Genomic DNA, 69,605 nt, shown 5'->3' on the forward strand with positions numbered 1-69,605 from the left:
CAGCTGAGAGCAGGGCTGATGGACACACCGTCAGTCCTCACTCTGCACTGAGGGACAGTCCCTTTGCCTGTCAGCACCCACAAGATTTCACCTGGAGTGCAGCAGGAATGCCAAGGACTCCAAAACTCCTCAGCAGTGGTGGGGCAGCTAGAACAAAATGCACAAACCAAAACCTCCTCAGCTCTGCTCTGCATTCGGGTGATTTGGGAGGGACAATGCTGAAAAGCTCTTTGATATCAAAAGTGGATTTAATCGGGAATCACCTTGTGTTCCTACTTACTTATTGGTGTAGGGCAGGACTGAATCCTGCAGAGCCCGCAGCAGAGCTCCCTTCTCCCAGGGGCACCCTCAGCCAGCACCAACCACAGCTCATGAAAGGAACCTGCAAAAGGTCTTCCTGAAAGGAGAGAGGAAATTTTCGAGGTTTCCACGAGAAACTGAATAGATTTTGTTCAGATGAATCTATCCTAACTTTGTGCTTTCTTCCTTGAACAGGTCCCCATACCCAGAGCAGGAACATGTCCAACAGCAGCTCCACCACCCAGTTCCTCCTCCTGGCACTCGCAGACACGCGGGAGCTGCAGCTCTTGCACTTCTGGCTCTTCCTGGGCATCTACCTGGCTGCCCTCCTGGGCAACGGCCTCATCATCACCGCCGTAGCCTGTGACCACCACCTCCACACCCCCATGTACTTCTTCCTCCTCAACCTCTCCCTCCTCGACCTGGGGTTTATCTCCACCACTCTCCCCAAAGCTCTGTCCAATTCCCTGTGGGACACCAGGGCCATCTCCTACCAAGGGTGTGTGGCCCAGCTCTTTTTCTTTTTCTTCTTTATTTCTGCTGAGTATTTTCTTCTCACCGTCATGGCCTATGACCGCTACGTTGCCATCTGCAAACCCCTGCACTACGGGACCCTCCTGGGCAGCAGAGCTTGTGTCCACATAGCAGCAGCTGCCTGGGGCAGTGGGTTTCTCAATTCTCTCCTGCACACGGCCAATACATTTTCATTACCACTCTGCAAGGGCAATGCCGTGGACCAGTTCTTCTGCGAAATCCCCCAGATCCTCAAGCTCTCCTGCTCACACTCCGAATTCAGGGAAGTTGGATTTCTTGTGTTTAGTGCCTGTTTAGCAATTGGGTGTTTTGCTTCCATCGTGCTGTCCTATGTGCAGATCTTCAGGGCTGTGCTGAGGATCCCCTCTGAGCAGCGACGGCACAAAGCCTTTTCCACGTGCCTCCCTCACCTGGCCGTGGTCTCCATGTATATCAGCACTGGCATGTTTGCCTACCTGAAGTGCCACTCCATCTCCTTCCCTGGTCTGAACCTGGTGTTGGCAGTGCTGTACTCGGTGGTGCCTCCAGCAGTGAACCCCCTCATCTACAGCATGAGGAACCAGGAGCTCAAGGATGCCCTATGGAAACTGGCCACATGGATGCTTACCAACAATAACCTGCCTCCCCTTCTCTTCACATTTTTCCTTGTTTATCTTAGGCCATGAGTCTGCTTTTTTTCTTTTGTGATAACCCTACTTCTGTAGAATTTTCTCAGTTTATGCTAGTTCTTTTGAGGCTTGATCCTGTTGTGGCTCACCCTCGCACTACACTGTCAAATATGACCTGTCCAAGAGCAGCTCTTCAATAAAAGGTCATCTCCCAAGAGCAGTGCTTGGAGCCTGGGCTGTCCTCCAAAGTCACTGCCAATAAAATGTCCAAGGAATTGGTCTTTTAGAGAGTCTCTTCTCCTTCTGTTCTCAATGTTTTTGGGGTAAAGCTCATCGTACATTTGGGTTCCATTGGACCAAATGTTCTGGTTTTAAAAGCTCTTCTTGGTGTCCAGTGGCAGTGGAGTTGGTGCCTGAGCTCCCCTTTATCTCCTCAGGCTGCTTCATGAATGTCAGGACTCATGGCATTTAGCAGACTCTCTGGAAATTAATTTGGAGGGGTCAGGAGAGGACGGGCACCAGCCATGTGCCCTGGGGTCAGGAGTCAATGGAGACACAGAAGGTGAAACACCCTCAGAGGTGAAGTCCCCTAAAAGCAGAGCACTAAATTGAGGTATCCGCGAACAAGAACTCTGCAGTGCCATGGCAGTCAGTGGGGAGCCAGCAGGCACAGGGAGGGAAGACTGGAGAGGTGCAGGAGCTGCCTGAGCACCCCCAGGGCCAGGACTGTTGTGCTGCCCTGGGGAGTGGGGCTGGTGGGAGCAGAGGAGGGGGCAAATTCGGTCAGGGTTGGGGATCACCTACAATATGAATTCAGGAGAGCCAGAGAGTGCCTAGCCTCTGTTTCCACATTCCCTTGGGGCCACCACCAGCCCTGGGGCTGATGGGGAGGCTGAGACCCCTCTCTGCCCCCCAGGACCTGCTGTGCCCTTCAGAGGGTCTTGGGGCTGTGGGGTCAGTGCCCAGAGCTCTGCAGCGACTGTGGTGGGCACTGCCGTGGGGTCAGCCCAGACTGGTCTGCTGTGCTTGGTATGACTGGGGAGAGGGCAGGGGTTGTGGGGAGAGTTGGGGTGGGACTGAGGTGGGCTGGGAAGAGCCTGGGAGAGGAAAACGCCAGTGTAGAGCTCAGCTGTGTGAGTGTGCAGGGTGGGGGCACACAGCAGTGTGCTCACCGTGCAGAGCCAGGTGTCATGGTGAAGGAAGAAAGGCACCAAAGGTGCGGAAGAGAGGGGCCTCATCTGTGCCACGTTCCCTGGACACCCTGGGGAAGCTGCCCCAGCAAAATTGTACCAGATCGATCCCACACACTGGCCATTTCCTTGTCTGGTCATACACCCCAGCCCTGTCGAGGGACCTTATCTGCATGGTCATCTCTGTCCTCCTCTGGGGCTCAGTGATACCCAACTCCACTGCCATTCTTAATAAAAAGGGAACCAGTTTCCTACTGACACTCGTTACACACAAGTCTCAGAGCTCTTGCCACAGCTGGTCTCTCAGCCAAGCCCATTCTCAGACAGCCCCAGCTAGGCCAGGTGCTCATGGCCTTGTCCTGACAAATACTGAACATCTCCATGGATTGAGATCCCACCAACTAGCCTGGGTCCTTCCTTCAGTGTTTTGCTCTGAAGTATTTCTCAAAAGCCAGCTCTCTTGGCCTCTCCTTGTCCAAAATGTGCTCAAGGCCCCAGCCATCCTTCTGGCCTCTGCAGGACTCGCTCCAGTCTGTCAGGGTCTTTCTTGTGCAGGGAAGCCTCAATCTGGATGCAGCAGTCCTGATGCACTCCTGCGGTGGTGGGTTGTTGCTAGCAGCAGCCACAACAGTACCCAGCGGCTCAGTCATTCTCCTGACTCAAAAGGACAATGGAAGAAAGAAAATAAACCAGAAATGCTCACAATTCCTCCCAGGCTCAAACTCCTCCATTGTTCTCAATTCATCTACCCGGCCCAAGCCCAAGAGGCACAGGGGGGATGGTGAAGAGGGGGTTAACAGTCAGTACAGAACATCTCTGCCCCTCCTTCCACCTCACACTTATCCCCTCCTCCAGCATGGGTCTTCTCCATCGCATCCCACCATATTTGCAGTCAAGGCTATGTGGTGTTCATTTCTTTCTCTCTTACTTTTCTCCTTTATACTCACAGAATCACAGAAATGTTAAGATTGGAAGGGACATCTGGAGATCATCTAGTCCAAACCCCCAGCTGAGGCAGGGTCAGCTAGAGCAGGGTGCTCAGCACCTTATCTAGGTGGGTTTGGAATATCTCCATGGATGGAAACTCCACAACTTCTCCGGGCAACCTGTTCTAGTGAGTGACAGCCCTCAGAGCCAAAAAGTGTTTTCTTGGGCTCAGATGGAATTAATACATTAAGAAGATCCCTCCACGCCTTTTCTTCTCCAGACTGAACAGTCCCACATCTCACAGCCTTTCCTTCTATGAAAGACGCTCCAGTCCCTTAAACCAGCTTAACGGCCCTTTGCTGGACTTGCTTTAGTAGGTCCAGTTTCCTGTAATGGGGAGCCCAGCACTGGACACCGCACTCCAGATGTGGCCTCACCAGTGCTGACAGGAGAGGAAGGGTCACCTCCCTCCATCTGCCAGCAATGCTTTCCGTAATGCAGCCCAGGAGGCTCTTGGCCTTTGCCGCAGGGGTGCACTGATGGCTCGTGATCAGCTGCTTCTCCTCTGGCACCCCAAGGTGCTTCTCTGCAGAGCTGCTCTCCAGCCGGTCGGCCCCCAGCATGATGTCCACAGCGTGGCTGGATCACAGGCTGTCCTCCCCCTCGGACTTTCTCAGCAGCAGCAGCAGCAGCAGCTTCTCCTTCTTGGAGATGAGCTTCTCCTGTGCCACAGGGCCCGCGGTGCTGCAGAGTCACCTGGAGAGCAAAGCCCTCTCCTGCCGGGGCTGCACAGCCCAGGCCCGTTTCTCTCTGGCCTTGGGGACTGCAGCTTTTGCTCTCCTTGTGGGAACCTCCTTCATCAGTAAACCTCCCCATAGGGACTGGCAGGTCACTATGAGGTTCCCAAGCCCTTCCCTTCGGCAGGTTGAACAAGGCCCTTTCCCTCAGTTTCTCCTCCCAGGCAAGTGCGCCAGCCCCTGAGCATCTCGGTGACTCTCCACTGAACTCCCTCCCAGTTATACACATCTTCTTGCTTGCTGTGGTGGGTTGTCTCTGGCCGATTGCCCAGCAGCCACCCAGATGCTTACTCCCTCCTTCCCTTCGCCAGTGGAGGCCCAAAAATTACCACAGTGGTGTACAGGTGGTCTAGCGAGCGATGAGCATGGGGAGACAATCACTTCCCTCACTCTTTTGGCAAGGCTCCTCTTTATACGCTCCCGGACACTGCTGGCTGCCTTGGCTGCCAGGTCGCATGGTGGGATCGTGTTTTGCCTTCTGTCTCCCAGCACCACCAGGGCCTTTTCTGCAGAGCTACCCCCCAGCAAGGCAATCCGCAAGGCCCTGCAACTGCAGGGCATTAGTCTATCCAAGATGCAGGATCTGGCCTTTGTCCTTCTTGTAGCTCATGAAGTTCCTGACAGGACAGTCCTTCTGCCTGTCACGTTTCCCCTGAATGGCATCCCTAGACCACAGGAATGGTCCTCCCATTCAGTGCCATCGACAAATGTGGTGAGAGTTGCCTCCTCCGGGTCATGGATGTTAAACTGCACAGGGTCAGGAGAGTCCCCTGTGCTGCCCCACAATGCCCCAGCATGTCCCAGTGGCCTCCAGGTAGGGTATGACCCCTTCACCACTGCGCGCTCTCAGCCTCATCAGCCAACTGGTGTTTTGCCCATCTGTTGGTCTCCCCGTCCAGAATGTCATGGCCTAACTTGGGTAGAAGAACGTTGAGGGAGACCATGCCAAGAGTTTTGCTGAAGCTGAGGGAAACGACATCCGCTTTTTATCTCCTCACGCACAACTGCAGGCTATCAGGTCGATGAGGCATAATTTACCCTTGGGAAGTCCGTGTTGACAGTTACCCTCTTTTAGGTGCCCAGAATTGTCACCCACGAGGACTCTAGTCGATGGCACACTCCTCACCAAAGTGAGCTTGTACAGCCCGTGGTTCCCGGGGTTGCCCTTTTGGATTCCTTCAAAGCTGGGTGCAACATTGGCTTGTTCTCTCTCACAAGAGACCTCTGCCAATCCCATGACCTTTCAAAAGTGTGTTTCCAAAGAAATAGCAATCTTCCCCTCTAACGTCACTACCACTATTCTGCCTGTGATACCACATACTTAATTTCTCTACTCTTTCATGTATCTGCATCGGTCCAGGATACAATGACCATTTCTAAAGTCATCTCTTCAGATGCAGACTGGCTGGGCAAAGTCCAGTTCCATTATTCTCCAGTTTTCTCCTTCCTTTATTCTTTGTTCATTCAGATACCTCTCACCTCAGCTGCTGCTTTGAGCTTCAGGGAGTAAAAGCTTACGTGTCTTTCAACAGTCTAATTGTCTCCTTAGGCAACTCTTTAATTGTCTTTATATCTACCTTTTTGCACCTACCTACCTGAAATATTTCTCATAAGATTATCCCCTGAAGAAAGGCAACCTCATTCGGGACAGCTTGTACTCCGCATATGGTGGAGGAGTGTGTTTTATTGTTTATGAAACTTTACCGCGCTTTGCTTGTCTTTGCTTGCAAATAGGAAAAATTCTCCTGTGCCTGTGTGCCGCCAGTTCTCTAAGGAAAGCAGGCGGGAGATGGTGCAAAGGAGCTGTAGCTTCCAGCTGCAGACTTTGGTGCAGAAGTCTGATGTAAGGAAAGGTGATGCAAGTCCCAGGGGGAGAATGAGAGAAATGGTGGGGTTGGGGAGGTGAGGAGCAAGGTTGTCCATACTGTGACAGACCTCAGGGAACCACTTGTCCAGACCTCCTGAGGAGACACCCTAGATCACTACCACTTGGAGAATGCTGTTATAAACTCTTCTCTAAACTAAAAAGTAATGAAATATTGCCTTTAAAATAAAAAATAACCCTTTATTCATTTCATGAAGCAGAAAGGCCAAACCCTGACCCCCAGGCCCTGGGAAGGCTGATCCTGCTACCCTCAAAGTTTCATCTCACTGGTCTTGGTGGCACAGGCAACTGCTATAGCCAAGAGGACAAAGACCTCCGTCCTGTTGGACCTTTCAGCCTTGATAGAGCCCTTGGCCATCTCTACTGCAGGCTGTCCTACACTGTCCCATGCCCGCACCTCTTTCCCTTCAGGCTGTTGACACCCTTCTTGTTTTCCCACCTGGCTCTCATCCCAGCATTTGTATACCTTCACTGATGTCTCTCTACTCTTGCTGGCTGTTCCTTGAAACACAAAGCCATGGGCTGATCCAGACTCCCTCTGGGTGACCTTCTGAACCACAAAGCTACCCTTTGAGTGAGACTTCTTTTTCCTCACCTCCAGTATGAACGTTCCAAGCTGCACCTTGTGGAGGTTTCCTTCTCTTCTCACTACCAAGAAAAGTTCTATCATTTCTGAAACCACCCTTCAAGCTCTTGCAGGCTACTACTGTAGCACCCTGAGTCCCCACTTCAGCAGGCTAAAGAAGCCCAGCACCTTCAGGCTCTCTACACAGGCTCCAAACTCCATCCTGGCAGATCGCCTCTGGAGCCTCTCCAGTTCCTCTTTGCCATCAGCAAACGTACCCTATATGCTGGCACAACAGGGCTCCAGCCCAAAGGGACCCGGACACACTTGGGGATTTGGTCAAAAAAACCCCCAAACCCTCCCGAAGATCGACAAGGAGAAGCGACAAGCTCTGCACCAGGGACAGAATAACCCTGTGCAGCAGTGTGGGCTGCGACCTGACTGGGTGAGGAGTGGTCTGAGCAAAAGGGCCTGGGCATGACAATGGATGCCATACTGTTGCAAATACTCTGATGTCTAAATGAACAAGATTTGATGATATAGAAAGGTTAAGTTTGATTAATAAATAAAACAGTAAAATACAAATGCCTAAGTTAGGATTGTTAAGTTTGAACCAATAACCATAGGAACCTCCCCAGGGAGTCACTGTTCCCTATTAAGGAACTAATCGTAATGGTCATGCAGGGAGGGAATTAGGAAGGCGAAAGCCCAGCTAGAGGTCAACCTGGCCACGGTCGTGAGGGACAACAAAAAAAGCTTCTATAAATACATTAACAGCAAAAAGAGGGCCAAGGAGGATCTCCATCCTCTACTGGATGCGGCGGGGAACGTTGTCACGAAGGATGAGGAAAAGGCTGAGGTACTTAATGCCTTCTTTGCCTCAGTCTTTAACAGCCACACCGGGTATCCTCAGGGTATCCGTCCCCCTGAGCTGGATGACAGGGATGGAGGGCAAAATAGGCTCCCCATGATCCAGGAGGAAGCAGTTAACGACCTGCTATGCCACCTGGACACTCATAAGTCTATGGGGCCTGATGGCATCCACCCAAGGGTGCTGAGGGAGCTGGCGGAGGAGCTTGCCAAGCCGCTCTCCATCATTTATCAACAGTCCTGGTCAACGGGGGAGGTCCGGATGACTGGAGGCTTGCCAACGTGACGCCCATCTACAAGAAGGGTCGGAAGGAGGATCCGGGGAACTACAGGCCTGTCAGCCTGACCTCGGTGCCGGGGAAGGTTATGGAGAGGCTCATCTTGAGGGCGCTCACGGGACACGTGCAGGTTACCCAAGGGATCAGGCCCAGCCAGCCCGGGTTCATGAAAGGCAGGTCCTGCTTGACCAACCTGATCTCCTTCTATGACCAGGTGACCCGCCTAGTGGATGAGGGGAAGGCTGTTGATGTTGTCTACCTGGACTTCAGCAAAGCCTTTGACACTGTTCCCCACAGTATTCTCCTAGAGAAGCTGGCGGCCCGTGGTTTAGACAGGTACACTCTTCGCTGGGTAAAAAACTGGCTGGATGGCCGAGCCCAGAGGGTTGTGGTGAATGGGGTGAAATCCAGCTGGCGGCTGGTCACAAGCGGAGTCCCCCAGGGCTCGGTTTTGGGACCGGTCTTGTTTAATGTCTTCATTGATGATCTGGATGAGGGGATAGAGTGCTCCCTCAGCAAGTTTGCAGACGACACCAAGTTGGGAGGGAGTGTTGATCTGCTTGAGGGTAGGAAGGCTCTGCAGAGGGATCTGGACAGGCTGGATCGATGGGCTGAGGCCAACCGGATGAAGTTCAATAAGGCCAAGTGCCGGGTTCTACACTTCGGCCACAACAACCCCAGGCAACGCTACAGGCTTGGGGATGAGTGGCTGGAAAGTTCCCCCGCAGAAAAGGACCTGGGGGTGTTGATCGACAGCCGGCTGAATATGAGCCAGCAGTGTGCCCAGGTGGCCAAGAAGGCCAACGGCATCCTGGCTTGTATCAGAAATGGTGTGGCCAGCAGGAGCAGGGAGGTGATCATGCCTATGTACTCGGCTCTGGTGAGGCCGCACCTCGAATACTGTGTTCAGTTTTGGGCCCCTCACTCCAAGAAGGACATTGAGGTGCTGGAGCGTGTCCAGAGAAGGGCGACGAAGCTGGTGAGGGGTCTGGAACACAAGTCTTATGAGGAGCGGCTGAGGGAGCTGGGGTTGTTTAGCCTGGAGAAGAGGAGGCTGAGGGGAGACCTTATCGCTCTCTACAACTACCTGAAAGGGGGTTGCAGAGAGGTGGGTGTTGGTCTCTTCTCCCAAGTGACTAGTGACAGGACTAGAGGAAATGGCCTCAAGTTGCGACAGGGGAGGTTCAGGCTAGACATTAGGAAAAAGTTCTTCACTGAGAGAGTGGTGAAACACTGGAATAGGCTGCCCAGGGAGGTGGTAGAGTCAGCCTCCCTGGAGGTATTCAAGGAGCGTGTGGATGTGGCATTGTGGGATGTAGCTTGATGGACATGGTGCTGTGTGGTGTTGGGTGGGTTGTGGCTTGTTATTGTTGTTGTGTGGCGTGGGTTTTGTGGTTGGTTTTTTTTTTTTTTTTTTTTTTTTTTTCCCCCAGGTTGGACTCGATGATCTTACAGGTCTTTTCCAACCGTACTGATTCTGTGATTCTGTGATTCTGTAACGAGATGGAACAATGAAGAATCAAATAGAGAAGTTTTGTTTGAGTCCCGTGACAATGTGACCTGATATGCACCGGTGATGCTGCCTGGAAAATTCCTTACCTTTCCCATCTTGATTCGGATATCAAGAATGCCAATCAATAGATATTAAAAGAAATAACCATGGATTATTTTAAGTATGGATATTGATAGAATGGTATAATCAAGAGAGCAATTAATGAGAAATTAAATTATGTATTTTGTGTGATGGTAACTAGGTATGATTTATCTGTGATTTAATTATAAACTAACTGTTGAACAATGTAGCATTGTGAATAGGTAGGATTTGGTGTCAAGAGAATGATAAGTTGTAGGCCTGGTCAGTAAACCAAGGAAAACTTAGGAAGATTCCAAGAATGGAATTTTGCAACTAAGCTGAGCCTGCGCAAAGATTGGGTTCAACTAGAGGACACCACGAGGAAGACTACGGACGACCACCAGAGGACCTTAGACCACCACCTCTGTACCTGGAGGCGCATGCGTCAGAAGCATTTGCATATATTAATGAGTTCTTGGAAATTGTATGACTCTGTTAATTGTTTCTTGGAAATACAATGAATATGTATACTTTGATTGAATGTAGCTTTTGTAGTGGAGAAACTAAGCACCCACACGTGGTGGAGTGATCCCCTGTGCGTCCAGCGCTGCAGTAAAGAAGTGCCTGCTCACCTACATACATTGTGTAGATGAGTTTTTGTATTACAGAATTGTAACATCGAGATCCTTTCCAAACCCAACTATTTTGGGATTCTGTGGTTCTGCACTGCCTGGCAGTGTTTCTGAGATCTTTTCTGTAGTATCCCCGCACCAGCTGGACTCCTGGTATCCCTTGGAGCAGAGCCTCCTTCTGAGGAGGATCTCCCTCACGTTGCAACCCTGAGGACAGGGTGGACCAGTGATGATAAATGGCAGCAATGCCTCAACATACAGCAGTGTCCCCTACCCCCGAGTCCATGTCCAGGCCCTTCTTCCTTGAGGCTTTGCATCAGAAGGGACATCTGGAGGTCTGCTCTGGGCAGGGAGAAGTTTACAGTTCGATCAGGCAGGTCAGTGCTTTCTCCAGCTGAGTTTTGAAAATCTCTATCATGGTGATGTATGTGTATATATATGCTGAAATAAGTGTATATCTATATGTGTATGAGTATATAGATGTACATGGGGTTTTTTCTTTCTTAACCTGATAAGAAATCCCCCTTACTGCTTCTTGTCTTTATGGTTTCTTGTCTTTTCCTTCTCCTTATGATCCCCAGCCAGATCATCACCCTTACATCACAACCTACTGTCCAAGCACAGCCTTGCTGGCACCCTCTGGAACCATGCAGGCAGGCTGTGGTGGCCAGATCCGAGCAAAGACGTGCCTTTCAGAAGGATTGTGGTAGTGAATGTGAGCTGATGCTGGGACAGAGCCAGTGGCCATGGGGGACAGCAGACAAGACCTCCAGCAGCTTCCCTTCAACCAAGGCAGGGAGCAATGTATCCAGCGGTGCTCCCGAGAGAGGATGGTGACACAGGAAAGGAGGCACCATGGGCTGCGGCAGAGGGAGCCAATGCTGGCCCTCGTGTCTTGGGCCTCCTGGCAAGTGGTGCCAGGGGCTGCAACCCCAAGGCACCCCCAAGCCTGCGAGCACTAGTGAGTCCGATCCTGACTGTGGGGAGCTGCTCTGGCTTCAGAGAGTCTGCTGGCAGAGCTGGAGCGGGTGGTGCTCACCCTGCACCGCCAGTGCGGTGAGTAGGGTGACAGCCCTGCCTGTCTGAGCCTATTTTGAGGGTAATTTTGGTGTCCTGGCAGTGTGGGAGCTTCCTGGAGCATCATGGCGCTTGTTCTCATCCCTGCACCAGCGCAGCTCTGCTGCCCCGCAGCCCAGCTGTGCAGGCATCAACAGGGCAGGGTGGGAAACCGTCCCCCTGGTATGGTCTGCCCAGTAGACCTCGGTGCCACATCCCTCTGCAGCCCTCCTGCTTTGGCAGCCCTCCCCAGCACTGGTCCCTCCCCAGACTTGGCCATATCCCATGCAGGGGTCCGTAGACGGCCCTGCTGTGGGCTCTGCCAGGGTCTGGGCCTGTGTGAGCCAGGCAAGGGCTGGATGTGCCCCCAGTGCAGGCGGAGCCGGTCACATTGAAATGATCAGCCCACACCTGGACCACGGTGAATGGCCAGGGCTGGAAATGGACGGTACAAAGGGTCAGGCTTGGGGGTGACTTTTGGGCCAGCGTAGGGGGTGGAGGGAGACTGTCTCAAGGGCAGGTGCTGGCCACAGGGACCGAGGGACAACAGGAACTCCCATGGTTGCGCTTCCTTCAGTGCAAGCCCTGACAAAGGTTCCCAGCCTCCCTTTCAATGCCACGCTTCAGGAGGGACGATGGCACGAAGGGGTGGGGCGTGAGGGACACCAATTCTTCCTCATCCACTTCCCAGGCCTCATGGAGCACCAGGACAGAAAGGACTTCTGGCTCTGCACTGTGAACATGTTTTAGGCTAACCAGAGTCTGGACGCTACCGCTGATGAGCGGAATGCCAGAATTTTTCTCCCCCAGGCAATTTCCAGGCCACAACAGCTGCCACCTCAACTTCCCCCACCTCTCCTCTGATGTGGCTGGACGGTTCCTGGCCCCCTCCCCATGTTTCCCGCAGGGTCCTGGGCTGGATGGGGATCACTACTGCTAATCCGCCTCCCTGGGGGTCTCTGGATGTGGCAGGTGCTTGAAGGGACTATGGTGCTTTTTGGAGGACAGGAGATGTGTTCATTTGTGCCTGAAGGACACATGAAGCACTTTCCAGTCTTCCTTTTTCATACCTGCTTGGTGCCCACTGCCTCTCCGGGGATTGCAGAGCCCTCGATTCCTCTAGAACCCTGGGTTCAGCACTTTCCTTTGGGTGACTCCATTTTGGGCGATCTCTCACTTCGTGGGGCTAAAATCACTGCCCACCCCAAGCACACGCTGCCCATGGAGATGCCCCAGGCAACTCCAGACTCCCGTCCGTAAGGACATCGCCTGCCATAGCTGGAAGCCCTGGGATAAGTCCCCCATGTGGGACAGCCCCACGTATGTACCTCAGTGACCATTCACCATCTCCACTGTAACTAGAAACGTAAATCCAAACCTTGGTCTCTAACAGGTCACCACATGACAGTGAGCTCTTTGCTCCTGAATCCATGGAGCAACAGGCCCTTTCTGGGGTGAGGTTGCTCATGTCCATCCTTGGCAACAGCTTTGGAAGACAAGGTGAGGCTTCAGGAACTGCACTGGGGAGAACCCATTTATTAAAGAGCTGCTGCAAGTGAGTCAGCACTGACCCATCATTAGACATACCTGTATACATGCAACAGGCAAGGCAGAGAAGATTCATTCCACAGGAGAAGTGACCCGAATCTAAAACGTTTTGTAGGAACGTAGTAACCACAAATAAAAACAGCAATAATGATAGTGATAATTATAAGGATAAAGATGATGAAAATTATAAATATAATTATAATGATGTTAATGATAATGAAACCCTTCACAAAGTATAGGCTTAGAATGCGTTCCCATGGGAGTCATTTGTGGATAGATGGGAAGTTTATGACTACCGAAAAAAGTCCTTGAAATCACTGTCCTCACAACACCCTTGAGCTCCTGGTTCCTCATGCTGTAGATGAAGGGGTTCACTGCTGGAGGCACCACCGAGTACAGCACTGCCACCACCAGATCCAGAGACTGGGAGGAGATGGAGGGGGGCTTGAAGTAGGCAAACATGCCGGTGCTGATAAACAGGGAGACCACAACCAGGTGAGGGAGGCACGTGGAAAAGGCTTTGTGCCGTCCCTGCTCAGAGGGGATCCTCAGCACAGCCCTGAAGATCTGCACATAGGACAGCATGATGCAAACAAAACACCCAAGGACTAAACAGACACTAACCACAAGAAGCCCAACTTCCCTGAGGTAGGATTGTGAGCAGGAGAGCTTGAGGATCTGGGGGATTTCGCAGAAGAACTGGTCCACAGCATTGCCCTTGCAGAGTGGTAATGAAAATGTATTGGCCGTGTGCAGCACAGCATAGAGAAACCCACTGCCCCAGACAGCTGCTGCCATGTGGACACAAGCTCTGCTGCCCAGGAGGGTCCCGTAGTGTAGGGGTTTGCAGATGGCAATGTAGCGGTCATAGGCCATGACGGTGAGAAGAAAATACTCTGCTGAAGCACAGAAAAAGAAAAAAAAGACCTGTGAAGCACATCCAGAGTAGGAGATGGCCCTGGTGTCCCAGAGGGAATTGGCCATGGCTTTGGGGAGAGTGGTGGAGATGGAGCCCAGGTCGAGGAGGGAGAGGTTGAGGAGGAAGAAGTACATGGGGGTGTGGAGGCGGTGGTCACAGGCTACGGCGGTGATGATGAGGCCGTTGCCCAGGAGGGCAGCCAGGTAGATGCCCAGGAAGAGCCAGAAGTGCAAGAGCTGCAGCTCCCGCGTGTCTGCGAATGCCAGGAGGAGGAACTGGGTGGTGGAGCTGCTGTTGGACATTTTCTTCCTCTGGGCAAGGGGCACTGTGCAATAAGGAATCGACAGTGACAAGTTAGGAGAAACTTCTCAGGACAATCCCATGCCATTTCTCATAGAAATCCCTGTCCCTGAGCTGAATGAGGGACAAGTCAGTTCATTCCCCAACCCTATCAACTGAATGACATACGGCCTCACAGTTTCAAATACAACTTGGTCACGTAGTTCCCTTGAAGACACCTCCATTGAAGGACCCCAGTCAGAGTTAGAAGAGAAGCTGACTTGCACCATCATGCCAGCCCTGAGAGCAAGAGCACAACGAGCAGGTGCGGAAAAAAGGAAGGCTACTGCTGTGCTCCAAAAAAATGAAGCAGGGACAGAAAGGCAGACAGGCATGCAGGGCAGCCTTCTCCTTACCCGGCTGTGCTCTCCACCTCACAGACACATGCACACATGCATATTCATTGCAGGACCCACGTCTTTCTCTTCTGGAGGTCCAGCTGTGGAGGAGGTAACGCATGCCCTGGACTGGGGGCAGAGGCTCTTCTGGGCGGGAGAAGAGACCGGGGGTTGCTCTGGGGGAGGCACCTGCTCTGCAGGGGATGGCAGGGAGGTGCCCAAATCTTTCCTCCCATGGCGTTTCTGGTAGCAGCTCCCTCTCACTCCCTGCCCATGTCTCTGCTGCCTGGAGCTGTCCCTGCCACCCGAGCTGTTTCTCTGTGCCCTCTTCTCCTCCCAGTCGCTGCTCACAGAGCCCATCCCACCCGCTGTGAGCTCAGCTCTGCCCTGAGATACCTCCTGGCAGGGAGGCACTGCCCAAGGGCATCTCTGGGTGGGCAGGGGCTAGGAAGCAGCTCAGACAAGTGCTATCAAGAACTGGGGTCTCAGTCCCTTCTCCAGAGAAGAGAAATAAATTCCAATCTCCCACTGCCCACCCAGCCCACCAACAGTGGGAAACTGAAAGCACAGATACCTTCCCTTTCAAGTAAATGCTGCCTCAATGTTCTTCTTCAAAAGGACACTCTGCAAATGCCCCGAGGCTTATCTGGAGCTGTGAGCAGCCCACGCAGCGCCCTATCTACAGCAGAAGCACCCTGCCCTGCCAGGGTTGCTCCTTCCACCCACAGCTTCTCCCCACAGCGCCGTGGGGAGCTCCCCGGGCAGGCTGAGTGCTGACCCTGGCAGACAGCAGCGTCCCTGCCCCAGCACACAGCCCCCGGGACACAGGGACCCTGCTCTGAAGGAGAGCCCTGGGCACCCCTGGCTGCACACCCACCTTCACAGCCCTGCAGCCATCCCAGGGAGAAGGCAGCGAACGTGCCCTGTCCTTCTGACGGTGCCGCAGGGAAGCCCTGCTCTGGAGCACTCATCCAACTGCCTTTAAGCTCTCTCAGCCTCCCAGGTCTCCCCTCGGTGCCTGCAGGCAGTGCCCTCAGCCCTGCTCCTGGGCAGAGCTGTCTCTCTGCAGCGCTGCCCGCTTGCCATCAGCTCCCTCCCTCCATCCCAGGAGCCCAGCCCAGCTCAGCAGCAGAGGACCAGCCCAAGGCGGCACTTTCTCTGCCCCCTCTGGGCTCCCTCCAGGTGTCCCTGGGGCTCCAGGGGAACCTGCCCTGAAACAGGCTGAAGGGATCACTCATCTTCCCTCCCGCAGCTGGGGAGAGGGACTTCTTTCCAGCTGTGACATTTCTCCTATCAGAGACACACTTAGGCATGCGAATCCCCGTTCCTTGTCCCATCGTTAGACAGGACACCCAGAAACTTACAGGGAGGGATCTCCTCTAACCCTGCTGAGGGAAGGGATTCTCCTGAGTCATTCAAGACATCCCATCCTGGGTTTGGAGTTATGGGCCTAGAAGAGGACTCAGCTCCCTCCAGGCACACCACAAACCCCCAGGAGGTGGGATTCCTCTTGCTTCTGTTCACATGTGCACATAGAAGGCACCTGCATGTGAGCTGTTTGTCTCAGCTCTCATGTCAGTTAATGGAGATTAAGGGAGTTGTTCAGGTGGGAACATCTGGTGACATCTGAGGTGACACCAGAGCTTCTCCAAGCTATGTGCAGGTGAGTGCAAGCTCTAATGGAGCAATGCTGAGAGACAAGGCAGCATCTGGGGGCATCGTCTTGGAGCCTGGAGGGGAATTCCTTTGGTAGAGGGAAATGACAGCAGATGTTTACAGTTAGGAGAACTAAAACCTTCCCTTTCCCTTATGTCCACAGCACCTACAGAGGTAGTCAGCTGCCCAGATGGAGCCAAGTCCCTCTCCTTCTCTTCTCCATCAGCTGTATTTCCTAGATCTCCACTGACTGTAATGGCAGTTGTCTCAAGGACATCCCCCAGTGCTTAACCTGGTTCAGGGCAGCTGCTCAATGGCCACACACAGGCCTGGAGTGCTACACGAGATGCCAGGGCTCTCCAGCACAACGGCCTGTGGCTGGCAGGGACAGCACAGGACCTATGGGAAAGCCATTCCCGTTCAGAGGGGATGCGGGACAGACACCCCAGGCAGCGTTGCCGACAGGTTCGCTTCCTTTGTGCAAGCCCAGGTGGCATCTCCGGCAGATTCGGGCTCTGTTGGCCAGCGACTGAATCCCAGCCCTGCAGTGAGGCAAGGTCTGACCCAAGTTCATCCAGCCGATGCAGAGCAGTGCATGAACAGGAAGCCCATCGCACGGGCGGCTCCAATCATTTGGCTGCTCCCAAACTCTCTTGGTGCTTCTTTCAACAAGCCTTTGCTCAGCCCCTTGATGATACAGTCAAGGAAGAGGTGAATGATTGTCACCGTGTTCCTGGATCACAGCATGTCCAAAGCCAAGGACATTTTCAGCAGCACCTTGTCTTCCTGGAGATCAGCTTCACCTCCACCACAGGCCCTCAGAACCTGCAATCAGGAGAAGGCAGAGGAGAAAGGCTTATTTAAGCAAGCCATGGAAGTCTCCAGATCCATGGCCCCAGGTCTTGTTGGGGACTGTAATGACCCCGACACTCACTGGGAGGGGAGCACAGCAGGATGCAGACTGTGCAGCTGGTGTCTGGGGTCTCTTGGGACCACTTCTTTGCACAGGTGCCAGGCCAACAAAGGTGATCTTTGCCTGAATCTGGTCCTTGCGAAAGAGGCAGTGCTGATGAGGGATGTGAAAACCAGTGTGAGCCTGGGCTGCAGTGACCGTGAAATAGTGGGGGAAGAGTTTAGCCTCTTCAGGAGACTTTTAGTGCCAGGCCCATGGGCAGCAGAGCTCCGTACAGCTGGTCTTTCAGGAAAGCATCTTCAAAGCACAAGACCTGTCCAGACAAATAAGCAGGAAAACAACCAGACATTTCAGGAGAGCAGCTTGGTTAAAGAAGGAACTCATTAAGAAGTTTCATAGAAAAACAGAAGCATTCCGGAGGTGGATGCAAGAACTCGGGGACAAATTTAGAAATGGGGATGGCTTTAGGGAAGCCAAAGCTTCCCTGGTGTGGACCCTTGCAAGAGGTTCGAGGGCATCAAGTGGAGCTGTTAGCCCTTCCAGAAAGAGTTTTAGGAAAAAACAAAGAGAACGTGTGGCCACTGCTGAACTTAGTAAGAGCAGGTGTAGACAGCTCTGAGATACTCTATATCCTCTTTGCCTTAGTCTTCCCCAGCAAGGTCTCCCAAGCCTTTGCGCCTTGAGGCAGGACTCTGGAGGAAAAGAACCAGCAGTGGATGTGGATCAAGTCAGGGGTCACTTGAGCAAGCGCAATCCTTTCTGGTCACTGGGGCTGGAGGGGCGGCATCCCAGGGAGCTGAGCGAGCTGGCCTTTGTCACAGGGAGAAAACTCTCCATCACCTCTGAAAGGTCATGGAGACTGGGGAACATCCTGATGACTGGCAGCACCTTTGTACATTGTACGCACCTTTCAAAAATGCCCAAGGGATGAGCAGGGGAACAGAAGGCTGTGCCCCCGAGGACGTCCACTCGCGTCCCCTTTCTGGGTGTCTGAAAGGAAGGTGATGGGATTTACCCAGGGGAGATTGTGCCTGGCCAGCCTCTTTGCTCTTTCTGAAGAAAGGAGAGGATTGCTGCACGGGGGAGAGCAGTGGTTGTCTTCTACCTGGAGGTCAGCAAAGCTTTCGCCATCATCCCTCACAATATTCAATGTTAGGATATTATGGTCTGCATGGGGGGATAGCTAGATGGGTAAAAACGAGCTGGACAGGTGGGCTCAGAGGTACGTGGTCAATGCGTGGTTCTCTGCCTGCAGGCATCTAGCTAGCAGGGTCCTGCTGGGGTCTACCCGGCAACCTGCCCTGTTTAACGTCTTTTTGATGACCTGGAGGAGCTGAGAGAGGGATTATTCATAACATTTGTAGCAGAGACCACATTGAGGAGAACAGACACTACACTGGAGGGCAGGGTGGCCATCCCAAGGGACACAGACAGGCTGGAGGGATGGACCAGTAGGAACCTCATGGGGTGACAGTGATGTGGGCAAGCAGGGGCAGTGGATAAAATCTTCTAAGGAAGAGGCAGAGGCATCGGGCAGTGTAGGACAGCCTGTGGTGGGGATGGCCCCGTTGCTGGGGCTGGCACCTCCCAATGAACTGAAATCCTTGTCCTTTCGACTATGGCCGCTGTCTCTTCCACCGAGGTCCCCAAGAGAACACCAGGTCCCTACAGCTCCAGCGCTTTCCTGTCTCTTCACCCACCCACTCACTCCATAGAGCCTCAGAGGAGTCCTCCTGGTGTCCTGCACTTGGCATCGTATGCCCCCACATCTCACTGCCCCCAGCAGCAGCCCTGAGCATGCCATGATGGAACAGATCCCCATTCCTAGGGGGTCAGGGCTTGAACATCCTGCTTGATCACAGAATAACAGAATCACTAAGGTTGGAAAAGACCTGTAAGAACAGCAGGTCCAACCATCAACCCAACACCACATGCCCACTAAACCATGTCCCGCAGTGCCACATCTACTCCTTCCTTGATGAAATGCATGAAGGCCTTTCACAGTTGCCTCCACATTTGATTTTCCACCTGTAACCAGTGCCTCTGAGTTCCTGCTTCAGCAGCCCCCAGGGATCATCCCTTTTCTGGTCATTCCCTCCATGGCCTCTTCAGCGATGGCCCTCGCTGGGGCCCACTAACACCCTCAGAAACCTGGAGGCTGTGTGCTGACTTTTACTTCTCCAGAGCCTTGTTCAACCTTCCTGCAGTATCTGCAGTTCAGGAACTTGGCACCAGAGGGCTCCTTAACATGCAAAACTCACTAACAAGCCAAGGCTCTGCGCATAACTTTCCCTAATTCCTCAGTCCTTATGGGGTTCATTTGAGAGGTTTGCGGAGTGTAGTCAAAGTGAAAAGATTTCGATACTCAATATCAGTAAGAAACAATTTCTTCTCTTTCCAATTTTTCTTTTTCTGCTTATTCATTAAGTGATGTCAGCAAATTCCAATTCTTACTGACACAGAACACCTCCTGATAGAGTCCTAATACCTATGGAAGTCAAGACCCTGTATGTCAGACACCCTATGGGCAGCCTTTGTCCCTCCCTCCAACCCCACCAGTTCTCTCATCAGCCACCTGGGACTCGCAGCACCTTTCTTCAAATTGGAGCTTTCTCCACTGCAGTCAGTAGCTGCATGTTTCAGCCCATGGACACCAATTCCCACTTGCTTTATTTGGAGAATGAGCTGCATGCAGACACAGAACAATCGTTCTTTATTCCAAAACCCAAAACCAAAAGAAGGCTTGGTTCAATAAAAAATAAAACACACTCCTCTGCTGTACATTAAGTCCACCTGACCTCCTCTGCAGTCCACTTTCCACAGTGGATGCCCTTAGGCCAATAAAAACACATTGCTGTGTCAAGCACAGATCCCAGAAACCCCCAAAGCACTCCCTGCCCCACGCTCTGTTCGTCCATATTCACTCACAGCGAGTCTCACACTGAAGCCGTGAGCTCCCGGAAATCACAGAAGGAAGCAAAGGAACAAAGTGAATCAAATGCTCTCTTTTGAATAGACAAATCTGCACTGATCCCAACATATCTGGGTCACAGGAGTGTCTTCAAGTAGACTCTGCAGCATCTGGACCCACTCATTTCTCATTCTCCTCCAACGCTGGAGCCCTTGGGTGCACTTGTCCAGGCTTCCCTTTCTACTCAAGGGAGAGAAATGAGCTGTCTCAGCTGAGATGCTTTGGCCTATCCTGCCTGTCCACCAGCTCCTGCTCCACAAAGGCTCCCATCAGCCCTGGGTCACATTTCCCAGTAGCATGTGGAGTCTTCAGCTACCCCCGGGAATCTTGGAGGCAGTGGCCACCTCTGTGTGGGCAACTGCATCAACCGCTGAAGGAAGGTGTTAGGCAGAAGTTGAAACATATGTGGGAAAGACCTTGGTGTAATAATTGGGTAAGAAGGCTTTGACACTTGTCTGTAAATTCTCATGATTCTTTTACAGGCCATGGCCATGGACCAGCAAGGTAATGACACTTTCTCTCCCTCTATGTAAACACAGATTTATACATCTTGTCCCTTTTGACTGGTAACATTTGGGTTTGCTCAAGTAGCTACTGATTTGGTTCCTATCCACTGATGGCTGTTTTCCTCTCGAGTCCTGCCTTGAGGCACCAAGGCCTGGGAGACCTTGCTGGTGATAAGAGCACATAAACTATCTCAGGTCTATTTAGACCGACTCTCACTAAATTTAGGGGTGATCCCATGTCTCAGGTCTATCTAGACATCCTCTTACTAACTTTAGGAGTGATCCCATATTATCTTTACTTCTTCCTTCACTGTCCCTGAAGTAGTAACAGCTCGTTATGGTGCCCTTGAATTCACTTTCAGGTTTCAACTGAGTTTTGCTACAGACCGTTTCCGTGCTTGGAGGACGTTGTCCTTGAAGACCAGCTGTACGGAGCTCTGCTGCCCTTCAATGCTGCTGACCACGAGACCCCACTACAACTCCCCACAATAGGCCAAAGTCTGCCCCTCTAAGATCCGGCATCTGCAGTCTCTATTTTCCTTCCTCACTCTCCTCGGGAGCTGGGACCCCACTATTTCAGTGTCACGACAGAAAAGGCTTACGCTGACCTTCAGTTCACTGGCCAGCTCTTCCTTGCTGGCAAGTGTCAGATCCAGGCTGGCATGACCCTTGTTGGCCCATCTGCCAGCGGTGCTAAGACGTTCTCCCAAGACACTCCAGAAGCTGCCTGGACTGTCTGCATGCTGCTGCGTTCCTCTTCCAGAAAATGGCAGGGTCATTCAAGTCCCCAGTGAGGACCAGGCTTCTACATGCCGAGACTTCCTTGGGGTGCTTAGAAAAGTCTATGCCAACTTCCCCATCGTGACTGTGGGTTCCTCGTCTCCCACCACGATGTCACCTTCACTGGCCCCTCCTCTGACCCTCACTCACAAGGGCTCACCCAACTTGTCCCTTGCCCCACAGAGGCGCTCCAGACATCCCAGCGACTTCTTCCCTCTGAGGGAACCCCACCCCAGGTCCTTCCAGCCTGTCTCTCCTGAACAGCCTCTGCCCATCCATTGCAGCACCCCAAGCTGTGTCACTTGTCCCCCCATGCCTTGGCCGTTCCTCCATGGATGTCAAAAGCACAGGCTCCAGCTCGTCCTGGCTGTGCCCTGGCTGAGGGCATCAGTGCGCATTTGGGCTGTAGCCCCTCCGGTGTAGCCCCAGGCCAAGCTCTGACTTGTCTTAGGGAAAGCTGGTACCAAGTGTCCAAGACCCCGTCTGTGCAAAGGCTTTGCTTCAGAGCAGAGATGTGCGGGAGTGGACCCCAGATGGAAACATCAAGCTGAAATTCGATGCCAAGAGAGTGAGCAAACCCTGCTGTGCCAAGGCCAGAGAGAAACAGGGCTGGGCAGTGCAGCGCAGAAGGAAACGGGTTTTTTGTCAGTGGTGTCTGTGCTGCCCCTGAGGGCCTTTGCCAGAGGTGAAGCTGATCTCCAGGAATGCCAAGGTGCTGCTGACAGGCCCACTGGGAAAACTCTTCCTTGACTATATTATCCAGGGGGAGAGTAAGGGTTGGTGGAGAGAAAAACCAGCAGTTTGGAAGTGTAGGCACACGCGTGGCGACCCCGGTGTGATGAACTTCCTATTCCTGGACTGCCCTACATCGACTGGCTAGAGAAGGGACAGAGCTTGCCCCACGGCAGGGGTGGCAATCAGTCTCTTGCACAAAGGCACTGCATCTGTCTGCAATGCTGTCTGGGGAGTCTGACACACACTCGCTCTGAATGGGGATGGCTTTCCTGTGTGGGGCTATTCCTGTCACTGCCAACCGCACGCAGCTGTGTGTGAGAGCTGTGGCATGTCGCGTAACATTACAGGCTTGTAATTGGAATTAAATAGAGTAACTGCCCTGAATTATCCCTATGTGGGGATGTTCTTGAAATCACGCTCGTTATAGTCAACGGAGATCTAGTAAAGCTGGCTCAAAACCTGGCTGATGACAGGTGTGTCAAGGTCCCCTTGGATGGAACCTCCAACAGTGCAGCTTTTAAAGCATGTGTGCCAATGGTCGTCCTGAGTCATGCTGCTTCTAACAAGACCATAATTTCCCCAGTGGGGTCTGTTTTGCCCATGACAGCAATTGGTAAATGAATTGGTCAATAAATGGCCCTCCTCGGGGTCATGGATAGAGGTGTTACACTGCAGAGGGCCCAGGAGAGTCCCCTGTGCTGCCCCACCATGCCCCAGTACGTCCCACTGGCCTCCAGGTAGGGTATGACCCCTTCACCACTGTGCTCTCAGCCTCATTCTCCACCTGGTGTTTTGCCCATCTGTCTGATCGTCCAGACTGTAAAGGCCTCCCTTGGGTACAAGAATACCAAGGGAGACCATGGCAAAAGTCTTGCTGCAGCTGAGGTAAATGCCATCCACTGGTCTCCCCTCATGCACAAATGCAGTTACTTCATCAGGAAGGCAATCAGGTTGGCGAGGCATGATTTACCCTTGGCAAGTCCATGCTGACTGCTTTTGGACGCATTCCCTGCGTTGCACTTTTGGCCCCTTTCAAAGGTGGGGGCAACGTTGCCTTTCCTCACTCACAAGAGACCTCTATTGATCCCATGCCCCTTCCCAAGGGATATTCCAAAGAAATATTGATCTTCCCCTGTAACTTCATTACCGCTTTCCTGCCTGTGACATGGTGTCTTGAATTTCTCTAGTTTTTCATATATTTGCACCTGTCCAGGATACAGTGACCATTTCTAAAGTCAACTTTTAGATGCAGACTGCCCAGACAAAGGCCCTTGCCATGATTCACCATTTTTCTCCTCCCCTTATTCTTTGTCCATCCAGATACCTCTCACCTATGCTGCTGCCTTGAGCTTCAGGGAGTTAAAAGCTTGCCTGTCTTTCAGTAGTCTAATTGTCTCTCTAGCCAACTCTTTAGTTACGTCCATCTCTGTCTTCTTGTACCTATCAAAAACATTTCTGATCAGATGATCCCTTGTAGAGAGGCAACTTGTACTGAGCATATGGTTACAGAGTGTGTTTTACTGTTTATGAAAAGTCATCATGCTTTAATTTTCTTTCCTTACAAATAGGAAAGACTCTTCTGTGCCTGTGTGCAGCCAGTTCTCGAAGGAGAGCGGGTGGGAGATGGTGCCATGGAGCTGTAACCTCCAGCTGCAGACTTCAGCGGAGAAGTCTGATGCAAGGAACAGTGATGTAAGCCCCAGGAGGCCAAAGACAGAAATGGCGAGGTTGGGGAGGTGAGGAGCAAAGTTGTCCATGCAGTGTCAGACCCCAAGGGACTGCTTTTCCTGCCTGTCCAGACCTCCTGAGGAGACATCCTGGCTCAATAGCACTTGGAGAATGCTGCTATCACCCCTTCTCTAAACTGAAAAGCAATCAAAAATATCCTTGAAAATATTAGATGCACTTTGAAATCTCCCTCCTTAACTACACTATGGCACCTCTCTAATTAGCTGTACAAGTCTTGAAGACTTGAAGCAAATTACAAGAAGAGACATGGCTCGTTAGGGCTTTCTGTATTCTAATGAGCCCCACGGTGTATTTGGTGCTGAGTCCGTGAGCCTCAGATACTGAGAGAAGATTGAACAAAGTGCTCAAGAAGTCAGAAGCAAAACTCCAAGGGCCTTGAAGCATTAATGGGCCCCACTGAGGGCCATTCCTGACAAAGCCTCCCCAAGGACTTGTTAGAGCAGAGAATTGGAGGCCATGATTGCAGGTAGGCAAAGGCACCGGGCAGGTGGCTCTCGTGCTGAGAAAACCCTTTGTTTCTTTCATGAAGCAGAAAGGCCAAACCCTGGGAAGGCAGATCTTGTCCCTCACGTGTGGCTCAGAGCTCTTCTTGGGGGCAGTGGGATGTGAGGGTGAGCAATGCCAAGTGTAAGAAAATTCTATGACACCTCCTGGCCTCCCCAGGCAGGGGAAACAAAGTCCAGAGCCTCAAAAGAAAGTTTCTGCTGGTAGGCCTCGGTGGAAGAGGCAACTGCCATGGCCAAGGGGACAAAGACCTCGGTCCTGTTGAGCCTTTTAGTCTCTCCAGAGCCCTTGGCCCGTGCCTGCACCTCTTTCCCTTCAGGCTGTAGACACCCATCTTGCTTTCCCACCTAGCTCTCACCCCAGCATTTCTATACCTTCACGGATGTCTCTCCACCCTCACTGGCTTTTCCTTGAAATACAAAGTCATGGGATGGTCCACACTCCCTCTGGATGACCTCTTGCACCACAATGTAACCCTTTGGTTAAGACTTCTTTTTCCTCACCTCCAGTATGAACGTTCCAAGCTGCACGTTGTGCAGGTTTCTTTCTCTTCCCACTACCAACAAAAGCTCCAGCCTCCAAGTTGCAGGCTACAACTGCAGTACCCTGAGCCTCCACTTCACCAGCCTAAAGAAGCCCAGGACCTTCAGCCTCTCCAAAAAACCCCCCACCCCATCCTGGAAGATTTCCTCCAGATCCTTTCCAGTTCCTCCCCATTCCTCCAGACGGGGGAACCCCACACCAGGGCACTCTAGTCCAGACGTGGCCACAGCAGTGCTGAGTCAAGGGGGATGAGGACTCTCTTGTCTGGGTGGCCACCCTCCTCCTAAGGCAGCCCCGTATGCAGTTGGCCTTATTAACTTTGAGCATGCACCATTGGCTCATATGGCACCCCTTGGAACACCCAGGCCCTTCACCTCAGGGTCACTCCTGAGCTGTTCAGGTCCCAGCCCGCCCTCATGGTTGGGGTTATTCTGGCCCAAAAAAAGGACTCGCAACTTCTGCTTCTAAAACTTCATGAGTTTTCTACTGCCAAATCCGAGAGCTTCTCAAGGTCCCCCTGGAGTCAAGCTCTGTTTGGACAGCTGTCAATGTGTGCATACAGATGGCCCACCAGATTAGTGGTGCCTCTGACAAGATCTCAGCAGGAAGAATTGCAGGACACTAGAGACAATAGAAGACATACTAGTTTAATGGAATCGCTGGCAAAGGTCGAAATATCCCTGGTGACAAGCTCAGAAACACCAAAGGAAGGTACAAAGGAAGCCAAACTGGGGCCAGGGAGGAAAGGGTAAAGAGAGATGGGCTGTCTGCATGGGAGGGTACAAGGATGGTCAAGGGCAAGAGCTTGTGAGGAGGAAAAGAGGGAAAAAGGAAAGAAAAAGTGAAGGAAATGAAATGGTCAGGGCTGTTTGGGGTACCTGCCAAGCAGCCCTGCACCTGAATAATAATGCCTGGAGTGGGACAAGAAAGTCACAGATCACCTGACCAAACTTCCTTCTGTCTGACTTCAGCGGTCACCAGGAACCCGAGTGCTTTGCCTCCCATCCTGAAGGCAAGATCTGTGGTGGATGGAAGCACAGAATCATTCATGCCGGAAGGGACCTCAGGAGGTCTCCAGGCCAACCTCCCGCTCTCAGCAGGGTCAGCTATGAGGTCAGAGCTGGTTTCTCAAGGGATGAGTCATTGTGGGCTTTAAAAGCTCCAGGGATGGAGATGACACAAGCTCTCTGTGAAATCTGCTCCAGTGCTTGACTGTCTTGATGGGGAGAAAGTTTTTCCTGTCTGGTTTCAGCTGATGTCCATTGGCCCTCATCCTCCCATCATGCACAACAGTGAAGAACCTGGCTCCATTTTCTTGCTGGTATCCAAGAAGATGTGGGAAGGCTCTTATTAGGTCTCCCCAATGCCTTAATTCCTCCTGGCTTTGCACCTTGGGTGGACAAGGGCATCCTGGGCTGCATTAGGAAGAGCACTGCCAGAGGGTTGGTGGAGATCATCCTTCCTCTCCACTCAGCCCTGCCACAATTTGTCTTGCACTCTTCCCTCAGGGTTTTCCACCCTACCCCCTCACTCACACTGCAGCCAAAGCTACCATCCACATCTCCCACCAGTCCTGCCCTGTCTTCTTGTGAAAAACATATCCTGGAGAGCATTCTCAGCATGGTGGGCCAGGGATCACTTTCCACCTTCCCTGTAACTGAGGTCTTCTAGCAGAGGTCCATGGTCTTCAAAGGCCCCTGGTGATTACCAGGGCCTAAAATAGTGTCCCTTCCTCCAGCTGCCTGGAGGACACTCATCCTCTTCCCAGCCTTCCTCAGGCAGTGCAGTGATCCTGACCAAAAGACCATTGTTACCTGAAGGAGTTGGGGATCCATCTAAGAGGAAACCTGAGTAGACCCAGGCCTGGGCTGTGCTCCACGTACAGCTTGGCCTTCAGGCTCTCTTGTGCAGATCATACTCCTGGGTCGCAGAGTAAATTGGATTGTGATGAGAAGTCTGCAGGAAGCTCCCACCTGATACCAGTGATGAGGCCAACTGCATGTCCTTACCTATATCTAGAACTGCCACAGCAAATTCACAGGTGAACTGCCTCTTTTGGGGGCAGTAGAAATGAGGACTTGACTTTTTTCCTTCTAAGGAAACACTGAAAGGGATCACAGGATGAAAATGGGATCACCCTCTCCAGACGGCATCTGCAAGACTTGCTGCACCAGCCGACGAGGCAGAAGCGACCTCACCATGACCTCCCAAGCCACATGCCTGCTGCTGGCCTTTCGGCTTCTCCCATAAACACAACCAAACCGTGTGCGTACTGCTGTCCCATCAGGTACTCAGGCGGAAAGGAGATGACAACCCATATCCAAGCCCTCCTCCTGTGTGGGCCTACCAGGTTCTTAGGGAAAGGGATTCCCACAATCAACTTGCCAGCCAGGTGCCTGCTGCTGGTCTGTCAGAGACTCTGGCAGATGTGAGCCTAGAAGCACATGTCCCAGCCACCAGTCAAGGGCTGACCTGTCAGCTACTTGAGAAAGAAGTGACCTCACAGGCCCTTTCCCAGACGTGTTCCTGCTGCTGGCCTGTCAACTCCAGAGACAGAAGTGACCTCACAGCCACCTTCACAGCCTCGTGCCTCCTGCTATCCCGTGAGATCCTGAGGCACAGCTGACCTCACCAGAGCATTCCCACCTAACTAACACTGCTGTGAGCAGAGATGGGGCTGTCCCCAGTCGGGAAGCTGGCCAGCAGCCGGGACATGCTGGTGGAGCTGTAGCAAGTGTTCCAGTGTTCCACCCCCAGCAGAATGATGAGGGTGTTCCCAACCCCAATCCTAGGACAGGTCATGAGAGAGAGGAGGAAGAGAGTTGTCTAAGAGTTGGGGACATTCCCCATTCCCAGTAAGGGAAATGCCATTGATGATGTCAGATTGTCCCACTGCCCTTTCTCCACAGAAGGTTTTAGGTCCTTCTGGTCCCCTCTCTCCTTGTAGCACACCTACAAGGAAGGACAGTTGTTTCTCTGCTGGTTGCTTGAAGATATTGTGAAGGAAGTTCAGAGAGATGAAACCTGGAGGTGTGTGTGCCTCTGAGGGCACTCAAACAGCCTAGATGTGCTCCGCCTTTTGGGAAAGGTGAGAAATGCCTTCTTCTAGAGGGCATTGTCACCCACGCTTGCAGAACCCCTTCTGAGTGCAGGTGTCCAGAGCTGAGCTGGCCTCATGCACTGCTCGCACACACAGAGGGGTGTTCGGAGACAGGAGTCCTTCCCTTGCACAGGCGCAGGCAGTGCATTGCAGCAGCCATGGTGTCTCCCTGGCCTCCTGCTGCCACTCCCAGAGCCTGGGAGACACCTCAGCCCTGCGGTGGGTCCCCTGGCTCTGCACTCGTGTGAGATGCCCCACGGCATGGGGAATGGACACGGGGACCTTGGTTCAAGGAAGCAGATCCCAGTGCTGCCTTCAGGTGGATTCCCAGGGGACGTTACTCTCAACGGGAAGTGACCTCGAGCTACTGGTTCTCCCACAGGCCTTCACGGCACCCCCAGGAATAGCTGATGGCACTTGTGCTCACTCGGGGTCATCTCACCACACGCACACCATGGGCACGCTTACATCTCACCTGTACAATGCAAACACGGACTTCTGACCTAGTCATTCAGTGTCCCTCCGTGGAGGGACCAAAAGCTTCTCTGAGCTGGGGTGAGAGGTCAGAGCTGGAAAATGTGGTTTTATTGGCTGGTCTGTGTCGATTGCCCAGGGGCAGCTTCCCCCGGGTCTCCAGCAAACATGGGCACAGAGCAGACCCTGCTCTGCTGGTCCTTCAGGGCTCTGCCAGGAGACCTGGCTGTGCCAGGACACTGCTGTGTGTCCCCAACCTTCACACTCACACACTCTAGCTGCTCACGGTGTTTTCCTTTCCAGGACTCTTTCCTGGGCATGTTCTTGAGAACAACATTAGAAGAAGTCCTAAGCCTTCAGGCACTGCCTTGAGGAGATCCCCTTTCATGACAGCAATGCTGTGATGGGTGTCAGATCTGTCACCGAAGTGCCCATTGCCTGTCCCTGCCTGCAGCCACAGGACTGCCACGCAGCAGGACTCTGACCAAGCCCCAAGAGCACTCAGATGTTACACCAGTACAAGGGCTCAGAAGAAGAGAGTGGAAGTTGAAATCGAGCAGCTTGGGAAGGTGAAGCGCTGGTGCTGCCTGGCAGTGCTGCTGTGCTGGGACTCGTTTCCCCTCCACCTCTGCACACAGACACTGCCCTGCAGCTCCAGAGAAGCTCTTGGAGAAAGGATCTGGGACAAACAAGTCACGGCAGGGTCCTCTATTTTCTTTAAAAACACAGAGAGCACGGCTCCTCATTTACACATCTGTGGGTCACACAAAGCTGGAGAGATACATAATTAGAAATGGCACAAACAATGACATTCTTTCTGGACACTATTTGAAAAAGAAAAACAGAGGGAAAAATCCCAAACCCACAACCAACACCAACCAAAACTACAGAGGATGGGCTGGGCCGGTAATGAGTGACATTACGAGTGATTGACAGTAGATGACAAGCAGTTTAATGCGTTTGAAAAGTATCCACTCATCAATTTCCACAGTGCATCCTTGAGCTCCTGGTTCCTCATGCTGTAGATGAGGGGGTTCACTGCTGGAGGTAACACTGAATACAGAACTGCAACCAACAGATCCAGGGATGGGGAGGAGATGGAGGGGGGCTTGAGGTAGGCAAACATGGCAGTGCTGAGAAACAGGGAGACCACGGCCAGGTGAGGGAGGCACGTGGAAAAGGCTTTGTGCCGTCCCTGCTCAGAGGGCATCCTCAGCACGGCCCTGAAGATCTGCACATAGGACAGCACGATGGAAACAAAACATCCAAGGACTAAACAGACACTAACCACAAGAAGCCCAACTTCCCTGAGGTAGGAGTGTGAGCAGGAGAGCTTGAGGATCTGGGGGATTTCACAGAAGAACTGGTCCACAGCATTGCCCTTGCAGAGTGGTAGTGAAAATGTATTGGCCGTGTGCAGCACAGCATAGAGAAACCCACTGGCCCAGGCAGCTGCTGCCATGTGGACACAAGCTCTGCTGCCCAGGAGGGTCCCGTAGTGCAGGGGTTTGCAGATGGCAACGTAGCGGTCATAGGCCATGACGGTGAGAAGAAAATACTCTGCTGAAGCACAGAAAAAGAAAAAAAAGACCTGTGAAGCACATCCAGAGTAGGAGATGGCCCTGGTGTCCCAGAGGGAATTGGCCATGGCTTTGGGGAGAGTGGTGGAGATGGAGCCCAGGTCGAGGAGGGAGAGGTTGAGGAGGAAGAAGTACATGGGGGTGTGGAGGCGGTGGTCACAGGCTACGGCGGTGATGATGAGGCCGTTGCCCAGGAGGGCAGCCAGGTAGATGCCCAGGAAGAGCCAGAAGTGCAAGAGCTGCAGCTCCCGCGTGTCTGCGAGTGCCAGGAGGAGGAACTGGGTGATGGAGCTGCTGTTGGACATTTTCTTCCTCTGGGCAAGGGGCACTGTGCAATAAGGAATCGACAGTGACAAGTTAGGAGAAACTTCTCAGGACAATCCCATGCCATTCCTCATAGAAATCCCTGTCCCTGAGCTGAATGAGGGACAAGCCAGTTCATTCCCCAACCCTATCAACTGAATGACATACTGCCTCACAGTTTCAAATACAACTTGGTCACGTAGTTCCCTTGAAGACACCTCCATTGAAGGACCCCAGTCAGAGTTAGAAGAGAAGCTGACTTGCACCATCATGCCAGCCCCGAGAGCAAGAGCACCACGAGCAGGTGCGGAAAAAAGGAAGGCTACTGCTGTGCTCCAAAAAAATGAAGCAGGGACAGAAAGGCAGAGAGGCATGCAGGGCAGCCTTCTCCTTACCCGGCTGTGCTCTCCACCTCACAGACACATGCACACATGCATATTCATTGCAGGACCCACGTCTTTCTCTTCTGGAGGTCCAGCTGTGGAGGAGGTAACGCATGCCCTGGACTGGGGGCAGAGGCTCTTCTGGGCGGGAGAAGAGACCGGGGGTTGCTCTGGGGGAGGCACCTGCTCTGCAGGGGATGGCAGGGAGGTGCCCAAATCTTTCCTCCCATGGCGTTTCTGGTAGCAGCTCCCTCTCACTCCCTGCCCATGTCTCTGCTGCCTGGAGCTGTCCCTGCCACCCGAGCTGTTTCTCTGTGCCCTCTTCTCCTCCCAGTCGCTGCTCACACAGCCCATCCCACCCGCTGTGAGCTCAGCTCTGCCCTGAGATACCTCCTGGCAGGGAGGCACTGCCCAAGGGCATCTCTGGGTGGGCAGGGGCTAAGAAGCAGCTCAGACAAGTGCTATCAAGAACTGGGGTCTCAGTCCCTTCTCCAGAGAAGAGAAATAAATTCCAATCTCCCACTGCCCACCCAGCCCACCAACAGTGGGAAACTGAAAGCACAGATACCTTCCCTGTCAAGTAAATGCTGCCTCAATGTTCTTCTTCAAAAGGACGCTCTGCAAATGCCCCGAGGCTTATCTGGAGCTGTGAGCAGCCCATGCAGCGCCCTATCTACAGCAGAAGCACCCTGCCCTGCCAGGGTTGCTCCTTCCACCCACAGCTTCTCCCCACAGCGCTGTGGGGAGCTCCCCGGGCAGGCTGAGTGCTGACCCTGACAGACAGCAGCGTCCCTGCCCCAGCACACAGCCCCTGGGACACAGGGACCCTGCTCTGAAGGACAGCCCTGGGCACCCCTGGCTGCACACCCACCTTCACCGCCCTGCAGCCATCCCTGGGAGAAGGCAGCGAACGCGTCCTGTCCTTCTGACGGTGCAGCAGGGAAGCCCTGCTCTGGAGCACTCATCCAACTGCCTTTAAGCTCTCTCAGCCTCGCAGGTCTCCCCTCGGTGCCTGCAGGCAGTGCCCCCAGCCCTGCTCCTGGGCAGAGCTGTCTCTCTGCAGCGCTGCCCGCTTGCCATCAGCTCCCTCCCTCCATCCCAGGAGCCCAGCCCAGCTCAGCAGCAGAGGACCAGCCCAAGGCGGCACTTTCTCTGCCCGCTCTGGGCTCCCTCCAGGTGTCCCTGGGGCTCTGGGGGAACCTGCTGTGAAACAGGCTGAAGGGATCACTCATCTTCCCTCCCGCAGCTGGGGAGAGAGACTTCTTTCCAGCTGTGACATTTCTCCCATCAGAGACAGAGTTAGGTCTAAAAGTCTCTCTCCTTCTCTTCCCCATCAGCTGTATTTCCTAGATCTCCACTGACTGTACTGGCAGTTGTCTCAAGGACATCCCCCAGTGCTTAACCTGGTTCAGGGCAGCTGCTCAGTGGCCACACACAGGCCTGGAGTGCTACACGAGATGCCAGGGCTCTCCAGCACAACGGCCTGTGGCTGGCAGGGACAGCACAGGACCTATGGGAAAGCCATTCCCGTTCAGAGGGGATGCGGGACAGACACCCCAGGCAGCGTTGCCGACAGGTTCGCTTCCTTTGTGCAAGCCCAGGTGGCATCTCCGGCAGATTCGGGCTCTGTTGGCCAGCGACTGAATCCCAGCCCTGCAGTGAGGCAAGGTCTGACCCAAGTTCATCCAGCCGATGCAGAGCAGTGCATGAACAGGAAGCCCATCGCACGGGCGGCTCCAATCATTTGGCTGCTCCCAAACTCTCTTGGTGCTTCTTTCAACAAGCCTTTGCTCAGCCCCTTGATGATACAGTCAAGGAAGAGGTGAATGATTGTCACCGTGTTCCTGGATCACAGCATGTCCAAAGCCAAGGACATTTTCAGCAGCACCTTGTCTTCCTGGAGATCAGCTTCACCTCCACCACAGGCCCTCAGAACCTGCAATCAGGAGAAGGCAGAGGAGAAAGGCTTATTTAAGCAAGCCATGGAAGTCTCCAGATCCATGGCCCCAGGTCTTGTTGGGGACTGTAATGACCCCGACACTCACTGGGAGGGGAGCACAGCAGGATGCAGACTGTGCAGCTGGTGTCTGGGGTCTCTTGGGACCACTTCTTTGCACAGGTGCCAGGCCAACAAAGGTGATCTTTGCCTGAATCTGGTCCTTGCGAAAGAGGCAGTGCTGATGAGGGATGTGAAAACCAGTGTGAGCCTGGGCTGCAGTGACCGTGAAATAGTGGGGGAAGTTTTTAGCCTCTTCAAGGGACTGTTAGTGCTAGGAGCATGGGCAGCAGAGCTCAGTACAGCTGGTCTTTCAGGAAAGCATCTTCAAAGCACAAGGCATGTCCAGACCGCTAAGCAGGAAAACAACCAGACATTTCAGGAGAGCGGCTTGGCTAAAGAAGGAACTCATTAAGAAGTTCCATAGAAAAAAGGAAGCATTCTGGAGGTGGATGCAAGGAGTCAGGGATTAATTTAGAAATAGGGATGGGTAGTGTGGACCTTTGAAGAGGTTCGAGGGCATCAGGAGCAGCTGATAATTCTTCAAGAAAGAGTTTTAGAAAAAAACAAAGAGAACGTGTGGCCACTGCTGAATTTAGTAAGAGGAGGTGTAGACAGCTCTGAGATACTCTATATCCTCTTTGCCTTAGTCTTCCCCAGCAAGGTCTCCCAAGCCTTTGCGCCTTGAGGCAGGACTCCGGAGGAAAAGAACCAGCAGTGGATGTGGATCAAGTCAGGGGTCACTTGAGCAAGCGCAATCCTTTCTGGTCACTGGGGCTGGAGGGGCGGCATCCCAGGGAGCTGAGCGAGCTGGCCTTTGTCACAGGGAGAAAACTCTCCATCACCTCTGAAAGGTCATGGAGACTGGGGAACATCCTGATGACTGGCAGCACCTTTGTACATTGTACGCACCTTTCAAAAATGCCCAAGGGATGAGCAGGGGAACAGAAGGCTGTGCCCCCGAGGACGTCCACTCGCGTCCCCTTTCTGGGTGTCTGAAAGGAAGGTGACGGGATTTACCCAGGGAGATTGTGCCTGGCCAGCCTCTTTGCTCTTTCTGAAGAAAGGAGAGGATTGCTGCACGGGGGAGAGCAGTGGTTGTCTTCTACCTGGAGGTCAGCAAGGCTTTCGCCATCATCCCCCACAATATTTGATGTTAGGATATTATGGTCTGCATGGGGGGATAGATAGATGGGTAAAAACGAGCTGGACAGGTGGGCTCAAGGTTACGTGGTCAATGCGTGGTTCTCTGCCTGCAGGCATCTAGCTAGCAGGGTCCTGCTGGGGTCTACCCGGCAACCTGCCCTGTTTAACGTCTTTTTGATGACCTGGAGGAGCTGAGAGAGGGATTATTCATAACATTTGTAGCAGAGACCACATTGAGGAGACCAGACACTACACTGGAGGGCAGGGTGGCCATCCCAAGGGACACAGACAGGCTGGAGGGATGGACCAGTAGGAACCTCATGGGGTGACAGTGATGTGGGCAAGCAGGGGTGGTGGATAAAATCTTCAAAGGAAGAGGCAGAGGCATCGGGCAGTGTAGGACAGCCTGTGGTGGGGATGGCCCCGTTGCTGGGGCTGGCACCTCCCAACAGAACTGAAATCCTTGTCCTTTCGACTATGGCCGCTGTCTCTTCCACCGAGGTCCCCAAGAGGACACCAGGTCCCTACAGCTCCAGCGCTTTCTTGCCTCTGCACCCACCCACTCACTCCATAGAGCCTCAGAGGAGTCCTCCTGCTGTCCTGCACTTGGCATCATATGCCCCCACATCTCACTGCCCCCAGCAGCAGCCCTGAGCATGCCATGAGGGAACAGATCCCCATTCCTAGGGGGTCAGGGCTTGAACATCCTGCTTGATCACAGAATAACAGAATCACTAAGGTTGGAAAAGACCTGTAAGAACAGCAGGTCCAACCATCAACCCAACACCACATGCCCACTAAACCATGTCCCGCAGTGCCACATCTACTCCTTCCTTGATGAAATGCATGAAGGCCTTTCACAGTTGCCTCCACATTTGATTTTCCACCTGTAACCAGTGCCTCTGAGGTCCTGCTTCAGCAGCCCCCAGGGATCGTCCCTTTTCTGGTCATTCCCTCCATGGCCTCTTCAGCGATGGCCCTCGCTGGGGCCCACTAACACCCTCAGAAACCTGGAGGCTGTGTGCTGACTTTTGCTTCTCCAGAGCCTTGTTCAACCTTCCTGCAGTATCTGCAGTTCAGGAACTTGGCACCAGAGGGCTCCTTAACATGCAAAACTCACTAACAAGCCAAGGCTCTTGTCGTGGTTTAAGCCCAGCTGGCAACTAAGCACCACACAGCCGCTCACTCACTCCCCCCAGGTGGGGTGGGGGAGAGAACCAGAAGAGTAAAAGTGAGAAAACTCGTGGGCTGAGATAAAAACAGTTTAATAGGTAGAGCAAAAGAACACTGCGCGGAGAAGCAAAGCGAAAGAAGGAATTAATTCACCCCTTCCCGTCGGCAGGCAGGTGTTCAGCTATCTGCAGGGAAGCAGGGCTCTATCACGCGTAGCGGTTGCTCGGGAAGACAAACGCCATTACTCCGAATGTCCCCCCCTTCCTTCTTCCTCCCCCGGCTTTATATACTGAGCATGATGTCATATGGTATGGAATATCCCTTTGGTCAGTTGGGGTCAGCTGTCCCGGCTGTGTCCCCTCCCAACTTCCCGTGCACCCCCAGCCCACTCGCTGGTGGGGTGGGGTGAGGAGCAGAAAAGGCCTTGGTGCTGTGTGAGCCCTGCTCAGCAGTAACTAAAACATTCCTGCTTTACCAACATTGTTTCCAGCCCAAATCCAAAACACAGCCCCATACAATCCAAAACACAGCCCCATACTAGCTGCTATGAAGAAAGTTAACCCCATCCCAGCCAAAACCAGCACATTCTCCACCCCTTATTCCATACCATTTACATCATGCTCAGGTCTCACACCATCCAAAACGTTCTCATTCCCTATCATCGCCCTTCCCATCCTTTGATATAGTACACAGATATCCTTCCCTTAGTCTATGGACCACCCCGGTGAAATATTTGTAAAATGTCCATAAATGTCCATTGAGTTCATGTAGTCCATAACTTTGGGCTCCATCTGTTATGGTGGTCACTCAGGAGAGAAGAGGTGTTGTATTGCATGGAGTTATTGGGCACCACAGCCAGCTCAGGTCGGGTCACTGCTGCACTTGCACTGCTTCTTGTAAGGCTTGTCCTCCATTGGTTCAGGTGGTTCCTGCTATAGTAATTCCTGTAACATATAACTCAAATCATGGATTAGTTTCACCCAGAATTAAATTACCTTGAGGTACACACTGGACTTCCCCATTCTTCTGCATTACCCACCAAGTGCACCCAGGTCCTTGAGCAAAAACAACCCCCGAATAGGTTTACCTTTTCCTGAGGAAGGAATAACCCAGACTGTTTTTCCCAGCAAGTTCCTTATATGTACTACGGGAATCTTATCTCCTTCCACAGTGCGCAGGGGTTTTGATTGGGCAGGGCCAGGTCGACTGGCAGAGCCTCTAGTGTTAACTAGCCAAGTGGCTTCTGCTAAATGTGTATCCCAATGCTTAAATGTCCCAGCACCCATTGCTTTCAGTGTAGTTTTTAATATTGCGTTGTATCGTTCAATTTTCCCGGAGGCTGGTGCATGGTAGGGGATGTGATACACCCAGTCAATGCCATGCTCCTTGGCCCAGGTGTTAATGAGGTTGTTTCGGAAATGAGTCCCGTTGTCTGATTCAATTCTTTCAGGGGTGCCGTGTCGCCATAAAATTTGCTTTTCAAGGCCCAAGATAGTGTTCCGGGCAGTGGCATGGGTCACGGGGTATGTTTCCATCCATCCGGTAGTTGCTTCCACCATTGTAAGCACATGCTGCTTCCCGTGGCGGGTTCGTGGTAGTGTGATATAATCAACCTGCCAGGCTTCCCCGTATTGATATTTCAGCCATCGTCCTCTATACCAAAAAGGCTTCAGCCGCTTAGCTTGTTTGATTATGGCACGTTTCACATTCATGGATAACCTGTGCAATGGCATCAATAGTCAAGTCCACTCCTCGATCACGAGCCCATTTGTATGTTGCATCCCTTCCTAAATGTCCTGATGTGTCATGGGCCCATCGAGCTATAAATAGCTCACCCTTATGTTCCCAATCCAGATCCACCTGAGCCACTTCAATTCTAGCAGCTTGGTCCACCCGCTCATTGTTTCGATGTTCTTCAGTGGCACGACTCTTGAGTATGTGAGCATCTACGTGACGTACTTTTACAACCAGGTTCTCTACCCGAGCAGCAATATCTTGCCATAATTCAGCAGCCCAGATGGGCTTACCTCTGCGCTGCCAGTTGCTCTGCTTCCATTGCTGTAGCCACCCCCACAGGGCATTTGCCACCGTCCATGAGTCTGTATAGAGATAAAGTACTGGCCATTTCCCTCGTTCAGCAATATCTAAAGCCAGCTGAATGGCTTTCACCTCTGCAAACTGACTTGATTCACCTTGTCCTTCAGCAGTTTCTGCAACTTGTCGCGTAGGACTCCACACAGCAGCTTTCCACCTTCGATGTTTTCCCACAATACGACAGGATCCATCTGTAAACAGGGCATATTGCTTCTCAGTCTCTGATAATTCATTATACAGAGGGGCCTCTTCAGCACGAGTCACCTCCTCTGGTGACACTCCGAAGTTTCGGCCCTCTGGCCAGTCCATGATCACTTCCAGGATTCCCGGGCGGTCGGGGTTTCCCATCCGAGCTCGTTGTGTTATCAGTGCAACCCAGTTACTCCATGTAGCATCAGTTGCGTGATGCGTAGAGGGGATCTTCCCTTTGAACATCCAGCCCAGCACAGGCAATCGAGGGGCCAAAAGGAGCTGTGCTTCAGTACCAACTACTTCCGAAGCAGCTCGAATTCCTTCATATGCTGCTAATATTTCTTTTTCAGTTGGAGTGTAACGGGCTTCAGATCCCCTATATCCCCGGCTCCAAAACCCTAGAGGCCGACCTCGAGTCTCCCCAGGTGCTTTCTGCCAGAGGCTCCAGGTGGGGCCGTTGTCCCCGGCTGAGGTGTAAAGTACATTTTTCACATCTTGTCCTGTCCGGACTGGCCCAAGCGCTACTGCACGAACTATCTCCTGTTTAATTTGTTCAAAGGCTTGCTGCTGTTCAGGGCCCCATTCAAAGTCGTTCTTCTTCCGGGTCACTCGATAGAGAGGGCTTACGATCAGACTATAACCTGGAATATGCATTCTCCAGAAACCCACAACACCTAAGAAAGCTTGTGTTTCCTTTTTGTTAGTTGGTGGAGACATGGCTGTTATTTTATTGATCACATCCATTGGGATATGACGACACCCATCCTGCCATTTTATTCCTAAAAACTGAATTTCCTGTGCAGGCCCTTTGACCTTACTTTGTTTTATAGCAAAACCAGCTTTCAGGAGAATCTGGATTATTCTTCTCCCCTTCTCAAACACTTCCTCCGCTGTGTTGCCCCACACAATGATGTCATCAATATACTGCAGGTGTTCGGGAGCTTCGCCTTGTTCCAGTGCACTCTGTATCAACCCATGACAAATGGTAGGACTATGTTTCCACCCCTGGGGCAGTCGATTCCAGGTGTACTGGATACCCCTCCATGTGAAAGCAAACTGTGGCCTGCACTCTGCTGCCAGAGGGATCGAGAAGAACGCATTGGCGATATCTACTGTTGCATACCATTTGGCAGCCTTTGACTCCAGTTCATACTGAAGTTCTAGCATGTCTGGTACGGCAGCACTCAGCGGTGGTGTGACTTCATTCAGGCCTCGATGGTCCACTGTTAACCGCCACTCTCCGTTAGATTTTTGCACGGGCCATATGGGACTATTAAAGGGTGAATGAGTCTTACTGATCACTCCTTGACTTTCCAGTTGACGGATCAAGTTGTGGATGGGAACCAGTGAGTCTCGATTGGTGCGATATTGTCGCCGGTGCACTGTCATGGTAGCAATTGGCACCTGCTGTTCTTTAACTTGCAGCAACCCCACCACAGAAGGATCCTCTGAGAGACCAGGCAAGCTAGACAGCTGTTTAATTTCCTCCGTGCTCAAAGCAGCTATACCAAAAGCCCATCGATACCCTTTTGGGTCTCTGAAGTACCCTCTCCTGAGATAGTCTATGCCAAGGATGCATGGAGCCTCTGGACCAGTCACAATAGGGTGCTTTTGCCACTCATTAACAGTTAGGCTTACTTCAGCCTCCAACACAGACAGTTCTTGGGATCCCCCTGTCACTCCAGAAATACAGATGGATTCCGCCCCCTTGTAATCTGATGGAATTAGAGTACACTGCACCGGTGTCCACTAGAGCTTTATACTCCTGTGGGGCTGATGTGCCAGGCCATCGAATCCACACAGTCCAGTAAACTCGGTTGTCCCTTTCCTCCGCCTGGCCGAAGGCAGGGCCCCTCTACTCCTGGTCTGAGTCTTCATTACTTGGTTTTTGTACGTGCATAACAGAAGTCCCTTCATCAGGATCAAAAGTACCGTCAGCCCTTCTACTCTGTCCAACAGACACTGGAGCAGTCATTTTTCTGGACGGATGCTTTTTAGCTGTTGTTTTTCCTTGCAATTCCTGCACCCGAGCTTCTAGGCTCCAGGTAGGTTGACCATCCCACTTCCTCATGTCCTCCCCCTGGTCACGCAGGAAGAACCACAGGGTTGCACGTGGTGTGCGCCACCGGTACCCTTTCGCCTGAACAGGGAAAAGCTGACCCTTAATAGCCGAGGCTCTGGTTGGAGTGGATGAGGAAAACCTACCCTTCTCAGCTTGCTCAAACATGTTTTGAGTCAGTCTGTGTCTGTCCACAGCCGAGACACAAGCACACATGGAGGGAGCAAGGTTATCTTCGTATTCTCGGAGTTGCCTGGCCAGTTCATCTATAGTTGGTGCCTCAACGTCTGTCCAGTTCATTATCGCCAGGGTGTGGGTGTAAGACGTTGCTGCATTTCGTACAAACTTGCGCCACATGGACCGTGTGCATTGGATTTCATCCGGGTCTTTGCATGCCTGGTCATTATAGATTACCTCCAACACAGCTAATTCCCTTAGATACTGGATGGCCCCCCTCGATGTTGGTCCATTTCCTTCGAGAGTTTGCGAGTTCTTCCTTGAAGGGATACCTGTCCTTCACACTTGATAGGAGTCGCTGCCAAAGACTGAGGACTCCTGCCTTTTTTCCAATACCTTTGTCAATGGCCTTGTCCTTAGCAAGGGATCCCAGCTGCCGGGCTTCTTTACCCTCCAATTCCTGACTACTGGCCCCAATATCCCAGCATCGAAGTAACCAGCTGAGAATTAGCTCCCCTGGTTGACGGCTGAAATCTTTTCGCATATCTCGTAGCTCACTTGGGGATAGGGAGCGGGTGGTTTCCGTTTCATTGATTATCTCAGCCTCTTCGTCCTGTTCTTGTGGCTGCTCTGCTGCAGAAGAGGCTGCCTCTTCTGATTCTTTTTCCCTCTTAGGAGAAGCTTCTTCATCCCTTACTAAACGAGCTGATTTCCGCTTCCACTGTTTCTTTTTAGTTATAGGGGCGACGGATACAGTGCCTGATTTATTTCCCCTCTCTTCTCCCTCAGGGTGCTGCATAGTATCAAGCAGTGTTTGGTAGATGCTGGCCAGGGCCCAGCACAACGCGGTAAGTTGTGCCTCTCTGGAGTAGCCATGGCATTTTTTTTCAAACATTCTACCACTTCATCAGGATCCTGTAGTTGTTCAGGGGTGAAAGTCCAGATCATTGGAGGTGAGAAGTTCTCTAGATACCTGCCCATATTCTCCCACATGCCGTGCCACCCATGACCATACTCTCGTGGAACTTGGGTCATATTCCTAAATTGCTTGTTGACCTTAGAGAAAACTGAAGCAATATGTCTAAGGAATATCAATAGAAGTATTTTAACTGCCCAAGGATGTTCAAGGTACTGACAGGTCATTGTCATGAGGGAGACAACATCACAGAAGAAGGAAGCAAGGGTGCTGTTCTGTATTTCCTCCACAAAAAAACTCTCAGAAGGAGTATAATTGTGAAGTATCTCCACGAGATGGTACCTAAAATACAGTAATGGCTTCAGCGCAGAGACCAAACACCAGATTACCCAGCTCAAGGTCAACGTTTTAAAAACAAATCTTCCAGGCAAAATGTCACTAATTACTGCAGAGCACAGCATACTGAAAAAGCGCAGGCCAATCTTTAACAGGTACAGCAAAAAGAAGATCATGGTGCAAATTAAACAGACTAAAGTTGACCTATAACTTTTAAAGGATAGAAGTTCTGTTGAATCTGTTATTATCTCGAACCCTTCGAGCCCCACGTTGGGCGCCAAAAAGGACTGTCGTGGTTTAAGCCCAGCTGGCAACTAAGCACCACACAGCCGCTCACTCACTCCCCCCAGGTGGGGTGGGGGAGAGAACCAGAAGAGTAAAAGTGAGAAAACTCGTGGGCTGAGATAAAAACAGTTTAATAGGTAGAGCAAAAGAACACCGCGCGGAGAAGCAAAGCAAAAGAAGGAATTCATTCACCACTTCCCGTCGGCAGGCAGGTGTTCAGCTATCTGCAGGGAAGCAGGGCTCTATCACGCGTAGCGGTTGCTCGGGAAGACAAACGCCATTACTCCGAATGTCCCCACCTTCCTTCTTCCTCCCCCGGCTTTATATACTGAGCATGATGTCATATGGTCTGGAATATCCCTTTGGTCAGTTGGGGTCAGCTGTCCCGGCTGTGTCCCCTCCCAACTTCCCGTGCACCCCCAGCCCACTCGCTGGTGGGGTGGGGTGAGGAGCAGAAAAGGCCTTGGTGCTGTGTGAGCCCTGCTCAGCAGTAACTAAAACATTCCTGCTTTACCAACATTGTTTCCAGCCCAAATCCAAAACACAGCCCCATACAATCCAAAACACAGCCCCATACTAGCTGCTATGAAGAAAGTTAACCCCATCCCAGCCAAAGCCAGCACAGCTCTGCACATAACTTTCCCTAATTCCTCAGTCCTTATGGGGTTCATTTGAGAGGTTTGCGGAGTGTAGTCAAAATGAAAAGTTTTCGATACTCAATATCAGTAAGAAACAATTTCTTCTCTTTCCAATTTTTCTTTTTCTGCTTATTCATTAAGTGATGTCAGAAAACTCCAATTCTTATTGACACAGAACACCTCCTGATAGAGTCCTAATACCTATGGAAGTCAAGACCCTGTACGTCAGACACCCTATGGGCAGCCTTTGTCCCTCCCTCCAACCCCACCAGTTCTCTCATCAGCCACCTGGGACTCGCAGCACCTTTCTTCAAATTGGAGCTTTCTCCACTGCAGTCAGGAGCTGCATGTTTCAGCCCATGGACACCAACTCCCACTTGCTTTATTTGGAGAATGAGCTGCACGCAGACACAGAACAATCGTTCTTTATTCCAAAACCCAAAACCAAAAGAAGGCTTGGTTCAATAAAAAATAAAACACACTCCTCTGCTGTACATTAAGTCCACCTGACCTCCTGTGGAGTCCACTTTCCACAGTGGATGCCCTTAGGCCAATAAAAACATATGTGGGAAAGACCTTGGTGTAATAATTGGGTAGGAAGGCTTTGACACTTGTCTGTAAATTCTCATGATTTTTTTACAGGCCATGGCCATGGACCAGCAAGGTAATGACACTTTCTCTCCCTCTATGTAAACACAGATTTATACATCTTGTCCCTTTTGACTGGTAACATTTGGGTTTGCTCAAGTAGCTACTGATTTGGTTCCTATCCACTGATGGCTGTTTTCCTCTCGAGTCCTGCCTTGAGGCACCAAGGCCTGGGAGACCTTGCTGGTGATAAGAGCACATAAACTATCTCAGGTCTATTTAGACCGACTCTCACTAAATTTAGGGGTGATCCCATGTTATCTGTACTTCTTCCTTCACTGTCCCTGAAGTAGTAACAGCTCGTTATGGTGCCCTTGAATTCACTTGCAGGTTTCAACTGAGTTTTGCTATAGACCATTTCTGTGCTTGGAGGACGTTGTCCTTGAAGACCAGCTGTACGGAGCTCTGCTGCCCTTCAATGCTGCTGACCATGAGACCCCACTACAACTCCCCACAATAGGCCAAAGTCTGCCCCTCTAAGATCCGGCATCTGCAGTCCCTATTTTCCTTCCTCACTCTCCTCGGGAGCTGGGACCCCACTATTTCAGTGTCACGACAGAAAAGGCTTACGCTGACCTTCAGTTCACTGGACAGCTCTTCCTTGCTGGCAAGTGTCAGATCCAGGTTGGCATGACCCTTGTTGGCCCATCTGCCAGCGGTGCTAAGACGTTCTCCCAAGACACTCCAGAAGCTGCCTGGACTGTCTGCATGCTGCTGCGTTCCTCTTCCAGAAAATGGCAGGGTCATTCAAGTCCCCAGTGAGGACCAGGCTTCTACATGCCGAGACTTCCTTGGGGTGCTTAGAAAAGTCTATGCCAACTTCCCCACCGTGACTGTGGGTTCCTCGTCTCCCACCACGATGTCACCTTCACTGGCCCCTCCTCTGACCCTCACTCACAAGGGCTCACCCAACTTGTCCCTTGCCCCACAGAGGCGCTCCAGACATCCCAGCGACTTCTTCCCTCTGAGGGAACCCCACCCCAGGTCCTTCCAGCCTGTCTCTCCTGAACAGCCTCTGCCCATCCATTGCAGCACCCCAAGCTGTGTCACTTGTCCCCCCATGCCTTGGCCGTTATTCCATGGATGTCAAAAGCACAGGCTCCAGCTCGTCCTGGCTGTGCCATGGCTGAGGGCATCAGTGCGCATTTGGGCTGTAGCCCCTCCGGTGTAGCCCCAGGCCAAGCTCTGACTTGTCTTAGGGAAAGCTGGTACCAAGTGTCCAAGACCCCGTCTGTGCAAAGGCTTTGCTTCAGAGCAGAGATGTGCGGGAGTGGACCCCAGATGGAAACATCAAGCTGAAATGGGATGCCAAGAGAGTGAGCAAACCCTGCTGTGCCAAGGCCAGAGAGAAACAGGGCTGGGGAGTGCAGCGCAGAAGGAAAAGGGTTTTTTGTCAGTGGTGTCTGTGCTGCCCCTGAGGGCCTTTGCCAGAGGTGAAGCTGATCTCCAGGAATGCCAAGGTGCTGCTGACAGGCCCACTGGGAAAACTCTTCCTTGACTATATTATCCAGGGGGAGAGTAAGGGTTGGTGGAGAGAAAAACCAGCGGTTTGGAAGCGTAGGCACACGCGTGGCGACCCCGGTGCGATGAACTTCCTATTCCTGGACTGCCCTACATCGACTGGCTAGAGAAGGGACAGAGCTTGCCCCACGGCAGGGGTGGCAATCAGTCTCTTGCACAAAGGCACTGCATCTGTCTGCAAGGCTGTCTGGGTGGTCTGACACACACTCGCTCTGAATGGGGATGGCTTTCCTGTGTGGGGCTATTCCTGTCACTGCCAACCGCACGCAGCTGTGTGTGAGAGCTGTGGCATGTCGCGTAACATTACAGGCTTGAAATTGGAATTAAATAGAGTAACTGCCCTGAATTATCCCTATGTGGGGATGTTCTTGAAATCACGCTCGTTATAGTCAACGGAGATCTAGTAAAGCTGGCTCAAAACCTGGCTGATGACAGGTGTGTCAAGGTCCCCTTGGATGGAACCTCCAACAGTGCAACTCTTAAAGCATGTGTGCCAATGGTCGTCCTGAGTCATGCTGCTTCTAACAAGACCATAATTTCCCCAGTGGGGTCTGTTTTGCCCATGACAGCAATTGGTAAATTAAGTGGTCAATAAATGGCCCTCCTCGGGGTCATGGATAGAGGTGTTACACTGCAGAGGGCCCAGGAGAGTCCCCTCTGCTGCCCCACCATGCCCCAGTACGTCCCACTGGCCTCCAGGTAGGGTATGACCCCTTCACCACTGTGCTCTCAGCCTCATTCTCCACCTGGTGTTTTGCCCATCTGTTTGTCTAATCGTCCAGACTGTAAAGGCCTCCCTTGGGTACAAGAATACCGAGGGAGACCATGGCAAAAGTCTTGCTGCAGCTGAGGTAAATGCCATCCACTGGTCTCCCCTCATGCACAAATGCAGTTACTTCATCAGGAAGGCGATCAGGTTGGCGAGGCATGACTTACCCTTGGCAAGTCCATGCTGACTGCTTTTGGACGCATTCCCTGCGTTGCACTTTTGGCCCCTTTCAAAGACAGGAGCAACGTTGCCTTTCCTCACTCACAAGAGACCTCTACAAATACCATGACCCTTCCCAAGGGATATTCCAAAGAAATATTGATCTTCCCCTGTAACTTCATTACCGCTTTCCTGCCTGTGACATGGTGTCTTGAATTTCTCTAGTTTTTCATATATTTGCACCTGTCCAGGATACAGTGACCATTTCTAAAGTCATCTTTTCAGATGCAGACTGCCCAGACAAAGGCCTTTTCCATGATTCTCCAGTTTTCTCCTCCCCTTATTCTTTGTCCATCCAGATACCTCTCACCTATGCTGCTGCCTTGAGCTTCAGGGAGTTAAAAGCTTGCCTGTCTTTCAGTAGTCTAATTGTCTCTTTAGCCAACTCTTTAGTTACGTCCATCTCTGTCTTCTTGTACCTATCAAAAATATTTCTGATCAGATGATCCCTTGTAGAGAGGCAGCTTGTACTGAGCATATGGTTACAGAGTGTGTTTTACTGTTTATGAAAAGTCATCATGCTTTAATTTTCTTTCCTTACAAATAGGAAAGACTCTTCTGTGCCTGTGTGCAGCCAGTTCTCGAAGGAGAGCGGGTGGGAGATGGTGCCATGGAGCTGTAACCTCCAGCTGCAGACTTCAGCGGAGAAGTCTGATGCAAGGAACAGTGATGTAAGCCCCAGGAGGCCAAAGACAGAAATGGCGAGGTTGGGGAGGTGAGGAGCAAAGTTGTCCATGCAGTGTCAGACCCCAAGGGACTGCTTTTCCTGCCTGTCCAGACCTCCTGAGGAGACATCCTGGCTCAATAGCACTTGGAGAATGCTGCTATCACCCCTTCTCTAAACTGAAAAGCAATCAAAAATATCCTTGAAAATATTAGATGCACTTTGAAATCTCCCTCCTTAACTACACTATGAAACCTCTCTAATTAGCTGTACAAGTCCTGAAGACTTGAAGAAAATTACAAGAAGAGACATGGCTCGTTAGGGCTTTCTGTATTCTAATGAGCCCCACGGTGTATTTGGTGCTGAGTCCGTGAACCTCAGATACTGAGAGAAGATTGAACAAAGTGCTCAAGAAGTCAGAAGCAAAACTCCAAGGGCCTTGAAGCATTAATGGGCCCCACTGAGGGCCATTCCTGACAAAGCCTCCCCAAGGACTTGTTAGAGCAGAGAATTGGAGGCCATGATTGCAGGTAGGCAAAGGCACTGGGCAGGTGGCTCTCATGCTGAGAAAACCCTTTGTTTCTTTCATGAAGCAGAAAGGCCAAACCCTGGGAAGGCAGATCTTGTCCCTCACGTGTGGCTCAGAGCTCTTCTTGGGGGCAGTGGGATGTGAGAGTGAGCAATGCCAAATGTAAGAAAATTCTGTGACACCTCCTGGCCTCCCCAGGAAGGGGAAACAAAGTCCAGAGCCTCAAAAGAAAGTTTCTGCTGGTAGGCCTCGGTGGAAGAGGCAACTGCCATGGCCAAGGGGACAAAGACCTCGGTCCTGTTGAGCCTTTTAGTCTCTCCAGAGCCCTTGGCCCGTGCCTGCACCTCTTTCCCTTCAGGCTGTAGACACCCATCTTGCTTTCCCACCTAGCTCTCACCCCAGCATTTCTATACCTTCACGGATGTCTCTCCACCCTCACTGGCTTTTCCTTGAAATACAAAGTCATGGGATGGTCCACACTCCCTCTGGATGACCTCTTGCACCACAATGTAACCTTTGGATTAAGACTTCTTTTTCCTCACCTCCAGTATGAACGTTCCAAGCTGCACTTTGTGCAGGTTTCCTTCCCTTCCCACTACCAACAAAAGCTCCAGCCTCCAAGTTGCAGGCTACAACTGCAGTGCCCTGAGCCTCCACTTCACCAGCCTAAAGAAGCCCAGGACCTTCAGCCTCTCCAAAAAACCCCCCACCCCATCCTGGCAGATTTCCTCCAGATCCTTTCCAGTTCCTCCCCATTCCTCCAGACGGGGGAACCCCACACCCAGGCACTCTAGTCCAGACGTGGCCACAGCAGTGCTGAGTCAAGGGGGATGAGGACTCTCTTGTCTGGGTGGCCACCCTCCTCCTAAGGCAGCCCCGTATGCAGTTGGCCTTATTAACTTTGAGCATGCACCACTGGCTCATATGGCACCCCTTGGAACACCCAGGCCCTTCACCTCAGGGTCACTCCTGAGCTGTTCAGGTCCCAGCCCGCCCTCATGGTTGGGGTTATTCTGGCCCAAAAAAAGGACTCGCAACTTCTGCTTCTAAAACTTCATGAGTTTTCTACTGCCAAATCCGAGAGCTTCTCAAGGTCCCCCTGGAGTCAAGCTCTGTTTGGACAGCTGTCAATGTGTGCATACAGATGGCCCACCAGATTAGTGGTGCCTCCGACAAGATCTCAGCAGGAAGAATTGCAGGACACTAGAGACAATAGAAGACATACTAGTTTAATGGAATCGCTGGCAAAGGTCGAAACATCCCTGGTGACAAGCTCAGAAACACCAAAGGAAGGTACAAAGGAAGCCAAACTGGGGCCAGGGAGGAAAGGGTAAAGAGAGATGGTCTGTCTGCATGGGAGGGTACAAGGATGGTCAAGGGCAAGAAGTTGTGAGTGGCAAAAGGGGGAAAAAGGAAAGAAAAAGTGAAGGAAATGAAATGGTCAGGGCTGTTTGGGGTACCTGCCAAGCAGCCCTGCATCTGAATAATAATGCCTGGAGTGGGACAAGAACGTCACAGATCACCTGACCAAACTTCCTTCTGTCTGACTTCAGTGGTCACCAGGAACCCAAGTGCTTTGCCTCCCATCCTGAAGGCAAGATCTGTGGTGGATGGAAGCACAGAATCATTCATGCCGGAAGGGACCTCAGGAGGTCTCTAGGCCAACCTCCTGCTCTCAGCAGGGTCAGCTATGAGGTCAGAGCTGGTTTCTCAGGGGATGAGTCATTGTGGGCTTTAAAAGCTCCAGGGATGGAGATGACACAAGCTCTCTGCAAAATCTGCTCCGGTGCTTGGCTGTCTTGATGGGGACAAAGTTTTTCCTGTCTGGTTTCAGCTGATGTCCATTGGCCCTCATCCTCCCATCATGCACAACAGTGAAGAACCTGGCTCCATTTTCTTGCTGGTATCCAAGAAGATGTGGGAAGGCTGTTATTAGGTCTCCCCAATGCCTTAATTCCTCCTGGCTTTGCACCTTGGGTGGACAAGGGCATCCTGGGCTTCATTAGGAAGAGCACTGCCAGAGGGTTGGTGGAGATCATCCTTCCTCTCCACTCAGCCCTGCCACAATTTGTCTTGCACTCTTCCCTCAGGGTTTTCCACCCTACCCCCTCACTCACACTGCAGCCAAAGCGACCATCCACATCTCCCACCAGTCCTGCCCTGTCTTCTTGTGAAAAACATATCCTGGAGAGCATTCTCAGCATGGTGGGCCAGGGATCACTTTCCACCTTCCCTGTAACTGAGGTCTTCTAGCAGAGGTCCATGGTCTTCAAAGGCCCCCGGTGATTACCAGGGCCTAAAATAGTGTCCCTTCCTCCAGCTGCCTGGAGGACACTCATCCTCTTCCCAAACTTCCTCAGGCAGTGCAGTGATCCTGACCAAAAGACCATTGATACCTGAAGGAGTTGGGGATCCATCTAAGAGGAAACCTGAGTAGACCCAGGCCTGGGCTGTGCTCCACGTACAGCTTGGCCTTCAGGCTCTCTTGTGCAGATCATACTCCTGGGTCGCAGAATAAATTGGATTGTGATGAGAAGTCTGCAGGAAGCTCCCACCTGATACCAGTGATTAGGCCAACTGCATGTCCTTACCTATATCTAGAACTGCCACAGCAAATTCACAGGTGAACTGCCTCTTTTGGGGGCAGTAGAAATGAGGACTTGACTTTTTTCCTTCTAAGGAAACACTGAAAGGGATCACAGGATGAAAATGGGATCACCTTTCTACAGATGGGATCTGCAAGACTTGCTGCACCAGCCGACGAGGCAGAAGCGACCTCACCATGACCTCCCAAGCCACATGCCTGCTGCTGGCCTTTCGGCTTCTCCCATAAACACAACCAAACCGTGTGCGTACTGCCGTCCCATCAGGTACTCAGGCGGAAAGGAGATGACAACCCATATCCAAGCCCTCCTCCTGTGTGGGCCTACCAGGTTCTTAGGGAAAGGGATTCCCACAATCAACTTGCCAGCCAGGTGCCTGCTGCTGGTCTGTCAGAGACTCTGGCAGATGTGAGCCTAGAAGCACATGTCCCAGCCACCAGTCAAGGGCTGACCTGTCAGCTACTTGAGAAAGAAGTGACCTCACAGGCCCTTTCCCAGACGTGTTCCTGCTGCTGGCCTGTCAACTCCAGAGACAGAAGTGACCTCACAGCCACCTTCACAGCCTCGTGCCTCCTGCTATCCCGTGAGATCCTGAGGCACAGCTGACCTCACCAGAGCATTCCCACCTAACTAACACTGCTGTGAGCAGAGATGGGGCTGTCCCCAGTCGGGAAGCTGGCCAGCAGCCGGGACATGCTGGTGGAGCTGTAGCAAGTGTTGCAGTGTTCCACCCCCAGCAGAATGATGAGGGTGTTCCCAACCCCAATCCTAGGACAGGTCATGAGAGAGAGGAGGAAGAGAGTTGTCTAAGAGTTGGGGACATTCCCCATTCGCAGTAAGTTGCCCAGCTCTGCATTCGTGTGAGATTCCCCACGGCGTGGGGAATGGACACGGGGACCTTGGTTCAAGGAAGGAGATCCCAGTGCTGCATTCAAGTGGTTTCCCAGGGGACATTACAGTCAACGTGAAGTGACCTCGAGACACCGTCTGTTCTATACACCTCCATGGACCCCCCAGGAATAGCTGATGGCATCTGTGCTCATTTGGGTTCCTCACCTCACGTACGTGATGGGCATGCTTGCGTCTCATCCGAACAATGCAAACATGAACTTCTGAGCTACTCACTCGCTGTCCCTCTGAGGGACAGTGAGAGCTGGCAGTGGTGCTGCCACGGTGCATACGGGCTTTTCAGGAGACGCAGGCCGGGAAGATGGGGAGGGGGATGCCCTCCATCTGAGGGAGCTTGTCGTATGCGTGGTGCTCCTCTACGGGATGTGCAACAGGTTGAGTGAGCCCTTGTGGGCGAGGGTCAGAGGAGAGGCCACTGAGTGTGGCATCCTGGTGGGAGATGAAGGGCCTGCAACCAGGGTGAGGAAGTGGACTAAGCCTTGTTTAAGCAACCCAAGGAAGTCTCGAGATGAATGACCCCAGGTCTTGTTGGGGCCTTTAATGACCCTGAAGGGGTCACTGGAAGGGGAATATAGCAGGACGCAGACTGTCCAGCTGGTGTCTGGGTCTCTTGGGACAAGTTCTGTGCACAGGTGCAAAGTGTGGATAGAGCTGAGATTCTCTATGTCCTTCTTGCCTTAGTCTGCTCCAGCAAGGTCTCCCAGGCCTTTGTGCCTTGAGGCAGGACTCAACTCAACAAAACAACTACTGGTGAATTTGGATGAAGTCAGGAGTAACTGGAGCAAACTCAATCCTTACCAGTCTATGGGACTGGAGGGGCGGCATCCAAGGGAGCTGATGCCACAGTGAGGCCATTCTCCATCACCTTTGAAAGGCCATGGAGACTGGGAGATCTCCCTGACACCTGGCAGCACCCAAATGCTGCCTGCACTCTCTGAAAAAGGCCCAAATGGTGAGCAGGGGAGCTAAAGGCTGTCCCTGGAGAGTGGGCACCGGGGTCCCATTTCTGGCTGTCTGAAAGAGCAGGTGACTGGATTTAACCAGGGGAGATGTGCCTGGCCAGCCTCTTTGCTTTCTCTGATGAAAGGACAGCATTGCCGTATGTGTGGAGAGCAGTGGTTGTCTTGACCTGGAAGTCAGCAAAGCTTTCAGCATCGTTCCTCACAATGTTCTTGTGTCCAAGTTAGGTCATTATGGTCTGCACGGGTGAATAAGTAGATGGGTAAAAAAAAGAGTTGGACGGACGTGGTCAGTGCGTACTACTCTGTGTGGAGGTCTCTAGCTAACAGGGTCCTGCAGGGGTCTGTCCTGTACCTGCCCTGTTTAAAGCATTTTTAATTACCCAGACAGGATGGGGGAGTGCTTTTTCATAACATTTGTAGATGACAGCATTTTGAGGAGAGCAGACACTACACTGACGGGCAGGGCTGCCATCCCAAGGGACATGTGGGACGTGGCTTGATGGGCATGGTGTTGTGTGGTGTGGGTGGGGTTTTTTTTGTTTGTTGTGGTGGTTTGGGTTTTTTTGGTTTTGTTTTTGTTTGGGTTTTTTTCTGTAATGGTTGGACTTGATGATCTTACAGGTCTTTTCCAACCTTAGTGTTTCTGTGTGATTCTGTGATTCTGTGTGACATAGATGAGCTGGAGGGATGGGCTAATAGGAACCTCAAGGTACGCAACCAGGACAAATCCCAAGTCCTGCTCTTGAGGTGGACTAAGGCTCTGCAAAGACAGAGGCCTGCGGCTGCCTAGGTGTAGGAAGCAGCTCTGTGGGAAAGGCTCTGGTGGTCCTTGGGTTACAGTAGGCAAAACATGAGCCATTCTGCAGAGAAGGGCAACAGCATCCTGGGCTGCTTGAGCAGGAGCACAGCCAGGGGCAGTGATGATCTTCCTCTACTCAGCACATGTTAGACCACATCCAGAACATTATACATGGGTTTGGTGCACCCTGATGGCAGAGAGACATTGTCAAACTGGAGCCAGTTCAGCAGAGGGCCAGAAAGATGGTGAGGGCTGGAGCACTTGCCCTGTTAGGAGGGGCTGAGGGAGCTGGGCTTGTTCAGAGTGGAGAACGGAGGGCTCTCAAGGGAGGATGTAACAGCCTTGCACTGCCTATGGTGAGGTTTCCAAGAAGACACTGTGGTGTAAGGCACAAGTACAAGAAGCAATGGGCGTCTGCGTTCTTGGGGAACAGGAGAGGGTCAGGCTTCTTATAGGGAGAAGCATCGGATGCATGAGGACAGTGAGACATGTGAGGACTCTTCCCAGAGAGTGTGGGCTGCCTCCATCCCTGGAAGTTTCAAAGACCCACATGGATAAAGCCATGAGCAACCTGGTGTGACCCTGCTTTGAGTAGAATGTTGGTCGATAGACGTCTTGCAAGGTCCCTTCCAGCCTGAATGGAACTTTCATCTCTTCTCCTTCATGTCGTCAACATTAGGGAAAGCACTCAGGTTCCCTCTGACTTTGGAAATAATTCACAGTGGGTGCAGGGCTGCACCACAGGAGCCCCCCAGGGTGGATGGTGACAGTTCCCACCAGCTGTCCATGTCAGGAAGATGCAGGTGACGCCACAGAGGGGACACCGACTGGTGGTCACTTCTCTTGCAGGAACAGGATGTAACAGCAGAAGGGAGGCAGGACGAGAGGGCCCATGAGGTGAAAAAGCGCATCAGAGAGTTGGCGCAGTCCCGATGACACCAGAAGGAGAAGGAGATGCAGGTGACCCGGCTGGGACAATGCTTCCGCGGTAACATCTGCCACACGCACACAGAGACAATCAGAGGCATTGGGAGGTGGTGGAGTGGGTGCGAAAGGTGCCTGGGAGGGAGGAGAGCCCGGGGGGGTGGGGGACGGAGATGGAGGGGAAAAATCCGGGCTGTTGGCAGTGAGGACGCTCCTGCTGTGCAGCTGCTTACGTTGTCACTGGTGGCTGAGTAGCTGATAGGCCAGGAGTATGCAGGTGGCTTGTGGCCCTGCTTGTGATGTCACTGGTGGCTCTGCAGCAGTTATGGCAGGCGGATGCAGCGGGCTTGTGCAGGTGCTTATGACAACACCTTGTCCGACTCTCCTGCTCCAGGCCGGCTGAACTAGGGGAGGTTGTTCAAGGCCGCCACCCAGCTTTGCATCACCCACAAAGGAGCTGGCAGTGCGCCCCGTCCCATCTTACAGGGGGATAAAGAAGACATTCAACAGTGTTGGCCCAAGTGCTGGTCACTGAGGGATGCCGCTAGTAACTGGCTGCACGGAGGACTTTGTACCACTAATGACACCTGGGTCTGATCATCCAGCCAACCTCCCACCCTCCCGAACGTCCAATTTCTCAGCCCAGAGAGCACCAGTCTGGCTATAGGGACCCGACGGGAGACCGTGTCAAAGGCCTTGCAAAGTTCCCTGTGCACAACAGGCCCTTCTTTCCCTTGCCTACTTTGGTTCAGCAATCCCTTTCTTGTCCTTCAAGTACCTGGCAATGGCTGCAGGAGGAGGCGTCCCATCACCTTCCCAGGGACGGAGGTCGGCTGAGCAGCCGGTCATTCTCCCAGTTCTCATTCCTGCCCTTCCTGAAGATGGGTCTGACGTCTGTCTTTTCCAAGGATGCCAGAACCTCTCTGATTGCCCTGGCACTTTTGAGGGCACGGTCCAGAATCACAGGCAAGGGTGATGTAGCAGACAGGAGCATTTGCAATGATCCTCTCCAAGGCAGCTGAGCTGAATCTCACTGGGATGGTGGGAGTTGTTGCTGGAGGCACACACAGAAATGTCAGGGCTCTGTCAGGCGCCCACAGCCGAGCTGGCCTCGTGCACTCATCTTACACACAGGGGTGTTCAGGGGTGCGAGTCTTTCCCAGTGCTGGAAACGGTGGTTGTGAGGGGCTAGTCAGTGATGATTGCCCGGGGCAGTGACGTGGTTTAACCCCAGCTGGCAACTAAGCACCTCACAGCTGCTCACTCCCTACACCTCCAGGTGGGAGAGAGTCAGAAGGGTAAAAGTAAGAAAACGGTTTGGTTGAGATAAAAGAGAGTTCAACAGGTAAAGCAAAAGCCGCGCACGCAAGCAAAGCAAAACAAGGAATTCATTCACTACTTCCCATCGGCAGGCAGGTGTTCAGCTGTCTCCAGGTAAGCAGGGCTCCATCACACGTAACCATTACTTGGGAAGACAAACGCCGTCACTCCAAATGTTCCCCCCTTCCTCCTTCTTCCCCGAGCTTTATATGGTATGGAATATCCCTTTGGTCAGTTGGGGTCCGCTGTCCCGGCTGTGTCCCCTCCCAACTTCTTGTGCACCCCCAGCCTACTCGCTGGTGGGGTGGGGTGAGGAGCAGAAAAGGCCGTGACGCTGTGTAAGCACTGCTCAGCAGTAACTAACACAGCCCTGCTTTATCAACACTGTTTTCAGCACAAAACAAAAACATAGCCCCATGCTAGCTACTATGAAGTAAACGAGCTCTGTCCCAGCCAAAAGCAGCGCAGGCAGCTCTCCCAGGGTGTCCAGCGAACACGGGCACAGAGCAGACCCTGCTCTGCTGGGCCCTCATGTCTGTCCCAGGAGGCCTGGCTGTCCCAGGACACTGCTGCGTGCCCCCACCCTGCACACTCACACTGTTTAGCTGTTCACTGGTGTTTTCATCTGCGGGACACTTTCTTGGGCACGTTCTTGAGCTCAGCTTTGGAAGAAGACCTAAGCCTTCAGGCAGTGCCCTCAGGAGAACCCCTTTCATGATGGAACCGCTCTTAGGGAGGCCAGCTCTGTCACAGAAGTGCCCATTGCCTGTCCCTGCCTGCGGTCACACGACTGCCACGCAGCAGGGCTGTGACCAAGCTGCCAGGGCAATCAGACCTTACACCAAACCCAAGAGATCACAAGGAGCGTGCGGAAGTGAGAAGAGAAAACCTCAGGAAGACCAAGGGCTCCCTGGCAGTGCTGCCATGCTGGGACTCTCTTCCGCTCCACCTCTGCACACAGGAATTCTCCTGCAGATATAAAAACATGTCTTGGAGGAAAGAGCTCAGAAAACAAACTGTCAGTGCAGGGTCCTTTATTTTCTTTAAACACAGAGGGAGAGCACGGGTCCACATTGACACAGGCACTTGGTCAGAAAAGAAAAGCAGAGAGTCAACTGGAAAGGGGATGACAAGTAAAACACTACGACCAACAACAAAAAATACAGATGACAGGCTGAGCCTGTAATGAGTCACGTTATAACAGCTGTGCAGAAGAACATGGGCAGTTTATAGCTTCAGAAATACTTCCAGTCATCAGTTTCCACAGTGCATCCTTGAACTCCTGGTTCCTCATGCTGTAGATGAGGGGGTTCACTGCTGGAGGCACCACCGAGTACAGCACTGCCACCACCAGATCCAGGGATGGGGAAGAGATGGAAGGGGGCTTCAGGTAGGCAAACATGGCAGTGCTGATAAACAGGGAGACCACGGCCAGGTGAGGGAGGCACGTGGAAAAGGCTTTGTGCCGTCCCTGCTCAGAGGGGATCCTCAGCACGGCCCTGAAGATCTGCACATAGGACAGCACAATGGAAACAAAACACCCAAGGACTAAACAGACACTAACCACAAGAAGCCCAACTTCCCTGAGGTAGGAGTGTGAGCAGGAGAGCTTGAGGATCTGGGGGATTTCACAGAAGAACTGGTCCACAGCATTGCCCTTGCAGAGGGGTAGTGAAAATGTATTGGCCGTGTGCAGCACAGCATAGAGAAACCCACTGCCCCAGGCAGCTGCTGCCATGTGGACACAAGCTCTGCTGCCCAGGAGGGTCCCGTAGTGCAGGGGTTTGCAGATGGCAACGTAGCGGTCATAGGCCATGACAGTGAGAAGAGAAAACTCTGCTGAGATCAAGAAGAAAAGGAAAAAAACTTGGGCAGCACATCCTGCATATGAGATGGCCCTGGTGTCCCAGAGGGAATTGGCCATGGCTTTGGGGAGAGTGGTGGAGATGGAGCCCAGGTCGAGGAGGGAGAGGTTGAGGAGGAAGAAGTACATGGGGGTGTGGAGGCGGTGGTCACAGGCTATGGCGGTGATGATGAGGCCGTTGCCCAGGAGGGCAGCCAGGTAGATGCCCAGGAAGAGCCAGAAGTGCAAGAGCTGCAGCTCCCGCGTGTCTGCGAGTGCCAGGAGGAGGAACTGGGTGATGGAGCTGCTGTTGGACATTTTCTTCCTCTGGGCAAGGGGCACTGTGCAATAAGGAATCGACAGTGACAAGTTAGGAGAAACTTCTCAGGACAATCCCATGCCATTTCTCATAGAAATCCCTGTCCCTGAGCTGAATGAGGGACAAGTCAGTTCATTCCCCAACCCTATCAACTGAATGACATACTGCCTCACAGTTTCAAATACAACTTGGTCACGTAGTTCCCTTGAAGACACCTCCATTGAAGGACCCCAGTCAGAGTTAGAAGAGAAGCTGACTTGCACCATCATGCCAGCCCCGAGAGCAAGAGCACAACGAGCAGGTGCGGAAAAAAGGAAGGCTACTGCTGTGCTCCAAAAAAATGAAGCAGGGACAGAAAGGCAGACAGGCATGCAGGGCAGCCTTCTCCTTACCCGGCTGTGCTCTCCACCTCACAGACACATGCACACATGCATATTCATTGCAGGACCCACGTCTTTCTCTTCTGGAGGTCCAGCTGTGGAGGAGGTAACGCATGCCCTGGACTGGGGGCAGAGGCTCTTCTGGGCGGGAGAAGAGACCGGGGGTTGCTCTCGGGGAGGCACCTGCTCTGCAGGGGATGGCAGGGAGGTGCCCAAATCTTTCCTCCCATGGCGTTTCTGGTAGCAGCTCCCTCTCACTCCCGGCCCATGTCTCTGCTGCCTGGAGCTGTCCCTGCCACCCGAGCTGTTTCTCTGTGCCCTCTTCTCCTCCCAGTCGCTGCTCACAGAGCCCATCCCACCCGCTGTGAGCTCAGCTCTGCCCTGAGATACCTCCTGGCAGGGAGGCACTGCCCAAGGGCATCTCTGTGTGGGCAGGGGCTAAGAAGCAGCTCAGACAAGTGCTATCAGGAACTGGGGTCTCAGTCCCTTCTCCAGAGAAGAGAAATAAATTCCAATCTCCCACTGCCCACCCAGCCCACCAACAGTGGGAAACTGAAAGCACAGATACCTTCCCTTTCAAGTAAATGCTGCCTCAATGTTCTTCTTCAAAAGGACACTCTGCAAATGCCCCGAGGTTTATCTGGAGCTGTGAGCAGCCCACGCAGTGCCCTATCTACAGCAGAAGCACCCTGCCCTGCCAGGGTTGCTCCTTCCACCCACAGCTTCTCCCCACAGCGCTGTGGGGAGCTCCCCGGGCAGGCTGAGTGCTGACCCTGGCAGACAGCAGCGTCCCTGCCCGAGCACACAGCCCCCGGGACACAGGGACCCTGCTCTGAAGGAGAGCCCTGGGCACCCCTGGCTGCACACCCACCTTCACAGCCCTGCAGCCATCCCTGAGACAGTGGAGGTGTCATGCCCTGTCCCTCTGATGGTGCGGCACAGAACCACTGCTCTGGAGCCTGTCCCTCTCCACTGCACCAACCATGGGATATGCCAGCTCTAGGAGATCCCTCCAGAACACTCATGTGCATTGTTCTGCAATTGTTCTCTCCCCTCGCTGCCTGAAGGCAGCGCCCTCAGCCATGCTCCTGGGCAGAGCTGTCTCTCTGCAGCGCTGCCCGCTTGCCATCAGCTCCCTCCCTCCATCCCAGGAGCCCAGCCCAGCTCAGCAGCAGAGGACCAGCCCAAGGCGGCACTTTCTCTGCCCCCTCTGGGCTCCCTCCAGGTGTCCCTGGGGCTCTGGGGGAACCTGCTGTGAAACAGGCTGAAGGGATCACTCATCTTCCCTCCCGCAGCTGGGGAGAGGGACTTCTTTCCAGCAGTGTCACTTCTCCCATCAGAGGTAGAGTTAGGTCTAAAAATAACCGTTTATATTTTATTGTTAGTCAGGACACCCAGACAATGACAGGCAGGGATCTTCTTTACTCCTGCTGAGGGATAGGATTCAGCTGAGTCAGTTGAGGCATCTCATCCTGTGTTTCTATTGCTAGCACTGCAAGGGGACTCAGCTCCCTCCCATGGCTGCCACAACCGCACAGGAGGTGGGATTCCTCTGCCTCAGTTCTGGTGTGCATTGAACAGGCACCTGCATGTGAGCTGCTTGTCTCAGCTCCTGTGCTAATTAATGAAGATGTAGGTCAGGAGTTGGCTCTTCCGATGAAATACCTGGTGACATCTGAGGTGCCAGAGGTTGGCCAAGGCATGTGCAAGACGACTGCACTTGTCTCTATTTACTCTTTTCTTGGCAGCCTATGTTGCCATCTGTATCATAGGCAGAGTTAAGTTTCTCTCTCTTTTCCAGCAGCTGGGTTGACTAGATCTCCATTCACTATAATGACAGTTTTCATCCCCACGTTGCCTAATCAAATTCCGGACAGTTACTGTATTTAATGTCCAAATAGAGGCCCGTAGTGTTATGTGAGATGCCAAGGCTCTCACACGTAACTACATGTGGCTGGCAGGTACAGCACAGCAAAGCCATCCCCATTCAGAGTTCCTTTGTGCAAGAAACTGATTGCCACCACTGCAGCGTGGCAAGGTCTGTTCCTTCTCCAGCCAGTAGCTGTAGGGCAGTCCAGGAACACAAGGCACATCACACCGGGTCTCCACTCATGTGCCTACACTCTCAAATCGCTCTTTTTTCTCTCCACCAACCTTTACTCACCCCCTGGATAACACAGCCAAGGAGCAGACCAACAGTTTTCCCAGTGGGCCTGTCAGCAGCACCTTGGCATTCCTGGAGATCAGCTTCACCTCTGGCAAAGGCCCTCAGGGGCAGCACAGACACCACTGACAAAAAACCCGTTTCTTGCCAGGGTTGCACTCCCCAGCCCTGTTTCTCTCTGGCCTTGGCACAGCAGGGTTTGCTCACTCTCTTGGCATCCCATTTCAGCTCGATGTTTCCATCTGGGGTCCACTCCCGCACATCTCTGCTCTGAAGCAAAGCCTTTGCACAGACGGGGTCTTGGACACTTGGTACCAGCTTTCCCTAAGACAAGTCAGAGCTTGGCCTGGGGCTACACCGGAGGGGCTACAGCCCAAATGCGCACTGATGCCCTCAGCCAGGGCACAGCCAGGACGAGCTGGAGCCTGTGCTTTTGACATCCGTGGAGTAACGGCCAAGGCATGGGGGGACAAGTGACACAGCTTGGGGTGCTGCAATGGATGGGCAGAGGCTGTTCAGGAAAGACAGGCTGGAAGGACCTGGGGTGGGGTTCCCTCAGAGGGAAGAAGTCGCTGGGATGTCTGGAGCGCCTCTGTGGGGCAAGGGACAAGTTGGGTGAGCCCTTGTGAGTGAGGGTCAGAGGAGGGGCCAGTGAAGGTGACATCGTGGTGGGAGACGAGGAACCCACAGTCACGGTGGGGAAGTTGGCATAGACTTTTCTAAGCACCCCAAGGAAGCGTCTCGGCATGTAGAAGCCTGGTCCTCACTGGGGACTTGAATGACCCTGCCATTTTCTGGAAGAGGAACGCAGCAGCATGCAGACAGTCCAGGCAGCTTCTGGAGTGTCTTGGGAGAACGTCTTAGCACCGCTGGCAGATGGGCCAACAAGGGTCATGCCAACCTGGATCTGACACTTGCCAGCAAGGAAGAGCTGGCCAGTGAACTGAAGGTCAGCGTAAGCCTTTTCTGTCGTGACACTGAAATAGTGGGGTCCCAGCTCCCGAGGAGAGTGAGGAAGGAAAATAGGGACTGCAGATGCCGGATCTTAGAGGGGCAGACTTTGGCCTATTGTGGGGAGTTGTAGTGGGGTCTCATGGTCAGCAGCATTGAAGGGCAGCAGAGCTCCGTACAGCTGGTCTTCAAGGACAACGTCCTCCAAGCACAGAAATGGTCTATAGCAAAACTCAGTTGAAACCTGAAAGTGAGTTCAAGGGCACCATAACGAGCTGTTACTACTTCAGGGACCTGAAGGAAGAAGTAAAGATAATATGGGATCACTCCTAAAGTTAGTAAGAGGATGTCTAGATAGACCTGAGACATTTTATGTGCTCTTATCACCAGCAAGGTCTCCCAGGCCTTGGTGCCTCAAGGCAGGACTCGAGAGGAAAACAGCCATCAGTGGATAGGAACCAAATCAGTAGCTACTTGAGCAAACCCAAATGTTACCAGTCAAAAGGGACAAGATGTATAAATCTGTGTTTACATAGAGGGAGAGAAAGTGTCATTACCTTGCTGGTCCATGGCCATGGCCTGTAAAAGAATCATGAGAATTTACAGACAAGTGTCAAAGCCTTCTTACCCAATTATTACACCAAGGTCTTTCCCACATATGTTTTTATTGGCCTAAGGCCATCCACGGTGGAAAGTGGACTCCACAGGAGGTCAGGTGGACTTAATGTACAGCAGAGGAGTGTGTTTTATTTTTTATTGAACCAAGCCTTCTTTTGGTTTTGGGTTTTGGAATAAAGAACGATTGTTCTGTGTCTGCGTGCAGCTCGTTCTCCAAATAAAGCAAGTGGGAGTTGGTGTCCATGGGCTGAAACATGCAGCTACTGACTGCAGTGGAGAAAGCTCCAATTTGAAGAAAGGTGCTGCGAGTCCCAGGTGGCTGATGAGAGAATTGGTGGGGTTGGAGGGAGGGACAAAGGCTGCCCATAGGGTGTCTGACGTACAGGGTCTTGACTTCCATAGGTATTAGGACTCTATCAGGAGGTGTTCTGTGTCAGTAAGAATTGGAGTTTGCTGACATCACTTAATGAATAAGCAGAAAAAGAATAATTGGAAAAAGAAGAAATTGTTTCTTACTGATATTGAGTATCGAAAACTTTTCACTTTGACTACACTCCGCAAACCTCTCAAATGAACCCCATAAGGACTGAGGAATTAGGGAAAGTTATGCGCAGAGCCTTGGCTTGTTAGTGAGTTTTGCATGTTAAGGAGCCCTCTGGTGCCAAGTTCCTGAACTGCAGATACTGCAGGAAGGTTGAACAAGGCTCTGGAGAAGTAAAAGTCAGCACACAGCCTCCAGGTTTCTGAGGGTGTTAGTGGGCCCCAGCGAGGGCCATCGCTGAAGAGGCCATGGAGGGAATGACCAGAAAAGGGACGATCCCTGGGGGCTGCTGAAGCAGGAACTCAGAGGCACTGGTTACAGGTGGAAAATCAAATGTGGAGGCAACTGTGAAAGGCCTTCATGCATTTCATCACGGAACGAGTAGATGTGGCACTGCGGGACATGGTTTAGTGGGCATGTGGTGTTGGGTTGATGGTTGGACCTGCTGTTCTTACAGGTCTTTTCCAACCTTAGTGATTCTGTTATTCTGTGATCAAGCAGGATGTTCAAGCCCTGACCCCCTAGGAATGGGGATCTGTTCCATCATGGCATGCTCAGGGCTGCTGCTGGGGGCAGTGAGATGTGGGGGCATGCGATGCCAAGTGCAGGACAGCAGGAGGACTCCTCTGAGGCTCTATGGAGTGAGTGGGTGGGTGAAGAGGCAAGAAAGCGCTGGAGCTGTAGGGACCTGGTGTCCTCTTGGGGACCTCGGTGGAAGAGACAGCAGCCATAGTCGAAAGGACAAGGATTTCAGTTCTGTTGGGAGGTGCCAGCCCCAGCAACGGGGCCATCCCCACCACAGGCTGTCCTACACTGCCCGATGCCTCTGCCTCTTCCTTTGAAGATTTTATCCACCACCCCTGCTTGCCCACATCACTGTCACCCCATGAGGTTCCTACTGGTCCATTCCTCCAGCCTGTCTGTGTCCCTTGGGATGGCCACCCTGCCCTCCAGTGTAGTGTCTGTTCTCCTCAATGTGGTCTCTGCTACAAATGTTATGAATAATCCCTCTCTCAGCTCCTCCAGGTCATCAAAAAGACGTTAAACAGGGCAGGTTGCCGGGTAGACCCCAGCAGGACCCTGCTAGCTAGATGCCTGCAGGCAGAGAACCACGCATTGACCACGTAACCTTGAGCCCACCTGTCCAGCTCGTTTTTACCCATCTATCTATCCCCCCATGCAGACCATAATATCCTAACATCAAATATTGTGGGGGATGATGGCGAAAGCCTTGCTGACCTCCAGGTAGAAGACAACCACTGCTCTCCCCCGTGCAGCAATCCTCTCCTTTCTTCAGAAAGAGCAAAGAGGCTGGCCAGGCACAATCTCCCCTGGGTAAATCCCGTCACCTTCCTTTCAGACACCCAGAAAGGGGACGCGAGTGGACGTCCTCGGGGGCACAGCCTTCTGTTCCCCTGCTCATCCCTTGGGCATTTTTGAAAGGTGTGTACAATGTACAAAGGTGCTGCCAGTCATCAGGATGTTCCCCAGTCTCCATGACCTTTCAGAGGTGATGGAGAGTTTTCTCCCTGTGACAAAGGCCAGCTCGCTCAGCTCCCTGGGATGCCGCCCCTCCAGCCCCAGTGACCAGAAAGGATTGCGCTTGCTCAAGTGACCCCTGACTTGATCCACATCCACTGCTGGTTCTTTTCCTCCAGAGTCCTGCCTCAAGGCACAAAGGCTTGGGAGACCTTGCTGAGGAAGACTAAGGCAAAGGAGATATAGAGTATCTCAGATCTGTCTACACCTGCTCTTACTAAGTTCAGCAGTGGCCACACATTCTCTTTGTTTTTTTCTAAAACTCTTTCGTGAAGAATTATCAGCTGCTCCTGATGCCCTCGAACCTCTTCAAAGGTCCACGCTACCCATCCCCATTTCTAAATTAATCCCTGACTCCTTGCATCCACCTTTGGAATGCTTCCTTTTTTCTCTGGAACTTCTTAATGAGTTCCTTCTTTAGCCAAGCTGCTCTCCTGAAATGGCTGGTTGTTTTCCTGCTTAGCGGTCTGGACATGCTTTGAAGATGCTTTCCTGAAAGACCAGCTGTACGGAGCTCTGCTTCCCATGGGCCTGGCACTAAAAGTCTCCTGAAGAGGCTAAAATGTTCCCCCACTATTTCATGGTCACTGCAGCCCAGGCTCACACTGGTTTTCACATCCCTCATCAGCACTGCCTCTTTCGCAAGGACCAGATTCAGGCAAAGATCACCTTTGTTGGCCTGGCACCTGTGCAAAGAAGTGGTCCCAAGAGACCCCAGACACCAGCTGCACAGTCTGCATCCTGCTGTGCTCCCCTCCCAGTGAGTGTCGGGGTCATTACAGTCCCCAACAAGACCTGGGGCCATGGATCTGGAGACTTCCATGGCTTGCTTAAATAAGCCTTTCTCCTCTGCCTTCTCCTGATTGCAGGTTCTGAGGGCCTGTGGTGGAGGTGAAGCTGATCTCCAGGAAGACAAGGTGCTGCTGAAAATGTCCTTGGCTTTGGACACGCTGTGATCCAGGAACACGGTGACAATCATTCCCCTCTTCCTTGACTGTATCATCAAGGGGCTGAGCAAAGGCTTGTTGAAAGAAGCACCAAGAGAGTTTGGGAGCAGCCAAATGATTGGAGCCGCCCGTGCGATGGGCTTCCTGTTCATGCACTGCTCTGCATCGGCTGGATGAACTTGGGTCAGACCTTGCCTCACTGCAGGGCTGGGATTCAGTCGCTGGCCAACAGAGCCCGAATCTGCCGGAGATGCCACCTGGGCTTGCACAAAGGAAGCGAACCTGTCGGCAACGCTGCCTGGGGTGTCTGTCCCGCATCCCCTCTGAACGGGAATGGCTTTCCCATAGGTCCTGGGCTGTCCCTGCCAGCCACAGGCCGTTGTGCTGGAGAGCCCTGGCATCTCGTGTAGCACTCCAGGCCTGTGTGTGGCCATTGAGCAGCTGCCCTGAACCAGGTTAAGCACTGGGGGATGTCCATGAGACAACTGCCATTGCAGTCAGTGGAGATCTAGGAAATACAGCTGATGGAGAAGAGGAGAGGGACTTGGCTCCATCTGGGCAGCTGACTACCTCTGTAGGTGCTGTGGACATAAGGGAAAGGGAAGGTTTTAGTTGTCCTAACTGTAAACATCTGCTGTCATTTCCCTCTACCAAAGGAATTCCCTCCAGGCTCCAAGACGATGCCCCCAGATGCTGCCTTGTCTCTCAGCATTGCTCCATTAGAGCTTGCACTCACCTGCACATAGCTTGGACAAGCTCTGGTGTCACCTCGAATGCCACCAGGTGTTCCCACCTGAACAACTCCCTTCATCTCCATTTATTGGCCTAAGAGCTGAGACAAACAGCTCACATGCAGGTGCCTATTCTATGTGCACAGGGGAACAGGGGCAAGAGAAATCCCATAACCTGGGGGATTGTGGTGTGCCTGGGAGCGAGCTGAGTCCTCTTCCAGCCTCAGGACATCAAACCCAGGATGGGATGTCTTGAATGACCCAAGTGAATCCCTTCCCTCAGCAGGGTTAGAGGAGATCCCTCCCTGTAAGTTTCTGGGTGTCCTGTCTAACGATGGGACAAGGAAAGGGGATTCTGGTTCCTAACTGTGTCTCTGATAGGAGAAATGTCACAGCTGGAAAGAAGTGTCTCTCCCCAGCTGCGGGAGGGAAGATGAGTGATCCCTTCAGCCTGTTTCACAGCAGGTTCTGTTACAGGGCATTTTGAGAAACAAGGGTTAAAAGTAAGAAAGAAAAGTTTAGAGAAGATACTTTGTAACAACTGCACCTGGTACTTAGACATATTAGAGATGAAGACTGTCTGCACTGACTCTCTGGTGATAAAGTTTGTCTTCACTGACTCTCTGCTAACTAGCAATAATGATTAGTGCAAGGACGAATCGTAGAAAAATAGAAAAGACTGCCAAAATAGTGCCCTAGAGTTAACTTGTCTCATTATAATCTCATTTTAATACTAAAAAACACACCTCCTAGCTAGAGAAGCCCCAACCCAATTTAGCCCCCTCCTCTCTGAGCATGCGTGGTGAATTAAGAGAGAACTGTAACTTTAAGATGAAGTAAGAAAAGTATTAACCGATAGTTATTAAGGAGTAGCACCAGTCGGCGTAACTAACTTTGTTAACTGTTTTAAATACCTGTCATGATTTTAACCCTGTGTGCAAGCTTTGTGGAGAAATCCCCTTGCACCCGGCGCCGCAGTAAACATGCCTGCTTTATAACTCTGTGTGAGTTGTGAAGTTCGTTTCCGCGTGTCAGGATGCAGGTGCCACTTTTGAACTCGCAGGTGGAACTTGTAGCGAAGCTGAGCACGCATCCCAGAGATGCACACACACCGACACACACAGGCAGAGGACACTGACAGGGCCAGTCACACGGACTGCCACAGATGAGGCACTGCTGGCAACAGCACCCACATGCAGGACTCGTGTAAAACACAAACACAGGCAGCCACGTCCCCTCCGCCTCTTGGGCTGGCTCAGACAGGAGGTCACCAGTGCAGGCATCCACAAGACACACTTTGTTTTCACAAGCACGTGCATGGTCCTGGATCCCAAATGTACCGGCACGGCCCCTCTGTCTCCCCGGTACCCCTGCTCAGATCTCGTCCCTCTGACCCACCCCACGGGTCCCCCACTCGCTGGCTGGTCCATCTTGGTGCTCCCTGACAACACGCAGCACCCCTGCATTTGTCCTGCAGGCCCCCCATGCTTCAACATCTCCTCAGGTGCCAGCACGGACCCTCTGCCCGCATGATACCCCAGCCCGGACCCGAGCTCCCCCTAGTCACCAGCTGGCCCAGCTTGAAGGTTGCTGGCGAATGCACACGCACACCCCATGCACCCCGGGTCTGGGAAAGATCCAGACACTCCCAGAGCCTCTCAATCGCCTGTGTTTTGGATTTGTGCTGAAAACAGTGCTGATACATAGGGGTGTTTTAGTTACTGCTGAGCAGTGCTTACACAGAGCCAAGGCCTTTTCTGCTCCTCACACCACCCCACCAGCGAGTAGGCTGGGGGTGCACAAAAAGTTGGGAGGGGTTACAGCCAGGACAGCGGACCCCAACTAACCAAAGGTGTATTCCATACCATATGATGTCATGCTCGGTATATAAACTAGGGGGAAAGCTGGCCGGGGGACTGCCGCTTGGGCTGGGCATCGGTCGGAGGGTGGTGAGCAATTCTTTTCATTTGCATCACTTGCCTTTCTTGTGTGTTGTTATTTTCCTTTTCATTACAATTATTATTATTATTATCATCATTATTGTTATTATTTTATTTCATTTCCCTTATTAAACTGTTTTTATCTCAACCCATGAGCTTTCTCACTTTTACTTTTCCTATTCTCTCCCCAATCCCACTGGGGCAGGCGGGGAGTGAGTGAGCAGCCGTGTGGTGCTTAGTTGCCAGCTGCGCTTAAACCACAACACCACCCCAGCGCCTGGTGGCTGAGAGCCCCACAAGCTCCAGTAGCTGCACTGAGACCCCCCCACTCACTCCAATAGCTGCACTGGCACCCACGCCAGTGGCTGGCACCACAAGCCAGGGGTGCCTGCACCCCCTGGTTGACTCCAGTAGCTGGCACCCAGTCAACCCGCTCCAGCCGCCCAGTGGCTGGCACATAGTCCTTTCAGTTCACATACACCCAGGATAGAGAGTGAGAGTACGCACAGAGATCGTTAAGAAAAGATTTAATAAGAAGATAGAAGACGACAGGACAGAAAACACCTGTGTCTTCTTTTTCCTCTTCTTTCCTCTGGAGTGCTAACTCTGTCTCTTCATGTTCCTCTCCAGCTGCTGACTTCTTTCTGCTTTTTCTCTCATGGCTTTCAGTTCACGCTCTGCCTCTTCCAGCTGGGTTTGAAGACAGATGTTCGTTCAGATGGCAGAATCTTGCTCCTCTGCCACTTGCCTTAGTTGCCGTTTGCGTCAAACCCATCTGCCCACAGAGGCGAGCATTTTCTTCAGCCATTTGGGTTTTCATTGGTCATCTCCCTAAGCTGCACCCAGAACTCCTCACAAGTTGGGCAGTGGGTGGTCACATAAGAGGATTCCTCTTCATCTGCAGCCACTTGGGCCTGGAACTCCTTAGCCGCCTTCTCTGAGAAGTCATCCTGCTCGTCCTGTGCCAGCAAAGCTCTGGCAAGCTCTTCATTTCTCCAGCCCTCTGCTGAGGAAACCATGTCATACACAGTTCCTCGTGGAGCCTTGGATGGGCAGTGGCACTTGAGCATTGATCAGGCCATCGATGGCCTGCAGTTGCTGGGCTTTTTCTTGCAGCCGCGTGCTAATGAGGCGCAGCTTAGCAGCCTGCTGCTTGAGCCTCTCCCTCTCCTCCTGCACTTCAGGAGAGCTTGCCTTCCTCAGAAGACAGTTCTCCTCTCGAAGGACACTGCATCGCCTCTCGAGGTCCTTCAGGGCACGCTGGAGGTGGGTGTTGTGCTCCAGCAGCTTGCTGTGACTGCTACCCAGCAGCCAGTCCTCCTGCTGCCCTTCAGTCTGAACACCCACCTCTGCCACAGACCGCCCGCTGCCGGTGCTTCCTTGTGGCGGGGACTCCAAGCTCTGCGGCAGCAAGTCTTGCCCCACGGCCTCGAGAAAAACGTCCATGTTGTTCCCTTCCTCCTGGAGGCAAGCGTCTTTTAAGCTCTGGTGGGTATTCGGCTGCCCTTCTCCGTTGCAGGAGGAAGGCGCCATGAGGCTCTCCAAAGAGCAGGGCCCAGCGGCCCCGGTGCCCAGGAGGGTCTGCAGGTGCTGCCAGGTTGTAGCCTTGGCCCTGGCCCCATTGCAGGGAGCAGGCTGCTCGCTCTCGAACCGCTCCAAGATGTACTTTAGGAAGAGTCTCCTCTGCAGCAGCAGTTCTTTTTCAAGGCCCAGGATGCGAGCAGCCTGCTCGCCAGTGGTCTCCCAGCGCAGCTTGCCGAGGACATCCTGGAGCTTCCTGTGGGCCTCGCTCTTGCTCCAGGCTCTTTTCACCAGCTCCTTGGCCAGCTGCTGCTGCAGGTCCCGTGCCTGACGGATGGTGTCGTCACGCTCCTGCTGCAGCACCCCCTGCACCTCACGCAGCTCAGCCTCCTTCGAGCGCAGCAGCTGGCGGATCTCCGCTGCCCGCTGCCGCTGGTTCAGCTCCCGCAGCCGCTGGAGCTCCCGTGCCTGCCGCTGCTCCCATTGGGAGCGCAGCCGTTGGGCCTGGAGCTGCCGGTCCCGCTCTGCCGCCTCCTTCAGCTCGCGAGTTTCATCAGCGAAGCGGCGGCGCAGCTCTTGGGAGCGGAGTCGCTCAGCCTCCAGCTCAGCCCGCAGCCTCTCCAGCTGCCGCTTGTGCTCGTCCTTCTGCGCCGGGCCCTGGCAGGGTGAGGGGCGGCTGCGTGCCATGGGCCCCCGTCTTGCACCGCCCTGTCTCATGGCTGCAGGGATGGCAACCAAACGCTGCCACCAACAGCCACCAACGTCGCGCGTCACTCCCTCTCAGCAGCTGCTGCCTCCCGTGACCATGCACGAGCGGAGACATCATCTGCAATCAGCCAGGGGTGGGCGACTATGGCCTTATATACGTGTCCTGTCCCCCAGCACACAAAGGAGGGGTGGGGCTTCATGGCCCTATAGGGTATGTATTGGTCCCCAGCACACAAAGGAGGGGTGGGGCTGCATGGCCTTATAAGGTATGTATTGGTCCCCAGCACACAAAGGAGGGGTGGGGCCGCATGGCCTTATAAGGTGTGTCCTGGTCCCCAGCACACAAAGGAGGGGTGGGGCTGCATGGCCTTATAAGGTGTGTCCTGGTCCCCAGCACACAAAGGAGGGGTGGGGCTTCATGGCCTTATAAGGTATGTATTGGTCCCCAGCACACAAAGGAGGGGTGGGGCCACATGGCTTTATAAGGTATGTCCTGGCCCCCAGCACACAAAATTTGCGTCATCTAATGCCATGTCCTCTGAATGTATAGTTGTGTTCACTGTCTTGTTGAGTCCCTTTGACTAGTCTGGCTTGGCACATCATGAGACATTTTGGTGATTTGAATTGAAAATGACCCCTCCCGGGGTGCGAGGGCTGCCAGTTTTCCTCTCCACACCCTCAAGGTCCATTGCCAAACGACATCACCCTGTGGCCCCGTCACCTCCTACGTCCCCCTGCGTCAGGGATGGTGATGCTGGGACAGACGCTGGTGCCTGTGGGGAGCAGATGGCCATGACATGGTGGCCGCGATGGGGTGGGCCTTAGCCCCATGCCTGGCTGACCCCAGCCCCATGGTTTCGGCCCAGCAGCCCTGCATCAGGGTCTTTGTGTGTGGATGGCACTGGGGCGGTGTATCCCCACAGTTCCTGGGGCCTTGCCACCCCCTCCCAGCACCCACAGGGTCCTGACTGCCCCCTCCCACCACAGCATGGCCCCTCTGGGGACCAGCCAGGGCAGGCACAGGGGAGAGCCCAGGGCAGCTCCAGCCCTGCCACCCCTCTGGCCATTTCCCCAGAGCCCCCACCGTGCCAGGACCCCCTGCACCAAGCAGGGCCATGGGAGGGAACTGACTAGAACATCGGAGTGATGGGGGCACGGGAGGCAGGAGGGCAAGAGGAGCCCTGACCTGGTGAGCCGAGGCATTGAGGAGCAGTGGGTGCAGCCACCCATCCAGACCCCGCCTGGGCACACCACCCCTGCCATGGCTGGGCTGGACACTGGCATGGGTGAGACGTGGCTCAGGGAGATGTGGGAGGAGCATGTGGGAAGGGGAGGAACATCCTCCCGAGGGGGCAGGAAGAGTTACTCCTATAAAACAACCTCAGCCAAGGGCTTGGCGAGCTGCTTCTTACCTGTGTCCCTGGAATTCTCTCCTGCCCACCTGCAGGAAAGTGCCTGAGCGTCCGGGGATGCTCTGGGGGTCCAAAAGCAATGTGTCATTGGCGGAGTTTTCCGCACAGAAACTCATCCATAAGCCCCTGGAGGTACTGCTCACCACACTACGTGCAGCAGGGAGAAGGGTTGTGTGAGGCCACGTATTTTCTGAAGAAATCTTTGTTTTTGGACAAAGGGTGCACAGGTAACATTTTCTTTTTAAGAAATTGTGTAACAATGAAGGTAACTATATGTCCGAAAAGGACCATTTAGATAAAAACTCACTCAATCCTTTAGAGTATTTGTTGACTGTGACGGGTCCGCTCGACCCCTTGACCAGACTGGCAGTGGTTTGGTGCAGGCTGCGGAGGAGGTAAAGGCCTGAGCTGTAGCTGGGCCAAGAACTCCTCTAGGTTCAATCTGTTCTCTGAAACCCCCCAACGGAGCAGAGTGACACAGTGAGAGCACTGATGCATATGAGCTTGGAACACCCATCATGCCATTAACCCATGACTAGCAGGTGGCTTTTCCAAG

The 69,605-nt window shown here is 52.7% G+C and overlaps 4 protein-coding genes across 4 annotated transcripts; 1 reads left to right on the top strand and 3 right to left on the bottom strand.

Annotated features, from left to right (window-relative positions):
• The first annotated feature begins 686 nt into the window (after positions 1-686).
• On the top strand, positions 687-1,499 carry LOC132321362 (olfactory receptor 14J1-like). The gene has a single exon (XM_059834867.1). The coding sequence runs from the start codon at positions 687-689 to the stop codon at positions 1,497-1,499; it is 813 nt and encodes a 270-aa protein (XP_059690850.1).
• Positions 1,500-12,970: 11,471 nt separating this feature from the next.
• On the bottom strand, positions 12,971-13,984 carry LOC132321363 (olfactory receptor 14A16-like). The gene has a single exon (XM_059834868.1). It carries the CDS (start codon positions 13,982-13,984, stop codon positions 12,971-12,973), a length of 1,014 nt encoding a protein of 337 aa, XP_059690851.1.
• Positions 13,985-16,753: 2,769 nt separating this feature from the next.
• LOC132321364 (olfactory receptor 14A16-like) lies at positions 16,754-30,184 on the bottom strand. Its single transcript, XM_059834869.1, has 3 exons — positions 29,280-30,184; positions 28,655-28,706; positions 16,754-16,840 (listed from the first exon to the last, which is right to left on the bottom strand). Exons 1-3 carry the CDS (start codon positions 30,173-30,175, stop codon positions 16,754-16,756), a joined length of 1,035 nt encoding a protein of 344 aa, XP_059690852.1. The 5' UTR covers positions 30,176-30,184.
• Positions 30,185-54,630: 24,446 nt separating this feature from the next.
• LOC132321365 (olfactory receptor 14A16-like) lies at positions 54,631-55,596 on the bottom strand. Its single transcript, XM_059834870.1, has one exon. The coding sequence runs from the start codon at positions 55,594-55,596 to the stop codon at positions 54,631-54,633; it is 966 nt and encodes a 321-aa protein (XP_059690853.1).
• Positions 55,597-69,605: the final 14,009 nt, after the last annotated feature.

This window comes from Gavia stellata, unplaced genomic scaffold (assembly GCF_030936135.1).
Source record: "Gavia stellata isolate bGavSte3 unplaced genomic scaffold, bGavSte3.hap2 HAP2_SCAFFOLD_59, whole genome shotgun sequence".
Classification (NCBI taxonomy): Eukaryota; Metazoa; Chordata; class Aves; order Gaviiformes; family Gaviidae; genus Gavia; species Gavia stellata.

What these genes read in the sequence shown, in the direction of transcription:
- LOC132321362 (XM_059834867.1), top strand. Translation starts at nt 687, where the DNA reads ATGTACTTCTTCCTCCTCAACCTCTCCCTCCTCGACCTGGGGTTTATC.
- LOC132321363 (XM_059834868.1), bottom strand. Translation starts at nt 13,984, where the DNA reads ATGTCCAACAGCAGCTCCACCACCCAGTTCCTCCTCCTGGCATTCGCA.
- LOC132321364 (XM_059834869.1), bottom strand. Translation starts at nt 30,175, where the DNA reads ATGTCCAACAGCAGCTCCATCACCCAGTTCCTCCTCCTGGCACTCGCA. An exon ending in CAGGAGCTCAAGGATGCACT is followed by an intron (nt 28,707 to 29,279) that starts GTGGAAATTGAT and finishes CTTCGGTGACAG; the next exon opens with ATCTGACACCCATCACAGCA. An exon ending in AAGGGGATCTCCTCAAGGCA is followed by an intron (nt 16,841 to 28,654) that starts GTGCCTGAAGGC and finishes TCCTGATTGCAG; the next exon opens with GTTCTGAGGGCCTGTGGTGG.
- LOC132321365 (XM_059834870.1), bottom strand. Translation starts at nt 55,596, where the DNA reads ATGTCCAACAGCAGCTCCATCACCCAGTTCCTCCTCCTGGCACTCGCA.